We start from the raw sequence: 60,948 nt of genomic DNA on the forward strand, positions 1-60,948 counted from the left end.
CATTAACCCCCTCTGCTTTATGGCATTAACCCCCCTCTGACAGCCCCCCCTACCCACTCCCTCATTGCCTCTTGGATATGAATGCAACCCCAATCTCCAATTCTGCTGAATGGATATATGGGGGTAGAATTCAGATTCATGCACTGAGGGATTATGGGAAAAGCGACTATGATTAAAGTGATACCTGTATCATCAATAGTTACTGGGCCCCACAGCAAAAATATGTATATGGCCCCCATAACCCCGGGTATGATGATCACAAACATATAATGAAATTGCACGTCCTTTAGGGGTTCACTGGGTCCCACAGGTACAACCCTGTCAGCTGTATTTATGAACAACCCCAGAAAAACATTAAAGGCTGCGGCCATTAGTGGTGCTGGGAGGTGCCGCTGCTCTGTTGCTGAGCATTGAACCCAATAAAGAAAGGGGTACTACAGGGCACACTAATCTCATACTGATTGGCTCGTATCCCCCCACGTATCCCCCACAGGGGGGGCAGATCCCCTCTGACACCTCTACCTGCCCCAACAGGTTTAATAATAAAGTCCCCAGGAATTTGTATAGGGCCCTGTCTCTAATTCCAGGCTTAGCATCCCATTCAGTGAGTGTCAGGGGGGGCCTGAGACCCCACCAGCTCCCCCTGCCCAACACTCCCCTAGAGCAGCCTCCTGGGAATGGGACAGATCTAGTTCTCATTAGCCCTAATAGCTCAGCCCTTGTACTCACTTAATGCCCCAGTAATGAAGGCACAACAGCAGGGTCTCTTTGTCCCAATTCAGCCCCAGTCAGCTGCAGATCAGAGGAAGGTCCCTTTAATAAAGCACCAAAGTGAATGATTTCCAGCCATGATACATCCCCTCACCAAACTCAGCCCTTAATTAACAGCCTCAAGCTTATTCAGTATCATCCATACCCTTAATATCATCACATCAGAACCATCTGAGTACTATCCCTACCCTCTGAACCATCTGAGTACTATCCCTACCCTCTGAACCATCTGAGTACTATCCCTACCCTCTGAACCATCTGAGTACTATCCCTACCCTCTGAACCATCTGAGTACTATCCCTACCCTCTGAACCATCTGAGTACTATCCCTACCCTATGAACCATCTGAGTACTATCCCTACCCTCTGAACCATCTGAGTACTATCCCTACCCTCTGAACCATCTGAGTACTATCCCTACCATCTGAACCATCTGAGTACTATCCCAACCCTCTGAACCATCTGAGTACTATCCCTACCCTCTGAACCATCTGAGTACTATCCCAACCCTCTGAACCATCTGATTACTATCCCTACCCTCTGAACCATCTGAGTACTATCCCTACCCTCTGAACCATCTGAGTACTATCCCAACCCTCTGAACCATCTGAGTACTATCCCTACCCTCTGAACCATCTGAGTACTATCCCTTCCCTCTGAACCATCTGAGTACTATCCCTACCCTCTGAACCATCTGATTACTATCCCTACCCTCTGAACCATCTGAGTACTATCCCTACCATCTGAACCATCTGAGTACTATCCCTACCCTCTGAACCATCTGAGTACTATCCCTACCCTCTGAACCATCTGAGTACTATCCCAACCCTCTGAACCATCTGAGTACTATGCCTACCCTGTGAACCATATGAGTACCATCCTGGACACTATACCATCTGAGCACCATCCCAAGTATACACCCAGGCCATTCAAAGGAAGGAATGGGTTTCCCTTACTGTACAGTCACTGTCCTACTGTTGCAATCTTGGCCATCTTCTACTGTCACTATCCCCCTTACCTTGCCAGATAGTTATTGGAAAGAAAAATCTAATAAATCTAATTTTCTCCATTTATAGACAAAGATCCCTGACTCTCCTGCATGGTATTCAGAATAAATATCTGGTTCTGTTGAATGGTACTCAGTATTAGTCTGGTTCTGCTGCATTGTATGTATGTATATCTTTATCGTACTCAGTATTAGTCTGGTTCTGCTGCATTGTATGTATGTATATCTTTATTGTACTCAGGATTAGTCTGGTTCTGCTGCATTGTATGTATGTATATCTTTATTGTGCTCAGTATTAGTCTGGTTCTGCTGCATTGTATGTATGTATATCTTTATTGTGCTCAGTATTAGTCTGGTTCTGCTGCATTGTGCTCAGTATTAGTCTGGTTCTGCTGCATTGTGCTCAGTATTAGTCTGGTTCTGCTGCATTGTGCTCAGTATTAGTCTGGTTCTGCTGCATTGTACTCAGTATTAGTCTGGTTCTGCTGCATTGTGCTCAGTATTAGTCTGGTTCTGCTGCATTGTGCTCAGTATTAGTCTGGTTCTGCTGCATTGTGCTCAGTATTAGTCTGGTTCTGCTGCATTGTATGTATGTATATCTTTATCGTACTCAGTATTAGTCTGGTTCTGCTGCATTGTACTCAGTATTAGTCTGGTTCTGCTGCATTGTATGTATGTATATCTTTATTGTACTCAGTATTAGTCTGGTTCTGCTGCATTGTATGTATGTATATCTTTATCGTACTCAGTATTAGTCTGGTTCTGCTGCATTGTACTCAGTATTAGTCTGGTTCTGCTGCATTGTATGTATGTATATCTTTATTGTACTCAGTATTAGTCTGGTTCTGCTGCATTGTACTCAGTATTAGTCTGGTTCTGCTGCATTGTATGTATGTATATCTTTATCGTACTCAGTATTAGTCTGGTTCTGCTGCATTGTACTCAGTATTAGTCTGGTTCTGCTGCATTGTATGTATGTATATCTTTATCGTACTCAGTATTAGTCTGGTTCTGCTGCATTGTACTCAGTATTAGTCTGGTTCTGCTGCATTGTATGTATGTATATCTTTATCGTACTCAGTATTAGTCTGGTTCTGCTGCATTGTACTCAGTATTAGTCTGGTTCTGCTGCATTGTATGTATGTATATCTTTATCGTACTCAGTATTAGTCTGGTTCTGCTGCATTGTGCTCAGTATTAGTCTGGTTCTGCTGCATTGTGCTCAGTATTAGTCTGGTTCTGCTGCATTGTGCTCAGTATTAGTCTGGTTCTGCTGCATTGTACTCAGTATTAGTCTGGTTCTGCTGCATTGTATGTATGTATATCTTTATTGTACTCAGTATTAGTCTGGTTCTGCTGCATTGTACTCAGTATTAGTCTGGTTCTGCTGCATTGTATGTATGTATATCTTTATCGTACTCAGTATTAGTCTGGTTCTGCTGCATTGTACTCAGTATTAGTCTGGTTCTGCTGCATTGTATGTATGTATATCTTTATTGTACTCAGTATTAGTCTGGTTCTGCTGCATTGTACTCAGTATTAGTCTGGTTCTGCTGCATTGTATGTATGTATATCTTTATCGTACTCAGTATTAGTCTGGTTCTGCTGCATTGTGCTCAGTATTAGTCTGGTTCTGCTGCATTGTGCTCAGTATTAGTCTGGTTCTGCTGCATTGTGCTCAGTATTAGTCTGGTTCTGCTGCATTGTGCTCAGTATTAGTCTGGTTCTGCTGCATTGTACTCAGTATTAGTCTGGTTCTGCTGCATTGTACTCAGTATTAGTCTGGTTCTGCTGCATTGTGCTCAGTATTAGTCTGGTTCTGCTGCATTGTGCTCAGTATTAGTCTGGTTCTGCTGCATTGTACTCAGTATTAGTCTGGTTCTGCTGCATTGTATGTATGTATATCTTTATCGTACTCAGTATTAGTCTGGTTCTGCTGCATTGTATGTATGTATATCTTTATCGTACTCAGTATTAGTCTGGTTCTGCTGCATTGTATGTATGTATATCTTTATTGTACTCAGTATTAGTCTGGTTCTGCTGCATTGTGCTCAGTATTAGTCTGGTTCTGCTGCATTGTATGTATGTATATCTTTATCGTACTCAGTATTAGTCTGGTTCTGCTGCATTGTATGTATGTATATCTTTATCGTACTCAGTATTAGTCTGGTTCTGCTGCATTGTGCTCAGTATTAGTCTGGTTCTGCTGCATTGTATGTATGTATATCTTTATTGTGCTCAGTATTAGTCTGGTTCTGCTGCACATTACTCAGTACAAGTGTAATACCTCCTCGGGCAGTGGTAAAACACCCAGAGCAATTGATTTCTATTATGTTCTGCCTGAGCTTTACCAGCTGGAATCCGTAGGGAATTAGTCCCAGTGTGATTAGCCGCCATGTTTCCATCTGCCCATTGTGTGTATGAGAGCTGCCCCCTTGGGGGAACTTATAGGACTCACTAAATGTCCCAGGGCAATAAGGGTCTTTCTTCCTAAAGGTCCCAGGTTTAGTAGAGAGGTGAGGACAGAAATAAGAGAACTGAGTCATTTATTAGGGACCAGTAATTAAATCATGGTAAGTGGTTCTAAAGGATATTACAGATTAATTCCCTTTCAAAAGGCTTAGATTAACTCAATACAGCAGAACAGTGTTAGACATAGTGGCCCCCTGAGAGGTGGCTGAAAGGGGTCCTTAGGTCTCTGTGGGACAGGAATGACCAATCAGCAGGGGGAGATAAACATTAGGATTGCCCAGCGGTTACACACAAAAGGCCCCAGGATGGCAGGGCTCAGGCCCCAGGACACAAAGCCCTCAGGTTCCCAGGCTCCCACTGCCTCATCCTTTTCTTTTCTGCCCCCCCACCCCGGAAAGGACTTACATTCATCTGCCCAACTAAATCCACACACAGAGAGGTTTTAGGGACCCAAACCTTTTTATTGACTCTTCCCTCTATATGAAACCAAACAACATCAGCTCCAATAAAACATTCTCCCCCAATTATCCAGGGTAACTGCTTTGCTTATTTCCCCCCCTTATTCAGCCAGAAAGGCATATATTTCCCTGTGTGTTCCCCACTTTCAGCCCAGTTGTACAGCACCAGGCACTGTGAGAAGCTTCGAATGATGTGTGGCCCCAAAGCAGAGCAAAACTGTTATTTCTGTAAGGCCCTGTGTGGTTCTGTGGCTCTGTATGGTTCTGTATGGCTCTACGTGGCTCTGTGTGGCTCTGTATGGTTCTGTATGGCTCTGTGTGGCTCTGTGTGGCTCTGTATGGTTCTGTATGGCTCTGTGTGCTCTGTGTGGCTCTGTGTGGCTCTGTATGGTTCTGGATGGCTCTACGTGGCTCTGTGTGGCTCTGTATGGCTCTGTATGGCTCTGTGTGGCTCTGTGTGGCTCTGTATGGCTCTGCATGGCTCTGCATGGCTCTGTGTGGCTCTGTATGGTTCTGTGGCTCTGTATGGTTCTGTGGCTCTGTATGGCTCTGTGTGGCTCTGTATGGTTCTGTGGCTCTGTATGGCTCTGTGTGGCTCTGTATGGCTCTGTATGGCTCTGTGTGGCTCTGTATGGCTCTGTATGGTTCTGTATGGTTCTGTGTGGCTCTGTATGGTTCTGTGGCTCTGTATGGCTCTGTATGGTTCTGTGGCTCTGTATGGCTCTGTATGGTTCTGTTTGGCTCTGTATGGTTCTGTATGGCTCTGTATGGTTCTGTATGGCTCTGTATGGCTCTGTATGGTTCTGTATGGCTCTGTGTGGCTCTGTATGGCTCTGTGTGGCTCTGTATGGCTCTGTATGGCTCTGTATGGCTCTGTATGGCTCTGTATGGCTCTGTATGGCTCTGTGTGGTTCTGTAGGGCTCTGTGTGGCTCTGTATGGCTCTGTATGGTTCTGTATGGTTCTGTGGCTCTGTATGGCTCTGTATGGTTCTGTGGCTCTGTATGGTTCTGTGTGGCTCTGTGTGGCTCTGTATGGTTCTGTGGCTCTGTATGGCTCTGTATGGTTCTGTGGCTCTGTATGGTTCTGTGTGGCTCTGTATGGTTCTGTGGCTCTGTATGGGTCTGTATGGTTCTGTGGCTCTGTATGGCTCTGTATGGTTCTGTGGCTCTGTATGGTTCTGTGTGGCTCTGTATGGCTCTGTATGGCTCTGTATGGCTCTGTATGGCTCTGTGTGGCTCTGTGTGGCTCTGCGTGGCTCTGTATGGTTCTGTGTGGCTCTGTGTGGCTCTGTATGGTTCTGTGTGGCTCTGTATGGCTCTGTATGGCTCTGTATGGCTCTGTATGGCTCTGTGTGGCTCTGTATGGCTCTGCATGGCTCTGTATGGCTCTGCATGGCTCTGTATGGCTCTGCATGGCTCAGTATGGCTCTGTATGGCTCTGCATGGCTCTGTATGGCTCAGTATGGCTCTGTATATCCCTGTGAGGCTCCTTATGGCACTATACATTATTATATGACTATGGATGACATTATCATGGCTAATTGTAGAGCCAGTATGTGGGGGGGTGCCCCTGCCTCCCACAGATTAGCCACGTACAAGCTGATTTACTCTGCTGCCTGCACTCTGCATTAGGCACGGCCAAGGTTGCCCAAAGCCTTATAGCAAATAATGAATAATAGATTGGGGGTGACCCAGACAGGACCTCTGTTCCACACCCAGATACACTCATCGATCCCCAGCCCTTACCTACACACACCAGCGGCACCGGCACATCAGCTGCTATGGAGGGGCAGGGGGGCAGGGGGGCAGTAAGTAAGGCCCCCCCTCTCCCAATATTCTAATATACAGGTACAATCACTGCCAAACCCGCCCTACATCTGCCCACTGTACCACTCAGGCTCTAGGCCTGGCTCCGGTACCAGCAGATCCCATTGGTCATTGCTGAAGCCTGAATCCTGGGATATTACTTATCATTAAGGCCTGAATCCCAATCAAACGGAATAGATTTTGTTGTTGGTTTTGTTTGCTCTGCCTCAGCTCTGCTTTCCTATCACTCTCTTAGTTACATCAGTCACAGGCACCTCCAGGCAGCAGTGATGTCAATTTAGAATATCTGCCATAAAGCAAGGCAGGACTGCTGTTTGTCAGACAGACAATTGGGATGTTGTATATCCTTGTATCATCCTCAGATAACCTTACCATATCCAGTAATGCTGGGTACTGGCAGAGATATCCTAATTGCATGCATCCTACCATTAGTGAACTACAACTCCCAACATGCTCTGGCTGCTTTCCCAAAGTCATTGGGATGTGCTGGGAGTGGCAGTTCTTTAACAAGCAACTACACACACACATTCACATATAAATACCTACAGGCGTGCTGGCATCCCAGTCACCAGTCTTAGTTTGTTTAGAAATTGGGGGGTTTTGCACTAAATAGTTTCTAGAGGCCAGAAACAAAGGCACACAACTCACTACCTCACATGGCCTCAAGGTGGCAGCAGAGCCTGTATAAAATAGTTCAATGCAATAAAGGACACAACTGTAATGCTTTCTCTATAATATCAATTCTGTCAGTGGAGGAATACAACATTTCTGGAACTCTGCCTTTTTGTTAATTGTCAAATTACCTCAAAACAAGTCTGATATGACTCTGGAAGCAATGCTTCTATATATATATATATACAATAAACTGCCAACAAGACCTCTGGAAATACTTACCTTTCAAGTCTGAAATGCTTGCAGACTTGGAAGAAAATGGAAAGTAAGATATACCAAGTATTACTCAAATAGAAAAAGAAGTTAGTAACAATTTGGAATATGAATTAGCAACACAAAGAGATTTTAATGAAAAAATAGATTTACAAAAGGCTTATTAATTTTGGAAACTACACATGGAAATACAATCATTCTAAAGTCACCTTTTCTATTAAAAAAAGGTCAAAGGAAAAAAGGAAAAATAAAGAAAGAAGGAAAGAAAAGGAAAAAAAGGGAGTTAGTTATTTAATTCTGTATTATTTAGCTATTGGTTATGATATCACTTGTCATGTTATTATGCCCAGGCACTCTGTGTATCAATACAATCATATCTAACCCATTATCATTTAGGGAAATCCCCCCCCCCCAGCTCTGTCTTCTGCTCGGGGTGGAGCTTATTTACCAGGCCAGACAGATACATTTACTATAATGGTCAGGTAGTAAGCTCTAATCGAATAGAAGCACCCTCTGCTGGTCAGTTGGGATCACTACAACTCCAAAGTATGTATGTATGTATGTATGTATATGTTTATTTATAAAGCGATACTTATGTACGCAGCGCTGTACAGTAGAATAGATTACTACAACATGGAAGAATCAAAGACACAAGAGGATGGAGGTCCCTGTCCCGTAGAGCTTACAGTCTATATGGGAGGGTAACTTACAGACACAAATAGGGAAATATAAATGCTGTAGGTGACAGTGGGTGACATTACAGTATAAGTGCCAGTTCCCAGATCAGGTGTTGGGTGAGGGCCCCAATAGGGAGTCTTTACGTTTAGTTTTATAAAGACTGAGGGAGGATTCTCTCCGGGGGAAATCAGGGAGGGCATTCCCAATGTGAGGGGCAGCAAGGCAGAAAGGGTTAAGGTGGGAAACAGCAGTAGTAGTGGTTACAGTAATAAATACCAGCATATATAATCATGGGATTTGGGTGACCTGAAGCTTTTGAGCTGAATCCTCTGCCACCTCCCTGCCCACTGTGCCAGGCAGCATGGGGAAAGCAGTCCCTGATGTTTAAAAAAAAGGTGTTGGGGTCCGAACAGTGGGAAATAAACCCTGGGGTCTCCATTCCTAATCTCCTTGATTCCCAGAGGTGCTGTGGTGATATGGTGAGAGGGCGGATATGGCATTAAACATTTTTTTTAACTGCACAAAGGAAGAAATGGTTGACAGTAGGTGCTGGGAGTAATACGACAAAAGGGCTGCAGGGAGTGCAACATTTAGTGTATAAATCTTTTCCTGTTGAATTTTGTCCTACTGTCTCAGTCTTGTCCTACTGTCTCAGTCTTGTCCTACTGTCTCCATCTTGTCCTACTGTTTCCATCTTGTCCTACTGTCTCCATCTTGTCCTACTGTTTCCATCTTGTCCTACTGTCTCCATCTTGTCCTACTGTCTCCATCTTGTCCTACTGTTTCCATCTTGTCCTACTGTCTCCATCTTGCCCTACTGTCTCCATCTTGTCCTACTGTCTCCATCTTGCCCTACTGTCTCCATCTTGTCCTACTGTCTCCATCTTGTCCTACTGTCTCCATCTTGTCCTACTGTCTCCATCTTGTCCTACTGTTTCCATCTTGCCCTACTGTCTCCATCTTGTCCTACTGTCTCAGTCTTGTCCTACTGTCTCCATCTTGCCCTACTGTCTCCATCTTGTCCTACTGTCTCAGTCTTGCCCTACTGTCTCCATCTTGTCCTACTGTCTCAGTCTTGTCCTACTGTCTCCATCTTGTCCTACTGTCTCAGTCTTTTCCTACTGTCTCCATCTTGTCCTACTGTCTCCATCTTGTCCTACTGTCTCAGTCTTGTCCTACTGTCTCCATCTTGTCCTACTGTCTCAGTCTTGTCCTACTGTCTCCATCTTGTCCTACTGTCTCCATCTTGTCCTACTGTTTCCATCTTGTCCTACTGTCTCCATCTTGTCCTACTGTTTCCATCTTGCCCTACTGTCTCAGTCTTGTCCTACTGTCTCCATCTTGTCCTACTGTCTCAGTCTTGTCCTAGTGTCTCAGTCTTGTCCTACTGTCTCCATCTTGTCCTACTGTCTCAGTCTTGTCCTACTGTCTCAGTCTTGTCCTACTGTCTCAGTCTTGTCCTACTGTCTCAGTCTTGCCCTACTGTCTCCACCTTGTCCTACTGTCTCAGTCTTGTCCTACTGTCTCAGTCTTGTCCTACTGTCTCCATCTTGTCCTACAGTCTCAGTCTTGTCCTACTGTCTCCATCTTGTCTTACTGTCTCAGTCTTGTCCTAGTGTCTCAGTCTTGTCCTACTGTCTCCATCTTGTCCTACTGTCTCAGTCTTGTCCTACTGTCTCAGTCTTGTCCTACTGTCTCCATCTTGTCCTACTGTCTCAGTCTTGTCCTATTGTCTCAGTCTTGTCCTACTGTCTCCATCTTGTCCTACTGTCTCCATCTTGTCCTACTGTCTCCATCTTGTCTTACTGTCTCCATCTTGTCCTACTGTCTCCATCTTGTCCTACTGTCTCCATCTTGTCCTACTGTCTCAGTCTTGTCCTACTGTCTCAGTCTTGTCCTACTGTCTCAGTCTTGTCCTACTGTCTCAGTCTTGTCCTACTGTCTCAGTCTTGCCCTACTGTCTCCACCTTGTCCTACTGTCTCAGTCTTGTCCTACTGTCTCAGTCTTGTCCTACTGTCTCCATCTTGTCCTACAGTCTCAGTCTTGTCCTACTGTCTCCATCTTGTCCTACTGTCTCAGTCTTGTCCTAGTGTCTCAGTCTTGTCCTACTGTCTCCATCTTGTCCTACTGTCTCAGTCTTGTCCTACTGTCTCAGTCTTGTCCTACTGTCTCAGTCTTGTCCTACTGTCTCCATCTTGTCCTACTGTCTCAGTCTTGTCCTATTGTCTCAGTCTTGTCCTACTGTCTCCATCTTGTCCTACTGTCTCAGTCTTGTCCTACTGTCTCAGTCTTGTCCTATTGTCTCAGTCTTGTCCTACTGTCTCCATCATGTCCTACTGTCTCCATCTTGTCCTACTGTCTCCATCTTGTCCTACTGTCTCCATCTTGTCCTACTGTCTCCATCTTGCCCTACTCTCTCAGTCTTGTCCTACTGTCTCCATCTTGTCCTACTGTCTCCATCTTGTCCTACTGTCTCCATCTTGTCCTACTGTCTCCATCTTGTCCTACTGTTTCCATCTTGTCCTACTGTCTCCATCTTGCCCTACTGTCTCAGTCTTGTCCTACTGTCTCAGTCTTGTCCTACTGTCTCCATCTTGCCCTACTGTCTCAGTCCTGTCCTACTGTCTCAGTCTTGTCCTACTGTCTCCATCTTGTCCTACTGTCTCCATCTTGTCCTACTGTGGCCATCTTGCCCTACTGTCTCCATCTTGTCCTACTGTCTCCATCTTGTCCTACTGTCTCCATCTTGTCCTACTGTTTCCATCTTGCCCTACTGTCTCCATCTTGTCCTACTGTCTCAGTCTTGTCCTACTGTCTCCATCTTGCCCTACTGTCTCCGTCTTGTCCTACTGTCTCAGTCTTGTCCTACTGTCTCCATCTTGCCCTACTGTCTCCATCTTGTCCTACTGTCTCAGTCTTGCCCTACTGTCTCCATCTTGTCCTACTGTCTCAGTCTTGTCCTACTGTCTCCATCTTGTCCTACTGTCTCAGTCTTTTCCTACTGTCTCCATCTTGTCCTACTGTCTCCATCTTGTCCTACTGTCTCAGTCTTGTCCTACTGTCTCCATCTTGTCCTACTGTCTCAGTCTTGTCCTACTGTCTCCATCTTGTCATACTGTTTCCATCTTGTCCTACTGTCTCCATCTTGTCCTACTGTCTCCATCTTGTCCTACTGTTTCAGTCTTGTCCTACTGTCTCAGTCTTGTCCTACTGTCTCAGTCTTGTCCTACTGTCTCAGTCTTGTCCTACTGTCTCTGTCTTGTCCTACTGTCTCAGTCTTGTCCTACCTTCTCCATCTTGTCCTACAGTCTCAGTCTTGTCCTACTGTCTCCATCTTGTCCTACTGTCTCAGTCTTGTCCTAGTGTCTCAGTCTTGTCCTACTGTCTCCATCTTGTCCTACTGTCTCAGTCTTGTCCTACTGTCTCCATCTTGTCCTACTGTCTCAGTCTTGTCCTAGTGTCTCAGTCTTGTCCTACTGTCTCCATCTTGTCCTACTGTCTCAGTCTTGTCCTACTGTCTCAGTCTTGTCCTACTGTCTCAGTCTTGTCCTACTGTCTCCATCTTGTCCTACTGTCTCAGTCTTGTCCTATTGTCTCAGTCTTGTCCTACTGTCTCCATCTTGTCCTACTGTCTCAGTCTTGTCCTACTGTCTCAGTCTTGTCCTATTGTCTCAGTCTTGTCCTACTGTCTCCATCTTGTCCTACTGTCTCCATCTTGTCCTACTGTCTCCATCTTGTCCTACTGTCTCCATCTTGTCCTACTGTCTCCATCTTGCCCTACTCTCTCAGTCTTGTCCTACTGTCTCCATCTTGTCCTACTGTCTCCATCTTGTCCTACTGTCTCCATCTTGTCCTACTGTCTCCATCTTGTCCTACTGTTTCCATCTTGTCCTACTGTCTCCATCTTGCCCTACTGTCTCAGTCTTGTCCTACTGTCTCAGTCTTGTCCTACTGTCTCCATCTTGCCCTACTGTCTCAGTCTTGTCCTACTGTCTCAGTCTTGTCCTACTGTCTCCATCTTGTCCTACTGTCTCCATCTTGTCCTACTGTCGCCATCTTTCCCTACTGTCTCCATCTTGTCCTACTGTCTCCATCTTGTCCTACTGTCTCCATCTTGTCCTACTGTCTCCATCTTGTCCTACTGTTTCCATCTTGCCCTACTGTCTCCATCTTGTCCTACTGTCTCAGTCTTGTCCTACTGTCTCCATCTTGCCCTACTGTCTCCGTCTTGTCCTACTGTCTCAGTCTTGTCCTACTGTCTCCATCTTGCCCTACTGTCTCCATCTTGTCCTACTGTCTCAGTCTTGCCCTACTGTCTCCATCTTGTCCTACTGTCTCAGTCTTGTCCTACTGTCTCCATCTTGTCCTACTGTCTCAGTCTTTTCCTACTGTCTCCATCTTGTCCTACTGTCTCCATCTTGTCCTACTGTCTCAGTCTTGTCCTACTGTCTCCATCTTGTCCTACTGTCTCAGTTTTGTCCTACTGTCTCCATCTTGTCCTACTGTTTCCATCTTGTCCTACTGTCTCCATCTTGTCCTACTGTCTCCATCTTGTCCTACTGTTTCCATCTTGCCCTACTGTCTCCATCTTGTCCTACTGTCTCAGTCTTGTCCTACTGTCTCCATCTTGCCCTACTGTCTCCGTCTTGTCCTACTGTCTCAGTCTTGTCCTACTGTCTCCATCTTGCCCTACTGTCTCCATCTTGTCCTACTGTCTCAGTCTTGCCCTACTGTCTCCATCTTGTCCTACTGTCTCAGTCTTGTCCTACTGTCTCCATCTTGTCCTACTGTCTCAGTCTTTTCCTACTGTCTCCATCTTGTCCTACTGTCTCCATCTTGTCCTACTGTCTCAGTCTTGTCCTACTGTCTCCATCTTGTCCTACTGTCTCAGTTTTGTCCTACTGTCTCCATCTTGTCCTACTGTTTCCATCTTGTCCTACTGTCTCCATCTTGTCCTACTGTTTCCATCTTGCCCTACTGTCTCAGTCTTGTCCTACTGTCTCAGTCTTGTCCTACTGTCTCAGTCTTGTCCTACTGTCTCAGTCTTGTCCTACTGTCTCCATCTTGTCCTACAGTCTCAGTCTTGTCCTACTGTCTCCATCTTGTCCTACTGTCTCAGTCTTGTCCTACTGTCTCCATCTTGTCCTACTGTCTCAGTCTTGTCCTACTGTCTCAGTCTTGTCCTACTCTCTCAGTCTTGTCCTACTGTCTCCCTCTTGTCCTACTGTCTCAGTCTTGTCCTACTGTCTCCATCTTGTCCTACTGTCTCAGTCTTGTCCTACTGTCTCCATCTTGTCCTACTGTTTCAGTCTTGTCCTACTGTCTCAGTCTTGTCCTACTGTCTCAGTCTTGTCTTACTGTCTCAGTCTTGTCTTACTGTCTCAGTCTTGTCCTACTGTCTCCGTCTTGCCCTACTGTCTCCATCTTGCCCTACTGTTTCCATCTTGCCCTACTGTCTCCATCTTGTCCTTCTGTCTCAGTCTTGTCCTACTGTCTCAGTCTTGTCCTACTGTCTCAGTCTTGTCCTACTCTCTCAGTCTTGTCCTACTGTCTCCATCTTGTCCTACTGTCTCAGTCTTGTCCTACTGTCTCCATCTTGTCCTACTCTCTCAGTCTTGTCCTAGTGTCTCAGTCTTGTCCTAGTGTCTCAGTCTTGTCCTACTGTCTCAGTCTTGTCCTACTGTCTCCGTCTTGCCCTACTGTCTCCGTCTTGCCCTACTGTCTCCGTCTTGTCCTACTGTTTCCATCTTGCCCTACTGTCTCCATCTTGTCCTACTGTTTCCATCTTGCCCTACTGTCTCCATCTTGTCCTACTGTCTCCATCTTGCCCTACTGTCTCCATCTTGCCCTACTTTCTCCATCTTGCCCTACTTTCTTGCCCAACTTGTCCTAATTTCACAGTTTTGCCTGCTCTGGCCATCTTGTCCTACTATGTCCCTCTTCCTGTAGTATCACCATGTTGCTTTACTGACTCCATCTTGTCTCAGTGGCACTATCTTTCCCTGTTTCCCCCCACCTTCTGACTTACAAGTTCTGCTCGTCAGGGCACCAATATGGAAACAGCAGTCGCTCTGCCTCTGACAGTCCAAAAACTACTGATAGAGCAATTGGCTCCTGATGAAACTAAACCCATGTGCGTAGTGTTAGTAGGAGATTAGAATGCAAGCTCTAGGGGTGCAGGTATAGATGACTATGGCTGGGCTTATTGTCTAACAGGAGACTTCAGGCCGCTTTGCAATGAACAGGTTAAAGCAGGTGCCTTATCGCCATCCCTGGCGCATCCCGCTAGCTGTGGGCAGTGAATCCCAGCCAATCACACACTCGTGTTTATCTGACTAATGGTCCCTTCATAATTACATTGCTGGCTCGGGGGGCAGCACAGCCAATGACCTGCAGCTAGGAAGCCTAATTACTAGCACCGTTCAGATAAACAGCCTCGTTATTTCATATTGCATATTAATGGGAAGTTAAAGAACAATTATGTGAGCTTTTCATTTTATTGAGGGATTTACACCTAAATTAAGGGCTTTTTTTAAAATGACTATTTCTGCACAATGCGGTATTATAGCTGTTCTGCATTGATTCTGGGGTTAAATGCTCTACTTACAGAACGCTGATAGGGAACACATTGAGAATGGCTTTCTCTTCTATTTGTATTCATGTATTAGGGAAGGAGCTGCCATATTGTGTTCCTTTAGCCAGCACTATATGTAGACAGTACAGTCCCTGAATATTATCTGCAGGAATGGGTTCCCAATACAGATGAAAGGTAGAATGTAAGCTCTGTGGATCAGTACAGCTGTGAGTAGCACATAAAAGGCATTCTGTTACCCACCTGTGCTACGTACCCTCAAGCAGTTAATTGTGGGGACTGATTAAACTTTACTCATTAAAGGGTTTCCCATCAATGTTTAATCACCTGCTAAATGCTCAGCCTCCCTTTGGCCCCCTTATCGGCTGGGGATCAGAGCCGGTTCCCAGGTAATGTCTGATGGCAGCGAGATAGAGACTGGTTCCCCTGTTCTGCCCCCAACCCACACACATACATGTGCCTTATCTGCCCCATCAGCCAGCGGCCACTCAGCCATGGAGCCCACATTAGCAGGTCTTATAATGTAAAATGTGCTTAATGGCTCTAGGAATGGAGGGAATGGTTATCAGCGGGGCCTCTTATTCCCTAAGCAATAACCAACTCCGGGCAAATTGACAGGGGAGGGGGTGCTACAGGGGGCACAAGCAGGGCAATAACCCCTTATAGAGAAGCCAGTATAGGATATGCACTAGGCCTGACATATGTATCTTGTGTCTGTTATAGAATGAGCCCTGGATGTCAGGTTCTCTTGGGGCCCTGGATGTCAGGTTCTCTGGGGGCCCTGGATGTCAGGTTCTCTTGGGGCCCTGGATGTCAGGTTCTCTTGGGGCCCTGGATGTCAGGTTCTCTTGGGGCCCTGGATGTCAGGTTCTCTTGGGGCCCTGGATGTCAGGTTCTCTGGGGGCCCTGGATGTCAGGTTCTCTTGGGGCCCTGGATGTCACGTTCTCTGGGGGCCCTGGATGTCAGGTTCTCTGGGGGCCCTGGATGTCAGGTTCTCATGGGGCCCTGGATGTCAGGTTCTCTTGGGGCCCTGGAAGTCAGGTTCTCTTGGGGCCCTGGATGTCAGGTTCTCTTGGGGCCCTGGATGTCAGGTTCTCTTGGGGCTCTGGATGTCAGGTTCTCTGGGGGCCCTGGATGTCAGGTTCTCTTGGGGCCCTGGATGTCAGGTTCTATGGGGGCCCTGGGGGGCCCAGTCCAACACTGTCCCCTATCAGTAATAGCTGTTAATAATTGAGAGCAGGTAATGAAAATGGTCCCTGGCAATAGGAAGCTGGAGGCTGAGCTATGCAGTTGGTCAGCATTAAAGGTCCGGTAGAAGAAACATAAAACAGTGTAAGGGTTAAGTTTATGTCCATAGCTGAAAGTAATAGAGGAGCAGCTGTGATATTCTTCACTCGCCACTAGAGGGCAGCCAAGCAGCATCCCCCACTGCCCTGCATATAATTGAGCTGCTCCCTATTAAAATGAGCGGCGACAGGAGCCCCCAGGGCAGCTCTGGCTACAGATTTGGGGATTATATGTGAATTAAAGGAATATAAAGACAATTGGCACCTGGCACAATGGCTGTGAATAAATGAACTGGATCAAAGGGAGGCCAACTGGCAAGTTCAGGGTTAACCTCTTAGCTGCCGACACAAGCCACAATATGATAAATGTCAGAGATTTCAAACTTTAAAATCCGAAGCTTCAAATCTTCACCCAAACCCTCCATTTACTGTATTGTGCAATAGATAATTCCAGGTGAGTACTGTATAATAGGCTGTCGGTAGCCAGGTGAGTACTGTATAATAGGCTATAGGTAGCCAGGTGAGTACTGTATAATAGGCTATCGGTAGCCAGGTGAGCACTGTATAATAGACTATCGGTAGCCAGGTGAGCACTGTATAATAGGCTATCGGTAGCCAGGTGAGCACTGTATAATAGGCTATCGGTAGCCAGGTGAGCACTGTATAATAGGCTATCGGTAGCCAGGTGAGCACTGTATAATAGGCAATCGGTAGCCAGGTGAGCACTGTATAATAGGCTATCGGTAGCCAGGTGAGCACTGTTTAATAGGCTATCGGTAGCCAGGTGAGTACTGTATAATAGGCTATCGGTAGCCAGGTGAGTACTGTATAATAGGCTATCGGTAGCCAGGTGAGTACTGTATAATAGGCTATCGGTAGCCAGGTGAGTTCTGTATAATAGGCTATCGGTAGCCAGGTGAGTTCTGTATAATAGGCTATCGGTAGCCAGGTGAGTTCTGTATAATAGGCTATCGGTAGCCAGGTGAGTTCTGTATAATAGGCTATCGGTAGCCAGGTGAGTACTGTATAATAGGCTATCGGTAGCCAGGTGAGTACTGTATAATAGGCTATCGGTAGCCAGGTGAGTACTGTATAATAGGCTATCGGTAGCCAGGTGAGTTCTGTATAATAGGCTATCGGTAGCCAGGTGAGTTCTGTATAATAGGCTATCGGTAGCCAGGTGAGTACTGTATAATAGGCTATCGGTAGCCAGGTGAGTTCTGTATAATAGGCTATCGGTAGCCAGGTGAGTTCTGTATAATAGGCTATCGGTAGCCAGGTGAGTTCTGTATAATAGGCTATCGGTAGCCAGGTGAGTTCTGTATAATAGGCTATTGGTAGCCAGGTGAGTTCTGTATAATAGGCTATCGGTAGCCAGGTGAGTACTGTATAATAGGCTATAGGTAGCCAGGTGAGTACTGTATAATAGGCTATAGGTAGCCAGGTGAGTACTGTATAATAGGCTATAGGTAGCCAGGTGAGTACTGTATAATAGGCTATAGGTAGCCAGGTGAGTACTGTATAATAGGCTATCGGTAGCCAGGTGAGTTCTGTATAATAGGCTATCGGTAGCCAGGTGAGTTCTGTATAATAGGCTATCGGTAGCCAGGTGAGCACTGTATAATAGGCTATCGGTAGCCAGGTGAGTACTGTATAATAGGCTATCGGTAGCCAGGTGAGTACTGTATAATAGGCTATCGGTAGCCAGGTGAGCACTGTATAATAGGCTATCGGTAGCCAGGTGAGTACTGTATAATAGGCTATCGGTAGCCAGGTGAGTACTGTATAATAGGCTATCGGTAGCCAGGTGAGTACTGTATAATAGGCTATCATCAGTTATTAGCCATTGCAAAATACATGTATTAGTTACAGATCCAAAGTACTGGTCACAAGGTGTTTCAAGGATAAATTAATATTATACTACATATATATATATACAGTATACATGTAAGTGAGTGCAATGCATGTGTGTGTGTAAGAGATAAAACAGTTTGGAGGAGCACCTTCATTCATTCTGCTGTATATTCATACCATTTATTTCCTACTAAACGTTTTTATTGCAGACTCAGAATATGATTTATTTTCAAGCAATTGGGGCAAGGTAACTAGAAATAGAATATGCATCAGAATAAAAAAGTGCTTTTAACAATGTAATAATGCACAGAGCTTGATGTGGGGAATTTCTTTGCTGCAAAAATATCCTATTTCTCGATGAGAAGCTTCCAGCCGAGTGCAAGCTTTCCTGCCGGCGGTGAGGAGCTAATACAGGTATGTGGAAAGGTTGTGCACAGTTTTTATTTATTCCCATGTTTATCATGTACGAAGATGCTGCTCTCTGTGCCGTGGCGCTTGTGCCTTCTTGGAAAGGGTTAATCGCCAGCGGATTCAGTGACAGCGTCAGGAACAATCGTGCCCTCTCTCTGGCTGGTCTACTTCTAAAATCATCATCATCATTAGTGCCTAATTATTATAATTATTGTATATACAGAGATTTCATTCACTCATGTTACTACAGACTAGGGCTGGATTCCCAGGCTGGGCAGCTGAAGTTGTATTCATGGAATATTTGATTATTATTATTTACTTTTTTTCCGGTAATAATAAAACAGTACCTGTACTTGATCCCAACTAAGATATAATTACCCCTTATTGGGGGCAGAACAGCCCTATTGGGTTTATTTAATGGTTAAATGATTCCCTTTTCTCTGTAATAATAAAACAGTACCTGTACTTGATCCCAACTAAGATATAATTACCCCTTATTGGGGGCAGAACAGCCCTATTGGGTTTATTTAATGGTTAAATGATTCCCTTTCTCTGTAATAATAAAACAGTACCTGTACTTGATCCCAACTAAGATATAATTACCCCTTATTGGGGGCAGAACAGCCCTATTGGGTTTATTTAATGGTTAAATGATTCCCTTTTCTCTGTAATAATAAAACAGTACCTGTACTTGATCCCAACTAAGATATAATTACCCCTTATTGGGGGCAGAACAGCCCTATTGGGTTTATTTAATGGTTAAATGATTCCCTTTTCTCTGTAATAATAAAACAGTACCTGTACTTGATCCCAACTAAGATATAATTACCCCTTATTGGGGCAAAACAGCCCTATTGGGTTTATTTCATGGTTAAATGATTCCCTTTTCTCTGTAATAATAAAACAGTACCTGTACTTGATCCCAACTAAGATATAATTACCCCTTATTGGGGGCAGAACAGCCCTATTGGGTTTATTTCATGGTTAAATTATTCCCTTTTCTCTGTAATAATAAAACAGTACCTGTATTTGATCCCAACTAAGATATAATTACCCCTTATTGGGGGCAGAACAGCCCTATTGGGTTTATTTAATGTTTAGTTTTTTTTAGTCAACTTAGGGTACAGAGATCCAAATTATGGAAAAACCCAGATCCTGAGCTTTCTGGATAACAGGTTTCATACCTGTACACATATATATTGTATGATACCATGATAATACTTCAAATTCAGTTTTTATGTTTTAATTTATTTTAGGAAAAAACAGGACTTTTACATGGAATATGATATTTGCTATACATAATTACCATGTAAACTATTGTATATCTAATATGGAGGCGCCTACTTGCCCCTCAGTGTCACTGGGCCCAGGGGTAGGACTAGCCCAATAGAGAGGCATTACTGTTGGGTTATGTAATAAAAGGTACTAAGTTTGCCCAGGAGCAGTAACCCATAGCAACCAATCATCAACATCTTATTGTGCCGGGCCAAGGCGACTGGGCGCCGTAGGCGGGGTCATCGGGGCTGCTGGTGGGGGTAATGCAGTGGTGGGAAACGGCCTGGAACTAGTTGTAGGTGAAATAAGAGTTACCTGCCTGTTGCCCCTCCAGCATTGCGCCCTAGGAAGGTGCCCCTTCTGCTTACCCCTAGTTCTGGCCCTGATGGGGGTAAATTTGTTGGTATGTGAGTGAGCTGAATGGGAAGGAGCGAGGCACAGCGAGGCAGAGGAGGGGCTCGGGACAGAGACAAGGGCTGAATGGCAGAGGGTGGAATATTTGATCTGAGCAGAAGACAAAGATTCCCGGCGGCTGGGAGTTAATTTTCCCCAAGCAGGACGCGCTGCCTCTTTAATCCCACAATATAATTCCCATTTATAAAGGAGCAACTTCAAGGCTTTTGTTAATAAAGGAGGGGGGAGACTTGTCCTACAAAGAATCTCTGTGCCTCGTGTTTGGGAATGGGGCTGTACCCATAGGGGGGGCAACGCCTGGGATTACTGAAGGGCCACGGGTATAGAGGGCCCATTAGGGACTCTGATAAGTGTGTTTAAGAAACATGCCAGCTCCTATGCATACGGTATATTATGTGAGCTCCGTGAATAAAAGTAGGACATTAGCCAATATTTACCCAAACCCAGTAAATTGTAAGGCATAAATAGTAACAATATAAATAAAATTGTAGCTTCACAGAGCAATAGTTTTTAGGCTGGGGGGTCAGTGACCCCCATGTGAAATCTGGAAAGATGTTGACAAAGAAGGCAAATAATTAAAAAACAATAATAAATAATGACCAATTGCAACATTGCTCAGAATAGTACATTCTCTAATATACTAAAATGTGACCCCTCTTCTTTAATCTATGCGTATTCTGGTACCTGTCTTTCCCACAGGCTCTTATTGCCCAATGTCCTTTCTCCCCTGGCTTCACTACAAGTCCCTGCCTTGCCTGGCTGAGAATGCTGGGAGTTGTGATTGGAGTAGCTGTGGGGCTCATTTCAGGGCAGGGCAGAGAGTGAAATAGCCCTCAGCATCATAAGGACCCCGTTGGGGTGAAGTAGGTATATAAAGGTATTCAAAGGATCTGTTAAATATATACACACAGTGAGATGTGATGGGTAACATATAATACCCTGTGGCCCTTCTGAGATCTGAAAAAATGTTTTATTTTGGATGCAATCTGCTTCTTGTTAGGTGCAGTTCTGGTGTGCAGCACTAGAGGGCGCACAAAGCCATACAGAATGATTGCTTTCCATCCATGAAGTTGTACTGCTGTAGTGAGGTACAGAGAGGCCATGTTCCAATCTCCTATATGACCGTTTGTGTAAGTGGATAAGGCAGGTTTAAAAGTGAATAAAGTGGGTTTATAAGTGGATAAGGCGGGTTTATAATTGGATAAGGCGGGTTTATAATTGGATAATGCATGTTTATAAGTGAATAAGACGGGTTTATAAGTGAATAAAGTGGGTTTATAAGTGGATAAGGCGGGTTTATATGTGGATAAGGTGGGTTTATAAGTGAATAAAGTGGGTTTATAAGTGGATAAGGCGGGTTTATATGTGGATAAGGTGGGTTTATAAGTGAATAAGACGGGTTTAGAAGTGAATAAAATGGGTTTATAAGTGGATAAGGTGGGTTTATAAGTGAATAAGACGGGTTTATAAGTGAATAAAGTGGGTTTATAAGTGGATAAGGCGGGTTTATAAGTGAATAAAGTGGGTTTATAAGTGGATAAGGCGGGTTTATATGTGGATAAGGTGGGTTTATAAGTGAATAAGACGGGTTTAGAAGTGAATAAAATGGGTTTATAAGTGGATAAGGCGGGTTTATAATTGGATAATGCATGTTTATAAGTGAATAAGATGGGTTTATAAGTGAATAAAGTGGGTTTATAAGTGGAAAAGGCGGGTTTATATGTGGATAAGGTGGGTTTATAAGTGAATAAGACAGGTTTATAAGTGAATAAGACAGGTTTATAAGTGAATAAAATGGGTTTATAAGTGGATAAGGTGAGTTTATAAGTGAATAAGACGGGTTTATAAGTGAATAAAGTGGGTTTATAAGTGGATAAGGCGGCTTTATAAGTGGACAAGGTGGGTTTATAAGTGGATAAGGTGGGTTTATAAGTGGATAAGGTGGGTTTATGAGTGGACAAGGCGGGTTTATAAGTGGACACGGCGGGTTTATAAGTGAACAAGGCAGGTTTATGAGTGGATAAGGTGGGGTTATGAGTGGATAAGGTGGGTTTATGAGTAGATAAGGGGGTTTATGAGTGGATAAGGTGGGTTTATGAGTAGATAAGGTGGGTTTATGAGTGGATAAGGTGGGTTTATGAGTAGATAAGGTGGGTTTATGAGTGGATAAGGTGGGGTTATGAGTAGATAAGGTGGGTTTATGAGTGGATAAGGTGGGTTTATGAGTGGATAAGGTGGGGTTATGAGTGGATAAGGTTGGTTTATGAGTAGATAAGGTGGGTTTATGAGTGGATAAGGTGGGGTTTATAAGAAGATAAGGTGGGGTTATGAGTAGATAAGGTGGGTTTATGAGTGGATAAGGTGGGTTTATGAGTGGATAAGGTGGGTTTATGAGTAGATAAGGTGGGTTTATGAGTAGATAAGGTGGGTTTATGAGTAGATAAGGTGGGTTTATGAGTGGATAAGGTGGGGTTATGAGTGGATAAGGTGGGTTTATGAGTAGATAAGGTGGGTTTATGAGTGGATAAGGTGGGTTTATGAGTAGATAAGGTGGGTTTATGAGTGGATAAGGTGGGTTTATGAGTAGATAAGGTGGGTTTATGAGTGGATAAGGTGGGGTTATGAGTAGATAAGGTGGGTTTATGAGTGGATAAGGTGGGTTTATGAGTGGATAAGGTGGGGTTATGAGTGGATAAGGTTGGTTTATGAGTAGATAAGGTGGGTTTATGAGTGGATAAGGTGGGGTTTATAAGAAGATAAGGTGGGGTTATGAGTAGATAAGGTGGGTTTATGAGTGGATAAGGTGGGGTTATGAGTGGATAAGGTGGGTTTATGAGTAGATAAGGTGGGGTTATGAGTGGATAAGGGGGTTTATGAGTAGATAAGGTGGGTTTATGAGTAGATAAGGTGGGTTTATGAGTGGATAAGGTGGGTTTATGAGTAGATAAGGTGGGTTTATGAGTGGATAAGGTGGGGTTATGAGTGGATAAGGTGGGTTTATGAGTAGATAAGGTGGGTTTATGAGTGGATAAGGTGGGGTTATGAGTGGATAAGGTGGGGTTATGAGTGGATAAGGTGGGTTTATGAGTGGATAAGGTGGGTTTATGAGTGGATAAGGTGGGGTTATGAGTGGATAAGGTGGGTTTATGAGTGGATAAGTGGGTTTATGAGTAGATAAGGTGGGGTTATGAGTAGATAAGGTGGGTTTATGAGTGGATAAGGTGGGGTTATGAGTGGATAAGGTGGGTTTATGAGTAGATAAGGTGGGTTTATGAGTGGATAAGGTGGGTTTATGAGTAGATAAGGTGGGTTTATGAGTAGATAAGGTGGGTTTATGAATGGATAAGGCGGGTTTATAAGTGTATCTTGGTGGGGTCTTAAATTCAATTTCAGTCAGCAAGGAACATTTACAGGAAAATAGCCGACCTATAACTAGGGTGTATTTTCCCATTTATTAAAACTTTTTAAGCAAGTGATTGATCTGCTGTCACTTTGTGATGTTTTATTATTATTATTATTATTGTTATTATTGTTATTATAGGGGATCAGTTTGCTGGATTTGTGTCCCCCCTTATTATCACATACAGGCATTCATGTTTGACACTGGGCACATGATTAAATAGGGATGTGTTGCTTTCCAGTAGTAAAGTGATCCAGTCGGCATAAATCTATTTTTTTTAAGCATTAACCTCGTTCAGTGATCTATGCAGATTATTTTCAGGGACAAGGGATAGTTTCCCTTTAAGATACTAATAGCTATTTCTACAGAAGGATCTATAAACAGACTGGAAGTGATTAAATGAATGACCATGGAGTGTTTTTCCATACTGTATACAGCACTGAGGCCCCATGTTTGTACAGAGAAGCTCACCCTTACTGTACGTGGGTGATTAATGGTGTTATTGAGAAAAATAAACAATTTTGTAAGTATTTGTGAATATTTTGGACTCTCCTTCAGTGCCGACTCCAAGGGCAGAGGGCTGGGATCCATTGGCCAAGCCAGGCTGCTCGTTTGTGGCCCCTGAGAGATTCTCCTTCCATGCAAGTAACAGTTATTTGCTGCCTGTCATTCATTATAGTGGAAAGCCACTTAATAGTTCTGCTACGGATATATCGTTACCATTTAACTGCATTTATAGGCACCGGGGGCGGGGGGGTGTCCCATTCTACTAAATTCCTGCTTTATTACTGCGTCTCTGTTTTCTTCCAGCACCTAATACACTGAAAAGACAAAATAATAACAAGTTCCAGGGGTGAGGAAAATAAAGCATTTGTTGGTTTCGATAATAACAGCCAATGAGTTCTAGGCTGCACATTGAGTGGCTATTAGGGCAATCTTCTGGCTAATTATGATCATTATGGGATTAGGTTTTGCTAAAATATTCATTGCTCTGTTGCAGATCTGCCAGTCACTACCTGTCTGCCTATAAGGGGCCACATTATGTTTTTATAATTCCATTTCATACTCAGATATGAGCTGTGATAGTGCGGTGTCACGGTATAGATTTTAATAGGCGCTTTGGTTGTTATATAGGCAGCCTTGTGCCTTTATATGGTCACAGAACCCCTCAGTGACTACTAACATCCTTATCATTTACAGTAGGGGGTACATTATCCCTTATAATACATGAGTGATACTCAGAGTTCCCTGTATAACTCAGCCTGCAGCCTTGTGCCTTTATATGGGCACAGAACCCCTCAGTGACTGCTAATATCCTTATCATTTACAGTAGGGGCTACATTATCCCTTATAATACATGAGTGATACTCAGAGTTCCCTGTATAACTCAGCCTGCAGCCTTGTGCCTTTATATGGTCACAGAACCCCTCAGTGACTACTAACATCCTTATCATTTACAGTAGGGGGTACATTATCCCTTATAATACATGAGTGATACTCAGAGTTCCCTGTATAACTCAGCCTGCAGCCTTGTGTCTTTATATGGGCACAGAACCCCTCAGTGACTGCTAATATCCTTATCATTTACAGTAGGGGGTACATTATCCCTTATAATACATGAGTGATACTCAGAGTTCCCTGTATAACTCAGCCTGCAGCCTTGTGCCTTTATATGGGCACAGAACCCCTCAGTGACTGCTAATATCCTTATCATTTACAGTAGGGGGTACATTATCCCTTATAATACATGAGTGATACTCAGAGTTCCCTGTATAACTCAGCCTGCAGCCTTGTGCCTTTATATGGGCACAGAACCCCTCAGTGACTGCTAATATCCTTATCATTTACAGTAGGGGGTACATTATCCCTTATAATACATAATTTATAATTTACTATAGGGGGTACATTTTCCCAACTATATCCCAATCACCACCCCATGACGTATTATGTGTAACCTGTTTATACATAACACTGAATATTAAAACAAAAAGAGACTAACTGCAGGGAAGCAGAGGGAGCGGCTCTATACAGGGAGACACGGGAAGAGATAATACACAGTTGACATTTTGCAAACAGAGGCCGATCTCGTTCCTAATGTGTTTGCAATGCAATTATTGCTGATCTCGCTGCCGCCTCCTAATTAGATGCTAATTAAGCTGCACTATTATGAATTAAATACTCATATTACTGACATATTTTGAGAGGACCTCCTGGCTCCCGAGTGTTGGGCACACACGTATTTACGCAGAATTAATGGTGGGTTAATAGATCGCCTGCAAGCAGTACATGCAATTGTGAGTTAATGGGTTTTATTCAGAGCAAGACGAGCCCAGTGTTTCATAGGTTAAACAATAATTAATGGAGAATGGAATGTGGGGCGGTGCCTGATATTTATTTATAAGTGATCTAAATACCATTTGCCTATTATAACCAATCCCAATCTTACTAGCCTATCCTTATGAATTAGATTCCCTTTATTAATGTAGTTCTGGATCTTTTTGTTCCACAATATCCTTGTAATGGACAAGAGACCCCTTTTTATACTGCCCTCTCTATATATACATATATATATATACTGCATATACACAGGTATAGGACCCGTTATCCAGAATGCTCGGGACCAAGGGTATTCCAGATAAGGGGTCTTTCTGTTATTTGGATCTCCATACCTTAAGTCTACTAAAAAATGAATAAAATATTTATTAAACCCAATAGGATTGTTTTGCATCCAATAAGGATTATTTATAGTTGGGATCAAGTACAGGTACTGTTTGATTATTACAGAGAAAAGGGAATCATTTAACCATTAAATAAACCCAATAGGGCTGTTCTGCCCCAATAAGGGGTAATTATATCTTAGTTGGGATCAAGTACAGGTACTGTTTTATTATTACAGAGAAAAGGGAATCATTTAACCATTAAATAAACCCAATAGGGCTGTTCTGCCCCAATAAGGGGTAATTATATCTTAGTTGGGATCAAGTACAGGTACTGTTTTATTATTACAGAGAAAAGGGAATCATTTAACCATTAAATAAACCCAATAGGACTGTTCTGCCCCCAATAAGGGGTAATTATATCTTAGTTGGGATCAAGTACAGGTACTGTTTTATTATTACAGAGAAAAGGGAATCATTTAACCATTAAATAAACCCAATAGGACTGTTCTGCCCCCAATAAGGGGTAATTATATCTTAGTTGGGATCAAGTACAGGTACTGTTTTATTATTACAGAGAAAAGGGAATCATTTAACCATTAAATAAACCCAATAGGACTGTTCTGCCCCCAATAAGGGGTAATTATATCTTAGTTGGGATCAAGTACAGGTACTGTTTTATTATTACAGAGAAAAGGGAAATCCGTTTTAAAATTCTGAATTATTTGATTAAAATGGAGTCTATGGGAGACAGGCTTTCCGTAATTCTGAGCTTTCTGGATAACGGGTTTCCGGATAAGGGATCCCATACCTGTATATATATATATTTGGGGAGCAGTATAAAAAGGGCTCTCTTGTCCATTACAAGGATATTATGGAACAAAATAGGACCCAGTAAGGCCCTATTTAAAGGACAGTTTCAGTATATCTTGGTATAATTGGTCAATTTACCAATGTTTTGGGGCCCTAAACTGAATTGGGCGAATAATATCTAGTTTTGCCACTGGTCCTAATTTACTGAGCTCAAAAGAGGAGGGGCTTACACAAATTTATGTGGTTTTTGGAGGGATCAGGGGTGTAAATGGCAGTGACTAGGGCAAATCGGGGGCATTAAACATTCTGATTGAGATAATGAAATGTTGAATGGGATTTCCTGGCTGCTCCTGGATCTGTCTGGTTCTCCCAGGGAATAGGTTTGTCCCAGCCTGCCTTCTGTCTCAGCTACATGGATTCCTATAAGGTTCTGCTGTAAAGGGGCTGGAGAGCGGAAACGCCCTGGCACTCCTTACTTGGCTCACAACCCCCTGCTGCCTGGCAGGAATGCCAAGTTACGGTCGATTGGCAGAAACCCTCGGCCCATGACCCAAGCTGATTTGTAGAACAAAAGCTGCACAGGAGAATGGGAGGAATGCCAGTCTGTGGGCACATACCATGCTAATAACACCGCAAATACCTGAACTGCACAGGAATGATCTGGGCAACCAATAGCAAACATTGTTCTTGCCTCTGTAAGGCAGGTCATGTTTTCCAAACAACCAGTCCCCTGCAGGAAAATCTAACCACAGGAGTGTAGCCCAAGATCTAAGTGCTATAGCCGCACTGCCGTCATATGAACCTAAACCTTAGTCGACCGTGTCTAACCTGCTTTCTAGTTGTTAGGTATCACTGACCCCAGCAACCAACATTTTAAACTTGAGATTGAAGTCGGGCGGCAGAACAGAAATTCTAAATCAGCTCTCCTCCAGCCAAAACTACAATTCCCACAATGCCTCAGATCTGTTAAGAACATGGAAGGCTTTGGAGAACTGGAGTTGGCTGGAAGGGAGCTGATAAGTGAAAAAATGTTTAGGGCATGGTGCGAGCAGTCAGAATAAGCAGTGAAGAGAATACTAAGAGATAGATACTGCTTTATACTGTTTATTATACTGTTTATTAGAATGACATTTTGTTTCATTATGCAAGAAAACATATTTGGGAAGAGATGCCCTTCAATGCTTGGTTATGCAACAGGGCCCCATTACTGGCAGCGAATCAGGCAGCACCTTGAATCCGCCAGTCAGTCATGTTGTATAATTGCTCCCATCAGAGAACACGCTAGAACAGTTATTAATCACGGTTGTGCCACGCTGTGTATACGCAGCCATCTGCTCGCAGCGCACTTTAGTAATATTAATGAAGAAACTTTTACTTAATTAAAGTAGATTATTGGCTAAATACAATCGCACTGTTTCTTTCTCCTTGGGAAAGCAACGCGGCAACGGAGGAAAACAGGAGGGAGGAGGTTTCCAGACAACTCGGAGTGGAGCGGCTGTCTCGCTCACCTTAAATTCCCTCCATCCGAGCAGGCGCATCTGTGTCAGGCTGCTTCCATGGGTGGATAGGGGTTGGCAGCAAATCAGCCACCAACCGCATGGAGGTTATTCTGATCAGGGCTCTGCTTATAGTGACTATATTGGCTGGACAGAATACAGCGAAATGGTAAAAATAACACTTTATAGTATAATTGCCCAGCCTGTGGCCTTTCAATTCTGGTATAGCTCACAGTACCCACAGAAGGCTCCTGTTATAGTCTGTCATCAGCATAAGGGCCACAGAGTGGGTTCCACCACCTCCCACCACCACCACTAAGGATTAGGGGCATTTTTGCCGTGAAACAAGGTTAAGGTCCCCATACACGGGCCAATTCTAGCTGTCGATATGGGTCCCTTAGACCGATTCAGCAGCTAATCAGCCCGTGTATGGGCCCTACCGACGGGCCTGCCCGACCAATATCTGGCCTGAAATCGTCCAGATCTCGATCGGGCAGGTTAGAAAATCTAGTCGGATCGGGGACCGCATTGGCTCGTTGATGTGGTCCTCGGACCGACTTTGCCTATACCCGTCGTTATAATTCGATCGTTTGGCCCCAGGGCCTTAGCCTGGATTCTCCCGATATCGCCCACCCGTAGGTAGGGGATATCGGGAGAAGATCTGCTCACTTGGCAACATTGCCAAGCAAGCGGATCTTAAGGTGTATGGGGACCTTTAGAACTATGGCAGAGCCAGATTTGTGGAAAGTTCCAAGTTTAGGGTGGCAAGCAACTATGGGACAGCATGCCACCCACTGGCCGTATTTGTGCTGGGGACTGGGCATAGGTTTGCAGCATCATTTTACATTTTTACACTGACAGTGGCCGATTAGCCCAAAATATTGCATAAATTGTTTAGAAGGGTCACTTATGTCAGACAGTCCCCATAAGGCAGGGGTCCCCAACCATATTTACCCGTGAGCATCATTTCAAGGTAAAAAAAAACTTAGGGTGCAACACAAGCATGAAAAAAGTTTGGAAAGGGGTGCCCAATGTGGACTGGCAGCCTACAAGAGGCTCTGTTTGGCAAATGGTCTTTATTCCTACTAAACTTGACACCAAGCCGGGAATTCAAAAATAACTCCCTGGTTTGGGGGCACTGGGAGTAACACCCAAGGGGTTGGTGAGCAACATGTTGCCCCCGAGCCACTGGTTAGGGATCACTGCCATAAGGGAGGGGGAATTGTTCCAGTATATCCTGGTAGTTGTATAGTTGCTCAGGAGGTGTCAAGACTTCCCTTGTCTTTATTAGGAAAAGGTGCTGTGTGCTTGGCCTTTATGGATCCCTACCTGCAGGAGGAGGTGGATGGTACGCAAGAGCCTGTAGGGTAAGTAGGCCTCAGTGGGAATGGTTAGTTGGAGCACAGATTGGTTATAGGTGGCTCTAGGAGTGAGAGTTGGGATCAGGGTAGTTAGTGGGCAGCCACATGCAATGTAGGTACATCCCACAGAGGTTCCACTTGGAGGGCCTTGTACTTGGGGGTTGGACACTTGTGAGTGAGTCCTATTCCCCAGCTTGTCATTAGTACCTGAAATGAGTAAGCTCTGTTAGAGAAGCCATCTGTCAGCTCCTCACCCCTCCTCTATATTATATATACAGTATATTCCTGCAATACCCTTCATGCACTAACACGGCGAGGGCCCATCCTGAGTGCAAGAGTCACATGTGACCCCTGAACTAATGAGAGTTGCAGGGAGTTGCCCTAGAGATGTAATGAATATCAGATGCCAATGTTATTAACAGGGAAGAAAACTAAAAAATATAGGAACGATTAGATTTGCAGAAAAGATTGCAAGCAAAATGGCAAAGCACCATCTGTCCAATCTGTACCTTCCCCTTGGGCTAACTGTAGGGTGACCCCATCACTTGAAAATTCAGGGACACAACTAAAAAATCCAGCCAGCAGGGCTGCACCAGTTGCAGTTTATTTTTCATGCAACGTGCATTTATTAAACATATCCCTGAATTTTCAAGTGAACTGGTCACCCTAGCTAACCATGCAGCTCAGTCATAGGCAGAAATAAAAGGGTGCCATACAAAGGATCCCCTTAATAAAACGGTGCTGCACTGGGGACCCCATACTAGTAGGGTGCTGTAAGGTAGGAAACAGGCTTGCTAAGCAAAAGAGCCTTAGGGGGAGGGAGTCAATATTCCTTATTGATGGGGGGGGGGGGGGGGTCATTTGAGTGAAATCAATGAGGTTCAGTCTCTAAGCAGAAAGTGTGGGTGATATATACGTGGGTTGCTTAGTGCAGCCAGTGATCCCATTAAAGTGCAGCAGGTAACCCCACCAAGCACCCCAGAATAACAGTACAGCCTTATTTAAAGGGCTAGCAGCTTTGTGGTCTGTAAAGCACAGCAGCCCCTTTTCCTCTGGGGGGGTCACTTACATGAATAATAAAGGAGGAGGGATTTAATAAAGTGCTAAATATATTTTAGTTCATGTATGTGCTCACATCAGGCCCGGACTGGACATCTGTGGATACTGGGGCTGCTGTAAGATGCCACAGACAGTCATTATTTGGTGGTCTGGTGGGGGGCTGTGTGGGCCTCTCTGTACCTGAAATGCCAGGGCCTCCTTTTGCTAAGGATGTCAGGCAGTTTGACTAATGATAATGGCTACTAGCCATTAGTTGCAGCATTACACATTGCCCAGGGCAGAGCTGAGACCCCCAGAGCCCAGAGCAGACCTGAGACCCACTCCCACACATTTGAGCTTAGCTCCCCAGAGTCCAGGGCAGAGCTCATACCCTCAAACACAGATTAGCTTAGCCCCCAGAACCTAGGGCAGAGCTGAAACCCACAGAGCCCAGGGCAGAGCTGAGACCCCCAGAGCAGAGCTGAGACCCCAGAACCTAGGGCAGAGCTGAGACCTCCAAAGCCCAGGGCAGAGCTGAGACCCCCAGAGCCCAGGGCAGGGCTGAGACCCCCAGAGCCCAGGGCAGAGCTGAGACCCCCAGAGCCCAGGGCAGAGCTGAGACCCCCAGAGCCCAGGGCAGAGCTGAGACCCCCAGAGCCCAGGGCAGGGCTGAGACCCCCAGAGCCCAGGGCAGAGCTGAGACCCGCCAGAGCCCAGGGCAGGGCTGAGACCCCCAGAGCCCAGGGCAGGGCTGAGACCCCCAGAGCCCAGGGCAGGGCTGAGACCCCCAGAGCCCAGAGCAGAGCTGAGACCCCCAGAGCTGAGAGCCCAGAGCAGAGCTGAGACCCCCAGAGCCCAGAGCAGAGCTGAGACCCCCAGAGCTGAGAGCCCAGAGCAGAGCTGAGACCCCCAGAGCCCACAGCAGAGCTGAGACCCCCAGAGCTGAGAGCCCAGGGCAGAGCCGAGACCCCCAGAGCCCAGGGCAGAGCTGAGACCCCCAGAGCCGAGAGCCCAGGGCAGAGCTGAGACCCCCAGAGCCCAGGGCAGAGCTGAGACCCCCACAGCCCAGAGCTGAGACCCCCAGAGCCCAGAGCTGAGACCCCCCAGAACCCAGGGCAGAGCTGAGACCCCCAGAGCCCAGGGCAGAGCTGAGACCCCCAGAGCCCAGGGCAGAGCTGAGACCCCCAGAGCCCAGGGCAGAGCTGAGACCCCCAGAGTCCAGGGCAGAGCTGAGACCCCCAGAGCCCAGAGCTGAGACCCCCAGAGCCCAGAGCTGAGACCCCCAGAGCCCAGGGCAGAGCTGAGACCCCCAGAGCCCAGGGCAGAGCTGAGACCCCCAGAGCCCAGAGCTGAGACCCCCAGAGCCCAGGGCAGAGCTGAGACCCCCAGAGCCCAGAGCTGAGACCCCCAGAGCTGAGACCCCCAGAGCCCAGGGCAGAGCTGAGAGAGCGTTGCGGACTGGGGAGGGAGCAGTAAGCAGCAGGGGAGGTTTCCCTAATAGGCTGTCTCTCCGCAGCTGCCTGCCTGCCTGCCTGCCTGCCTGCCTGCCCCAATACTGCAGGGGCCGCTCCTCCCCCAGACACACAAAGTTACTTTGCAGCCCGGCATGGGGAGGCCTGGCGCAGCCCTGACTGGGGGGTACTGAGCCGAGGGGATCTGGGGGGACACTGGGGGGGTGCCTATCGGATTTACCCTGCAAACTCTCAGCCCCGGCACTGCCGCATTCCCCGCCGCAACCAATCAGGCTGATCTGCCGGGCGGCGCAATCGCAGCGCAGGGATAAAGGGGCCGGGCGGGCCGCTACCTATTGACCTATCCCCCCAGCCGTACCGACCGGACCTGCTAGCGGGCCGCCTGCCTACTGATTCAGCCGAGTCGGAGCTGCTGCACTGCGGTAGGTGAGAGGCACAGGGATCTGCATGGGAGACTGCCTGGGGCAATACTGGCCTCATTCAGCCCTGGGGCAACGTATGGGGTGCATAGGGGGCGCAGAGAGTAAATAGGCGCTTTGGGTACATACATACTGTTTATGGGGGCGCTAAAAGGATATGTGCAGTTTATGGGGTGCATAGGGTATATACATGCAGTGTATAGGGGACCCAGGATAATACAGTACATGTAGGTGCATAGGGTAGTTGTGGTTTCAGGGTGCTTAATACTTTTAATGGGGAGGGGGTTCCTGTTACAACTGTATTGGGATATGGGTGTGGTTCTGTATTGGGTCAGTATATGTTAGATATAGGGTGTGGTTCTGCATTGGCTAAATATAACTATAAGTACAGGGTGTTGTATTTATTCTTTAGGTCAGTGAGTGTGGTACTGGTACTTACTCTAAGGTTAAGTAGGTGGGGGGGGCACAGGTGCCAATTGTAAGGGTGGGGGTTGCCCAAGTACTAATTGTAAGGCTGTGGGTGGGGGGGCACAGGTATTCACTAAGGCTGTGGGTGGGGGGGCACAGGTATTCACTAAGGCTGTGGGTGGGGGGGCACAGGTACCAATTGTAAGGGTGGGGGTTGCCCAAGTACTAATTGTAAGGCTGTGGGTGGGGGGGCACAGGTATTCACTAAGGCTGTGGGTGGGGGGGCACAGGTATTCACTAAGGCTGTGGGTGGGGGGGCACAGGTATTCACTAAGGCTGTGGGTGGGGGTAACACAGGTACTCACTAAGGCTGTGGGTAGTTGGGGGTAACACAGGTACTCACTAAGGCTGTGGGTAGTTGGGGGTAACACAGGTACTCACTAAGGCTGTGGGTAGTTGAGGGTAACACAGGTACTTACTAAGGCTGTGGGTAGATGAGAGTGGATCAGGTACTCACTGTAAGGGTGGCACAGGTACTCATTGTAACCTGTATGTAGGTAAGGGGGCCGCTAGTAGTCACAGTAAAGTTGTGTGTAGGTGAGGTTGTGGGCCAAGGCATGGTTGGTAAAGTTGCCATTGTTTATTTCAGAAAACCCTGCTCTGTCACTTTTAGAAGTCGATGCCGGGCCACTTCCCTGGGACTGAGTGCTGACCCCTGCTCCTCATGTTTCTCCGGCCAGAACCGGAATTGGGCTGGCTGCCTACCCATGTTCAGGTGACCATTTTGCAGGCGCGGGGGCTGAGAGCCAAGGGCAAACATGGCACCAGTGATGCCTACACCTTGATCCAGATAGGCCGGGAGAAGTACAGTACATCGGTGGTAGAGAAGAGCCCGGGCTCCCCAGAATGGAAGGAGGAATGTTCTTTCGAGCTGGCCCCCGGGGCCTTGGAAAGGGCAGAGAACTGCGAGCTTCAGCTGACAGTCATGCACCGGGCACTTATTGGTATGGACCAATTCCTGGGGCAGGTCACCATCCCTCTGCAGCATGTCTACCAGGAAGGGCGCTCCCAGAGGAACCAGTGAGTAGTACCCCGTAGTAACCATTGTCTTTTTGCAGGTTAAACCTAGCAAGTATATCTGTCATCACTGGCCCAAATACCCAAAGTTAGGCAATCTCCAGTTTCCTTCTCATGTGCCATATTCTCTCCCATGTTTGTATTTTCGCTTATGCAGAGGGAAGCAATATGGCAGCCTCCCACCCATGTAATATATCAAGACAAGAGACCGATAAGGTGCTTATATATAAGGGAAACACGCAGTAAGTTGGCTTGTAATATACAACTAAAGGCAACAATAACCCTGCAGACATGTTTGTGCCCAGCCAGAATTTGTTAGAGCTGGGAACCTAAACCTTGTGAGGCAGCTGCTTTGCTTGTGAGTCTGTTAGGGATTAGGCAGTTGTGCAATAGGGCTCTTTTATAGTTTCTCCATAGAAATCTGCAGGGAAGCCTGGCATGGGGGTGGGGACAAAGCAAAGATATTTGGGACTTTAGGAAGATCCTAAAATCAGCAGAACTTGCTACCCTGTAGGGTAAGTCGATTGTTATAGATCCAGTGTTATAGGCCCTTCTAGTACAGTGTTCAGGGTATGTTGAGCAATATAATGGCAGCTTCAGGTCAGGATTCCTATGCAGAAACTAGAGTGAAATCAAACTGGCCCTGTAACTAGTCAATATGGCTTCTATCTGAATCTGGGCCTGAGAACCTGGGCCCCTGTCTGTGCTTCCCTGTCGGGGGTCTGGGTTCTGCCTGCCTGTAGTACATGTGGAGCCTTTATATACCCCAGGTATGGGTATGTGCTGTGATTGCTCAAGTTGCCCAGCACTGTGACTCCCTTCCAGTCACAGTGCACTGATGCTTCTAAGGAAGTGGCGGGGATGCCACAAAACGCGTAAAGCATAGGTCCATTGGGATGTACATGTGCCTTTTACTGCTGATGGTATAAAGACTGATTTTTTTATTTTTATCCTCGTGGTGCTCCGCTATTCTTTTTCTGCAATTTCACTTCCAGTCACAACATGGCCACATGATTTTCTGACATCACTGGTGGGCAAGAATGTCAGTCAAGTGAGCTAAACCAACCCAGGCTCTGGGGGAGGATTCATCCAAGGGTTTCTGATGCTGCCAACAATCGGGCACTTGATACGGCTGCTGCAGAACTGCTTGTGTGCAATTGCCCGTTCTGCCCTTGGTGGTATCTTTCCTCCTATAACATCTGCCTAAAGGTGGCGAGGTCACCAAACGAGCAGATCTTCTTCCAATGTGCCAACCTAAGGTGGGCAATATTGGGCTAATTTTGATCGTTTGGTCCTGGGCCTCATTGATGAAGGCCCATATACCTGCCATTTTAATTTGATCATTATTTTTCATATGATATGCTAAAGAGCAATCCTTGTACAATAGTAAACACTTCAGTGCCAGCTCCCCCCCTAAAGGTGCCCATACACAGGCAGATTTCAATCTGAAGGACCCCAATCCGCAGCTGGAATCTGGCTGTGTATGGGCACCTTTAGGGGGGGAGCTGGCACTGAAGTGTTTACTATTGGATTGCTCTTTTAGCATGATATCTGGGGAAAAAAAATTAACTAAGGATTCCAGGAACTTGTTGTTCTGACCTTCAGTAGACTAAGGATAATGCTAATTGTCCCTCATAAGCTGTAACTTCTCAACTACATTATACCAAAAACTTGGATGGACTTCCCCTTTAAATCATAGAGGAGGCAGTGGAGCGTAAGTCTGTTATCTAAAGCAGCCCTGTTTGTCCCGTGCCTGGGTATGTGCCCTCGTTCCCTGTGAGAGAGCAGGAATGGGGCCTATTTTGGCTGGCTGTGTTTGCTCAGGCTGGTGTGCGTTACAGGGCCTGCGCCAGCTTGCTCACAAGACGAGTCTCTGCTTTCAGCCTGCAGTTGTTCCACCGAAACCTGCACTCGTTTCCTTTCATGTTTCTCATGTTTGGGAGGGGTGGGAGTCCTATTGGAATTCAGCAGACTGCAAACATGTTGTTCTTTCTATAAAATTTTGAGATTAAAGGGATATTCTCTGCATGGTGCCCTTGTTCCATTCTGTATATACAGACTTATCAAGTCCTTCTGCTTGGGTTTACAAGAGACACTGTATGATCAAAGACTGTCAGTGCTTAAATGGTTAAGGGGGGCACACCCTTCAAGCAAATACGGTGTATTTTTAATTTAAGAGCACTTTTTCAAGCGGAACATTTCCCCTTTTTGTCCCAAGATCATAAGAGATCGGCCTGCCCTTAGATACATGCCCACAGGCTAAGGACTCCTGTTTCTGCAGCTGTGCACAGAGAAAAAAGGCCACTGCCATTCAGTTGAATACCTGTAAGTCAAAACCATTCAAATACCTCTGCCATACAGTGGTCAAATACCCCTGTGCCATTTGCCTTATTGTGCTGTCCCTACAAAGTGTGCAGTGGATTAGTCCTTCCCCAGAAATAAGTTCCATGCACATTAGTATTATGTTTATTATGGCTAAAGGAAAGGTATGAATGTAAGGTGAGCAACAGTAATATTGTCCCCCATGTGGGTTGTGTACCAGTAAATTAAAAGGGGTTTGGAATAAAAATGTGTGTGTGTGTGTGGTGCGGGGAGGAGGTGGTGAGCTGTTGGTTTGTTGGTAGATTCCTTGTGATTACTGAATATTCAGTGTGTGTAGCTGAACCCAACATTTGCTGACTGTGTGCCTAGGAATAAAATCTGCTCATATTGTTATTAACCCTTTTAATGGTCTACTCAGGCCAATTATGGTACAGAGGGGTTTGTTAGTCTTTCTGCCTGGAATATGGTGCATGTGTGGCGTGTTGGCTACTAACTGGAACCCCTAATTGTGCATAGGAGATCTCCTTCCCTTGGGAGAGGAAGGGCAAGTATATGTTTGAACTGTGTAAGGCAGATATGTGCTCATCCCTTTCCCATGAATCCCTGTCAGTAGAAGTGGGGCGGCCCACATACCCCTCAGCTATATGGGCAGGGCTGCTCCTTCTGAGCAGGATTCAGGCACATGAATTTGCTGGGCGGGAGTTGCAGAATTCTATGCTGTCTGTGAGGAATGTGCCGGCTATGAAATAGATTTGCTTTCTTCTGTAACATGAGAAATTCTACAAAGAACGCGGAATTCTGGGAGGTTTCTTGTTCTGCAGTAACATGGTGGGGCCCCATAAAGCAACAGGGATGGCAGGATATCATGGCACCACACAGTGGGGCATCTGGTGGCAATAAACCTTTTCTATCAAGGCTGCCCAACTTGTGGCCAGTTGGCTATCGTTGAAAGCTTTAGACACTCTGGCCATATCTTGTGTTGTGACATTGGTTCTAGCCTTCACTTACTGCCCCTACATTCTGTTTCCTGAGGATTTAACTGATTTTAGTTGGGTTGGTTCAGCTTCAGCTGCTGGAATGTATCTGCTGCTAAGGAACTGCCCTATAATATGGCTTCTCTAGTGCCGTGGGTTTAGGTTCTTATGACTGCAGAACAGAACTGTTGCCTGGACCATGAGAGTCCTTACGCTGAGGAGCTGCTAAAGGGGCGCCAACTGAGCATTCAGCATTGCACATACACACACCTTCCTGTTTGCTCAAGCGCTAGGAAATGTCATTCTTTAGCAATGTGCTTGCTGCAGCCTCGGCCTCCCTGCTGTGACTGCACACTGTTACCCAAGTGTTCGCTGAGTGACCCTGCTAGAGAGAACAGCACTGGCTGGAATGATTTAGGCTAATGTAGTCCCTAATAAAGTCTGAATTGGGCAACATAGCTGTTTGTGCACAGTGCCCTTCCCCGAGCTCCCAGCTTCACACTGGCCATCCCGTGACACCCTATGAGCTATAAATAAGCAGCCACCCCCCCCCCCCCACCCATAAATGGAGCAGGGTGCAGTGTCCGGGAGCCCTGTCTCTGGTCCTGTTTAGAACTGTTACTACTTCTAAATGGCTGTGGGGCCTCGGGGGGAGGATCAGCACAACCCCCCTCTGTAAAATCTTATTGTGCCATTGTATAGATGTCATTACACATGGTGCCACTACTGTACCTTTGTGATAAAGCTTCTGGGACATGAGTGTTAGAAAGTGTTTACATTCAGGTAATGAGCTAAGCATGACTCTTAGTAAAGTAAGGATTACTAGTGTTAAGCGTCTATTAAACAGCCCCCCCCGTATTGCATGTTTTGTTCTGCAGGGCAAGTAGCAAGGCTGTTAATGTGCAGCTCCATTATTCTGCATTGCTACTGGGCAGTTAAACTGCAAATGAGCCAAGATAAAGCAATGGCCCTTCCTCTGGCCATTGGATCTCCATATTCCCAGGCCCCTATTCCACTTGGCATATTTCTGTATAGTCATTTACAGACACAGCAGGAGGTTTATTTATAGCCTGTAGGAAAATCTTTTCTTCTTGCTGTATTGAATCTGTACCTAGATTCTGAGCTGGAATAGGTTTTGTGCTGGTGCCCCTGTAGTGCCAAGCACCGCAGCCCCTGCAGGGTGCTGGAAAGGTGGCATGGGAATAACTGCTAGAAATCTGCTTTCTGCACATTTGCTAGTTGAACTTGCACTTTAAAACTTACAGCAGTTAAAGTAGCATCAGAGACCGTTTTATTATTTGCCACCTAAAGCCCAATGATGTGAAACACAGTAATATTAGACTGTGCTCGTTATAACGCCAGAGTCTACGTGCGATGCTTCCCCGAGGGATCTCCTTCATGTTCACTGATCTGACTGCTTCTCATGTGGCTGCGTTATTGGCCACATTTAATAACTAGGTCCGCAAACAACATGGCTGCCTAAAGCCTGACTGGAGCTGGCACACAGGTTGAAGAGCTTGGGGAAAGGCAGTGCCAGTGCGGTGGCATCTAGTGGCAAATGTGCAGCCTGTTCCATCAGCCATTTTCTAAAGAAATAAAGGTAATGCAGTACAGATATGGGATCTGTTATCAAGAATGCTCAGGACCTGGTGTCTTCCGGATAAGGGATCTTTCCATAGTTTGGATCTCCATGCTTTAAGTTTACTAAAAAATCATTTAAACATTAAATAAACCTAACAGGATTGTTTTCCATCCAATTAATTATATCTTAGCTGCGATAAAGTACAAAGTACTGTTTTAATAAAACAGAGAAAAAGGAAATAATTTCCAAAAATTAGAATCATTTCTTTAAAATAGAGTCTATGGGAGATGGGCTTTCTGTAATTCGGAACTTTCTGGATAACAGATTTCCGGATAACGGATCCTATACCTGTATAGAATATTTGCCCTGGGTAATACGGCTGCTATATTTTCATGCACTTATATATGTCTGTCTTTCCATCTGTAATTCACTGTAACCTTTATTGGGACACCGTCCTACAAAGAAACTTGTTTCCCTAGTCTGTCAGGTCATAAGCCTACATACCAGCAAGTGCAAGACCCGCACTTTCTGCCTGAATTCTAGAATTTGGGCAGAAGGTTAAACTTGATGGTGTGGTTTTTTTTTGTCAGTTTTTATTTAGAACTTCAAGAAATGTCCAGAAGTCAGCAAGGTTTCCCTGGGTGCTGTAGGACCCAGGAACATCTAGTTATGCCTGAGCCTTTGATCACGTAGGACTGTAATACAGCATCAGCTATGGCGTGTGTATTTATAAATATATTTGTGTGTCTGCTCCTATATATATCAAACAAAGTTGGGCGCGTCTGAAGGAAATTGATTTGTTTTGTTTTTACTTGTAGAGATTTGTATTTCCTGTTTAGTCATGTGACTTCCTGTGTTTTCGTTCTTGAGTTGCTTAGCAATAGGGATGCGATGAATCCAATTTTAGTGGCAAATCGATTCAGAACCATAAGTTATGTGATGTTGCATCTCTTGACGACCATAAGGGATCTTTTTCATGCAGATTGTGTGTATAAATAAATGGGCCCAGGTTGTTCTACTTTATCTATAGAGGAATTAAGCAACAGTATAAACACTACTTATGGCACAAACTGACCAATAAAGAAGCAGGGCTCCGGGGCCAGTTTTGTGGTAGAGCAGAGGGGGCCTCCAGCATCAAAGGAGGAATATAGATCTGAATCGGAGTTGCGCAACCTGCAACCCTCCATCTGTTATTGAACAACCTGCGTTGCAGCAAATCTGGTCAGGTGGGGGAGGTTGGTATAACAGAGCATATAATACACCAGGTGCCAAACAGCAACCCCCCCACCTGGCATATTAAGCCTGTCCATCTGGGAAGAAGAGGGATTTTGCTTTAGTGGCTAGAATGCTTAGTTGGTCTGGGAAACCCCTAGAAATTATTGGCAACTTCTTAGTGCTAATTGGCGGTGCAGCTGGGGTTGCCATTGTTTTACACATCAAAGTCTTGTTAGGGAACCACCCCAACAGATCTGCTTTATGTCTGCGTGTGTGCCCCCCGCCAGGTTTGGCGACGTGTGGGAACTCCCAAAGTCACATGGTTCCATTAACTCCAGAACTGCTGGGGGGATATATATCCTTTATCAAGGCAAGGCAGAACTGCTTGGCAGGGCCCTATATATGCCATCCATGTAAGGAAGGCCATACAGAATAATTGCAAACTTGCTGTTATTGTGCTAGTAGATGACCTCTGGCACCAGGGAAAACAGGAAAGGGAACACATTAGTGTGACACATATGACTTTGCTTTATTGCTATTTTAATATAAACCTTGTGCCACAAATCCAGCTTGTATTCTCAGTGCTGTTTCTCTCATCTGCCCTGATCTTTTCCCAGTGTCTCCTTCCCCTCATTCTCTCCTCTCCGCTTGAGTCTTACTCTCTCCTAAATCTGCCCAGATTTGGTCAATTTTGACCATATAGCCCATCTGGGCATACATGGTCAGGTGCATGGCATGGTACATAGGGTGCAATAATGGTTGGCACAGGCCTATAACTCTAATGTACCCAGAGCAGCAGCCAAACAATATAGGGCACCATTTCTTCATGCCACTGGGAAAGTCTTTGTTCTCCTACCTTGGTACATACTGAATAGATTTGGTGTCACTTGTAGCAGCCTCCCCAGCAAACCCCAATTTCCCTGTTGAGTTTTTATTTATTACTATTTAGCAAAGCAACGTTTCTGACCTACAACCTACTGTGGTATTATCACTCTGTATCATTAGAGTGCACTCCCCTTTAATCTAGAACCCTCGCTGTGATTCACCAATGACAGGAAATCTGATTATAAGATACCAGCATCCGCTCAATGGACTTCTCCTTTGTGATTATACCTATCATTGCTGCTTTACTTTGTTTGCTGTTTGCACCATTTGAGCCACACATTTCCCCACTATCCGATAGGGTAAGACAACATTTTAATGGGGCTATGTAGCTATGGCTGCCTGTGTGGATGGACAAATTGCACAATATCTTTCCATTTAGCCCGCGAGCTGATTAGTGATTGGTCGGATAACTATTTATTATTTGATAAGTAATCCCTTGGGGTGGGTGGGAAACACAGGCTGCTGAAGGCAATGCCAGGCCATGAATAAAAGCTGCAGCAGAGGGCACAGAACAGACACACATGGGTCAGGGAGCAGTTAGATGCTGACTTGGCCGTGCAAGGGCTGCAGTTTCTCCAGGTTTATCTGTTATGGAAATGCTGTATCATTTCCTCCAAATGGTGCGAGCTCTGTGGCTCAGCCCTAGAGATATCCGCTTTTGCCTACGCTTACTATGCAGCTACTAATAGCGTGAGGTTTGCGGGGGCTGCAAAGCCTCACTGCGCAATACCCCTCTTTTCATCCCACAGTGTCTCCCCATAGCGCACTGTCCTTTTTCTCCCTCCTAAATCAAGAAAACTAAGAAAAAAAAAAAATCAAGAAAAATAGTTGTTTCGTATTTGGGTTTGCTTCCCTTTTAACATGACAAAGAAACCAGCAGGACTTGCAGGGAGAGGGCTACAGGGTCAGGGATTGTTGTGTGTGGGAGAGGATTCCAGAGAAGGGAGCTGCCTGCCTGGTACTTGGTCCCCTGTGTTTGTGCTGGGGGAAGAGAGATTGGGGAAATGGTAACACTGCTGATCTTGTAACATTGGCCCCATGGGAAAAAATGATCTGAGTGGTTTGTTCTGCAGGGTCTTCCCTGAGCTGAACATGGCTGCCTGCACCTTTCCTGGCCCTCATGTTGTGACTGAAGGCAATTTTATCAGTTTGATCTTCTTAAAAGGCTACTGCCATAAAGCAAGGTTGAATGTTTACCAGAAAGGAAGCAGAATACGACACGTGTAACTAGAAATTTACTCCCCCAGAAAAGTACAGAAATTGCCATAACCTTTATTAAATGTAAAGTAAGTGAATATTTTTTTTTCAAATTTTTGATAAAACTTTATTCTGCTGGAGTGGGGTGCTGCGCCACCCCCTTCTGGTGTATTATCTACTCCTACCTATGTGCACTGGGTATAGTTCAGCTTGTTTAAGGTCCACATAGTCTGGGAGTTATCGGTAAGTTAAAGCTGCAGGTGCTGACCATTTGCCTCTTGGCTTGTGGAGATAAAATGGACCAGGAAGTGTATGCATTGCTGTGAGGTGGGAATGTACCATATCATAACCTTACATAACACATTACATTACTGCCATTCCAAGTGGCTATAGGAAGGTCTGCTCCTGCTCACGAGTTGGTATGTTCCAGCCTTGCAGCAGAGGCGCTAATAGGCAATACTGTTTGGCTGCTGTGGGTATTTTCCAAGATACAATATAGTGATTAAGTTGAAAGTAAAAGGGGAGGCCACGCTAAGAAGAAGCACCCCCCAGATCGGGGAAGAGAACAAGGTACAGTAATTAGGGGCTGTGCAAGTGTGTATTATGGGTGTACAAGTACTGGGGCCAACTCCTGTGTATTGGAGGCCCTTCATATATTGAATTAAAATCTTTTCTTTTGCAAAGAGCTTCTTACTGTGCACAGATTCATTCTGGCATTGCGATTCCCCTGTCCATAGAACTTACAATCTAGTTTGAAGACTGACATGGCAAAGGGCCACTGCTTGCAAAATGGCAACATCAGTCCTGGGCTGGGATTCAAATTAGGCCCTGGCATTACAAGTACACAGAGGTCCAAACGGTCCCCCCCAGCCCAATAAATAGTGACTGTCTGTGGCACCTTACAGCAGCCCCTCTGGCATTTGCCAGAACCCACAGATTGCCAGTCTGGGCCTGGGCAGCAGTAGTATTTCTATCAATATTGCCTAGAACCCCCAGCTGTAGGGGCAGAGACCCTGCTTTCTCATAGAAGCTCATAGAAGCTCCATATTGTGCTGGGTCTAAGGGAATCTATATTGCAGCTCCCTTCCCATAAGTGTTGGCTTGGTGTGTACACTGTAAAGAGCTACACATTGCGGTTAGTGACTGGGGATTATGGGTAACTCCATTTAGGAGGGAACAGCTGCAGCAGAGGAGATAGTGGGGATGTATTTGTGGATTTCCTGCTTTTGGGCAGTTTGACCTTTTCTGGAAGTATTTTGTCTGATTTGCTTCCCAATTGACAGAATAGTTCAGTCTTCTCTATGTATAGCCCAGTGCCTCGAGATGTTATAAATAAAATACTGCCCTTTTGCCCTTCCATTGGCCTTGCCAGGCACCACAGCACGGAATAGGTTTCCCAGCAGGCCTAGGGACAAAAAGACATGAGTGCACCCCTGTCTCCTGTCATGGTTTATCCCATTTCAAATCTGATCAGATATCCCAATATGTCAAGTGGATTCCAACAACTGATCTGTGTAATGTCATAATAATGGCTTTACTTGTAACCGCCGGCCAGCACTGTGCAAGTAGGCACTGGTGACTAGACTGTAGCCAAGCTGGAGTTCAATTAGGGCATGCTGGGAATTGTAGTTTACAGCTGAGGGTTGCAGTTTGCTCATCGCTGGAATAAATGAAGAGAGTCATTTTAGTAGGTATAAGTGGGACACAAGGTGATTTCTGGAGTCTCGTAAGTTGCTGAGTAAATCCAGTCAGCGGGAAGTCCCTTGTATCTAGCAGCTATTTCCCTCCAAAACTCGCTCAGGCTGTTTCCTGTTCCACCTGACTTGTCAGTGGTACCTTCCTGTCGGCAGCCACCCCTGCTGGGGGGGGATTTTATTAGTAACCAGTAATAATGAACTGTGTGCACCAAGACCTGGCACAATCCTACATGTTTGATAGCTTTGAGCTATATACAGGCAGTGGCCCCCAGGATGCACAGGTTGCACGTATGTATATAAATGTAATATGTGTAAGGGTGCCCTGTGTGATTCCGTAGGCAGCCATGTTTATACATTTTGTTATCTCTAGGTGGTACAAACTTCGCTCCAAGCCAGGCAAGAAGGAGAAGGAGAGGGGCGAAATCCAAGTCTCCATTCAGTTCACGCGGAACAACCTGACGGCCAGCATGTTTGACCTGTCCATTAAGGACAAGCCCAAGACCCCCTTTGGGAAGCTGAAGGACAAAATGAAAGTCAAGAAACTGTTTGACATGGAGTCTTCCTCGGCCATCGTCCCGAGCAGCGTTGGCCGCCTGGACAGTGATGATGAGGATGAAAAGAAGCCCAAATCCAAAGCAGCCTTATTCCTCAAGGGACGTCTCCGCAAGAACTCACTCACCAGATCCAACACCTCTTTGGGATCAGACAGCACCATCTCCTCCACCAGCGGAACGGTGGCCAACAATGCTGGGATCTCTATTGTGCTTCCAGACCCAGGCAAGAAACCCGCATCCAGGAATAGCAGTCTCTCTGTAGAGCCTTCTGGTAAGTCCCTGTGCCACCTGTTTTGATTGGCTGTGTGTGCTGAAAATAAGTTTTTTTTTTTTGTTTTTTTTTTAAATTCATATTTGCAGTTTTTCACATTTCTTACAAGGCCGTTTGTAAGCAAATAATCCAACTACTAAATCTGCTAGCTGTCAGAAAGAAACTTGTGTGTATAACCCATTGTGACTTCAGCCTTGAAAGGCAGCCACACACTGTTATTCAGTCACTGCTGGCTTGTGGTATTATACTTAACCCCTGGTAAAGGACACTTATACAGGGGAATCCCTATGTGCCATAGTTTTATGGTATCTCCCTGTACAGGCTATGAGCAAACTTAGGGGGCTGTTCCTGCTGAATTGTGCTTAGTACAGGGGAATCCCTATGTGCCATAGTTTTATGGTATCTCCCTGTACAGGCTATGAGCAAACTTAGGGGGCTGTTCCTGCTGAATTGTGCTTAGTACAGGGGAATCCCTATGCTGCCATAGTTTTATGGTATCTCTCTGTACAGGCTATGAGCATACTTAGGGGGCTGTTCCTGCTGAATTGTGCTTAGTACAGGGGAATCCCTATGCTGCCATAGTTTTATGGTATCTCTCTGTACAGGCTATGAGCATACTTAGGGGCTGTTCCTGCTGAATTGTGCTTAGTACAGGGGAATATCTATTAATAAATTCAGTTAAATGTATGTAAACGTTAGAAACTCTCCTGCTGTGCCCTTACACTTCTTTATTGTAGCCTTTGTGTTAATTATTTTCTTAGCACAAAGCAGTGAGGCCTCCCCACGCATGACGCACAAGAGAGCCTTCAGCGACGAGGTCAGCCAGTTGAGTATATTTCCTGAACCCAAGGTTGTGCAGAACCTCAAGCCAAAGGGCAGTCCTATCTCCAAATCGTCTGTTTGCATCAATGGGAGCCATGTCTACACAGAAACACCCCTACCCAAACCCCTGCCAAGTCCTCTGGAAAAACTTCCACCTGTGTCCAGGTCATTTCAAAACATTTCCAAGAAAGCAGAGGAGAGCAGTATTCCTGGTGCAGCCACTGGGCAGCTTCATAGCCTCGACAAGCAAGAGAAAAAGCCAATAGCTTCTCCCACACCTGCCCAGGAAGAGGTCAAGGTCCCAGCAAAGTCAAAGAATGATGAGATCCATAAGGAGAGCAAACCGGTGCAGATAACTTCACCAATGGTGTTTAGTGAGGAGCCACCCAAGGTAAAAGCTCAGGATGGGGCTGGGAAAGAGGAGAAGAAGCCGAAGGCCAACCTGTTTCACCATGACTCTGGCACCAAGATCCACGTAGAGCCAGCCCATCAGACATCTGTGGCTAGTGAGGAGAAGGCCAAGCCTGGCAGTTGGTTTGGCTCTAAAGACCCAAAGGAGACCCCACAGAAGCCAAGGTAAGTAACAATTTCTTCCTGTTATGGAACATTCTTTCTGAACTATTTCACAAAAATTGGTAAATCCACATGGGAAAAACCTGTGCAGATTTGAATTACTTGTTCCTAGTACCTAACTAGAAATAAGAGTAGTGATTTCCAGTGTAAAGCAGCATTCTTTAGGAGCTTCACTCCACCGCCCTGACTCCAAATCAATGGGAATACCTTGTGCTCATTCCTGGTTGGATCCAAGCCTTGCCCTTGTTTGACCATGGGGAAGAGAGCAGCCCAGAGGCAGGAATTATTGAGAATAAGAGCTTTACATCTAAAAGTTGCCATACATGGGCAAATTTGAAGCTGCCGGTTTGAGTCCTTTTGACTGATTCAGCAGCTTATCTGCCGTGTATGGGGCCACCCAATTGATATCTGGCCAAAAATCATGCAGGTTTGATTTTACCCGTCGGACCAAGGACCAGATCAACAAACATTGGCCGTTTCTGTTTGGCCTAGGGCCAAGCAATCAAGTTAACTCTATTTCCCACCTTAGGTCGGCATATGGGAAGGAGATCCGCTCGTTTGATGACCTCACTAAACGAGCGGCTCTTACTGTGTATGGCCACCTTTAGAAAGGAAAATGTTTCAAAAGCAGAATTGCTTTTAACCAGAACACAAAGTGCAGTGCACAAAATGGAAACGTGCAAGTTCTTATAATCCAATCAGCTGCTGCAGTCCTGGGCTGGCATTTCAAGCACGCAGAGGCCCTAGAACCTCTCCCCTCCATCTGTGGCATCTTACAGCAGCCCCTCTGGCCACCAATGGCCTATTCCACAACACTGCACTGACTGTTTTATTCCTGTTTAATTTTCTCCTCCTAGATCAGTATCAATCAGTCACTGATGTGCCGATTAGATTGGCTGTGCCTTGTAGCCAGCACCTTAGTTACGGTTTCAGCCTGGTATCTGTGCCTACTCTCAAAACAGTAGGTGCCCCTAGGACCCCCTTTTTTAATAGATTTTTACTACTTATGTAAAGCTGGCAGTGCATAGGTGACTTGTGGCTTGTTCTAAAGAGATCTATAACTTGTTGATTAAAACTGAGAATGGCAGTTGCTGTGTAGTTCAATACAGTTAGTAATATATAACTAATTTGATGGTGCAGAGCTCCAGGGAAAAATTCTACATTTGTAGTTTAGGATTACCTAGGGTTCTAGATTAATGATTTCAGTTTCTTGTTAGTCGGATTGTGGGATTTATCCATGTCCATGGAATAGCCTAAAATGTTCCTACTAAATTTACAGGGGAATCCCTATGCTGCCATAGTTTTATGGTATCTCTCTGTACAGGCTATGAGCAAACTTAGGGGGCTGTTCCTGCTGAATTGTGCTTAGTACAGGGGAATCCCTATGTGCCATAGTTTTATGGTATCTCTCTGTACAGGCTATGAGCAAACTTAGGGGGCTGTTCCTGCTGAATTGTGCTTAGTACAGGGGAATTCCTGTGCTGCCATAGTTTTATGGTATCTCTTTGTACAGGCTATGAGCAAACTTAGGGGGCTGTTCCTGCAGAACTGTGGAATATATGTACCTGTAGGTTATGGAGATCTGGTACCCATCCATATCTAGCCATGGTTCTGACAGTTAGACAGTTGTAAGGTTGGCAGATTCTGAGGAAATTCTGTGCAGGTAAATGAAACTCTTACAAGCTATAATCATGCCAAGTAATACAGCTCTGCTATACCAGAGAGATTTGTAGGACTCTTCCTTTTGCAATGGGGCCAGCTATAGGCACTGCTATAACAGGGAGCTGCAGCAAGCATGGTTTCCCCTGAGGGCAAAAGGGGGCAGCAATAGGCAGTATTACCCCAAGTAGCGTCTGTAGCCATATCTGTATGTGCAGTGGTGTTCAATGTGTGTACCTAAACTAATAAGACATAAATTTAGCATCTGTTATAACTCAGCACTGACCCCTAGTGTCCAGGTTTCCTTGGGGGTTGTGTGACTTCCCAGGACAGTCTACTGGCTTGTTACCTGTCCCAGGACCACACTGTAGGGTTCAATATAATCATTACATTTCGGACTCCTGGGTACAGTTTAGCCACTGTTCAACTTCATAATGACTGGCATAAAGCGAATAATCATGGCATTCACCAGGCCCGGACTGGGATACAAAATAGGCCCTGGCATTACAAGTACAGAGAGGCCTAAACAGCCCCCCCAGCAGCCCAATAAATAGTTACTGTCTGTGGCATCTTCCAGCAGCCCCTCTGGCATTTCCTAGCCTCCACAGATTGCCAGTCCGGGCCTGATTCCTAGTTCTACAGGAACACACTTGTGCAACTATTCAGCTGGCAACCAACCAATCCAAATCACAGGTCCATGACTCAAGTGCAGACAAGGAAAAACTTGTGGGAAATTGTATTTAATGTCAGAAATCATGAGGATTTTCCTTGAACCCAGTGTCAGGGCTACACATCCCTATATAAGTGGCAATGATTAATTAATTGTATTTACTTATTTGTTATAGACTTGTTCAGTCATTTATATAATGTGTATCTTTTATTTATTGATATTGGTTGGATTTGCTACTCTGCTTGCTCTGCTGAGGCAAGATAAAATGCATACGCACACCCCAATATAAAGCATTCCCCCCCTACCCCCCATCCGGATAAAGCTAAGTTATTCATGGGCCAATAAAAGCTGCAATGTGGCCTTTCCAGTCTGAATTGGGAGCCTATGTATGGTGACTGTCAATTAACCTGCCTCCCAAAAATCGTTTAGATATTGTCTGGGCAGGTTTAAAATTCCAGTTGGGCAAGGACTGCATGTGAGCACTGCTGATTGGCAAAGGTGCTCTTATGATACAATGGTTGGGGCCCTGTTGGTGGTCACACACACACTCCAACACATTGACCCCATTACTTACCCAGGCACTGGAGTCTGATTCTCTGTAATGTTTGCAGGCTGCTCTTTTTCCTATGGTCAGGAGCATAATAAAGCTTTTAATAGGGACCAGGGGCCCAACACTTCAGACCACGAGAAAGAAGAGCATAGGAATAGTAAGGACTAAGAACCACACCTGTGTAAGAATATGTACATCAGGCAGGGCACTTGGGCTGTGACCCAAGGGAAATTGCATAGTCAGACCAGTTATTCCTAACATCCACATTTCCAGTAGTCATTTATAGGATGTATAATGAGAGCAAGAGAGGATAGGTGTATCATGCCCCAGCTAGGTGAGAGGTTGTGCTTTAAAAATTCCTTTTTCTAGATGCTGCTAATGTCGGACATTAATCTGGACTTCCTTCTCCTAACAAGCAAGGGGATGGATCTAATTGGTGCCTTCAGTAAAATTAAATGACAATTGGCCAGGTCAATATATTTGAGAGGCCAATGGTGTCTATAGTGCAGGGCTGACTTTGCAAGAACATGCACTTCTGCTTTGACTACTTTCATACCACATTCCCAGATCAGGCCCAACTTTCCTCCTCCAAGTCTGTGTGTGTGTATAACATGGTAGTTGTCTGGCACTAACGCGGAGGACTGTTTCGTCTTCCCTCCACAGCCTGGATGTGTCTCCTCAGGTAGAAACCAGCTCCTCTGCCTCTTGCTTTCTTGCTCCCTTCCCTGTATACTCTCTGGTAGTTGACGCTGTTAGCATGCCTAGAACTAACACTGCTAGCGGTGCCCGTGGATGCTTCTCTGCCAACAACCCATTTCTCGACTCTCTGCAGAACAACCCTTTCTCTGAAGAGCTTCTTTCTGACCAGTTACCTAATTCTTCTTCACCTACTCACTTTTTCTCTAGTTTCCCCTCTGGGTCTATTGCTACCTCAGAAGCTGCTGAAAGGGGCTCTTCTCTTGTGGAGGAACACAGTCCATTGGCCTTTTCCCCAGCTCCAGAGGTCCACAAGAAGCCTCTACACCAAGAGAAAAGTGCCTCTCGGAATAATTTGGCAGAACCTCATGAAGTCTCCCTTGCATCAAGAAACCCTTACAGATCTCCTGTGAATACTGCAGAACTGGAGGAAGAGTTTGATGCCTTTGCTTCTAGTCGGCTTCAGCCTGCCATTGAAAATCCAACACCAACAGAGGCAAATAGAAAAAGCCATCTTGATAATGATGGTGATCTGTCATGTCCCGGACACTATATCCAGAGCATAAATATCCAGATTAGTAACGCTGCTCAAAAATCTGACCGAACTGTAGGTGTTCTTCCTAGGCTACTCACAAGTACAAGGCCAGAAGTGAAAGCTATAACTAAAGATGAGCTTTTTCCTGCAAGCCTTCAGTCCAGTGATCACAAGCTGCACATTTCACCTGCGGAGTCTGCAAGAATCCAACCAAAGGAAGAACAATGCTCTTTAACATCAGATCAAGGCAAAGCGTGGTCACTCCCAGACAAGTGGAAAACAGGAGATGGAAATTGGTGGCATTCTAATGAGCATTCGGCAGCAAAAGAGGTCTCAGACATGTATAGGGGTTACAATCCTGAACTCAACCAATATAAACCGTTGCCTGAGAGCATTTCTAGTAGGTTACCTTCTGAATCTGATAAAGATGGCTATTCCCAGATACATGAAACCGAGCACAAGATCGCTACAGTCTCACCTCTGATTCTAGAAGAACATGCCATCACTAGGTTCACTGATCTTCATAAAACTCCATTGCCTAATCCGGTCCCTCAATCCAAAAGCAGGCACTCCTTGAGTATAATTCCGGAAGATGAAACCACAGACCAAGTGGGTCATCACAGTAGCACGAGCTTTGCTGGAGACTTGCACATCTCAACAGAATTCAAAGAGGGAGCTACTTACACTGACCATAATTCTAATAGTGTCTTCACTGTATCTGGCCAAGAGACTCTACCAATATCAGGGTCTGGAGAGAGTAAAGAGTTTATTGAGCCAGAAACTAAGTTGCTTGATATAAGCACTGACCTCGAATCTGCTAGGCCGTCCAAGCCCCCACAGCAGGTGTTGCCACAGGAAAAGACTAATGATGAAAACCACAAACAATTACAAAATAAAGACAATGATGTTAGCAGAACAAGCCTAAAATTAAGCGAGAATGAAACTGTGCCCAATCATATTGTGCCACCAGTCTCCTTTTATCCTGTAATTGAGATAAAAAGCCCAATGCAGTCTCCTGCTATTCAGGATGAAAAGGCCATCTCAGAAGGTCACTGTATGAGTGCAAGAGAAGACGATAGGCAAAAGCTGGGCGTCTCCACTGGGGACTCAACTGTGCCTGAGCAGTTCCAAACTTGTCCATCGAAAGTCTCCCTTGATACACTGGACATTTCTGATATGGGCGAAAGCCCAAATAAATTAGATGTTATAAACCCCACTTCAAGCAATGACTTAACTAGTGCTCATCAATCTAAACCTTTCATAAGCCATGGTAGCACCACACAGGAGAACAATGACTTTCATTTCCGAAAACCCATTTCTGTTTCCCTCTCCAAGAGTCAAAGAAATGTTGTCTGTGAGCCAGAAACTAATTCCACTAGAAGAACTGACCAGTCCAGTTTGCTCTTTTTGTCTGCTGTAGAGGAGCAGCTCCCCAATAATACATTTGATCTACCTAAAATTAAACCGGAAGCACTGGTGGCATCTCCGGCACCAGTAACACCACAGCCAGAAGGGAGCTTGCATGCCAAAGCGGGTTTAACTGAAGGATTGCAAATTTATGAGGCTGGATTGGACAGTCCGTTAAAGAACAAGTTTGTAGACTGTAAATATGAGACTGGTGCAAAGGAATTAAACAATGACCTACAATCTGATCTTCTTTTAAGCGAGCAGTCTACTTGGTCAGGAGATGTAATTGTTGACTTTAAGAATGAGGATTTCTGGAGGTCTGAGGCAGACCTCAAAGAAGGTTTGGATACCAAAAGCGTTCCTTCACCAGGAAACCCATTTACACCAACAGATAAAACACCAGTCCTAAGCAACAAGAACCCTTTTGCAGACTGCTCACTAAGTCATAGTTCTGAGGCTTCACTGCCAGAGAACGCAAGCTTCAAGGACCTTCATGCACAAATGGCACTTAACGATTCCTCGCGCTCCACCGTCCCTGCCAATATGAAACCCTCTTTTCTGCATGGCGGTCCACCACTGGCCTTCTCCACACCTTCCTTTGTAGCTGTACCGAACCCTAAGTTATCCAATTTCCCCTCTCCGATTATGCCTTCTGCAACCTCTGCGGTCAATACTACGACCACAACAAACACCCAATCTCCAGCCCTGTCCTCCGCTTCCAGTGGGGTGAAAGCATCTGGCCTTTCGGTACTGCCCCAGGAGACACAGCCAGCTGAGAATCCCTTTATGCCAGTGAAAACCAGGTGAGAGCAGTGTGAATGGTAGGCTCCTGGGTTGCGGCTTGTGACTTTGCGATTGCGTTGTGTATGAATGCCATGTATTAAAGAGCCGTCTCATGGCTGCAGAGATCTTTTATTTATCATATATAGGGAAAAAGTGACCAATATGGCACTTTGATTTTACTTTTTCACTTTGATAGGGAAGGACCAGAGAGCTTAGGGCGAGGTGGGCTAAAAGCAGAAGGTGGACACCATCCTCGGGCTGCTTACGTACTGATTACCCTTGTAGCCTTGCCTTCAGAACCACTGGTTTCACTGCACAGATTACAGCCTTTACATTCAGAGCCTCCATTTTGTTGGATTAGCCTGTTTCCTTCTGGGTAGGTCCTACACATTTGGATTACTGGCTGTGGATCTCCATGCTGTATCTACAGTAGTAAACCAGGGCTTCTGTATGGGCCACAGGGATACGAAGCAGCTGTTTGCATGTTAAACCTCTTATTTTTCGTTTTATGCAGAGCAGTGTGCAGCACGAGGCACGTGAATACCTTCTGTTTCAAGACTCTTACTGCCTTATTCTGTTAAGGGAATATCTGGTTAATAGCATGAAATGTTGGTGTGGTTAAGGTTAAAGGAACAGTAACACTAAAAAATAAAAATGTTTTAAAATAAATATAATGTACTGTTGCCCTGCACTGGTAAAAGTTGTGTGTTTGCTTCAGAAAGACTACTATAGTTAATAGAAATAGCTGCTGTGTAGCCATGGGGGCAGCCATTTAAATTGAAAAAAGGAGAAAAGGCACAGGTTACATAAGAGGATACCAGATAAACTGTGTAGAATACAATGGGAATCTGCTACTTATCTGTTATCTGCTTAGTAACCTGTGCCTTTTCTGCTTTTTTCAATTTAAATGGCTGCCCCCATGGCTACACAGCAGGGTATTTATATAAACTGCAGTAGTGTTTATGAAGAAAACACACAACTTTTACCAGTGCAGAGCAATAGTATATAATATATATTAATTATTTTTATACACTTTCATTTTTTGGTGTTACTGTTCCTTTAATGCTTCCCATGTACTGGTGTTGTTTTCCCAGCTACCGGTCCTTTTCTGGCTTATGCTTTCTGCTCACTCTGCATCTACCTACTCTTCCCTTCTCTACTCAGGGATCCCATTAGGGATAGAAGTTAGATCCTTTCATAGTGTAGGGGGTGCAGTTGTTTGGCAAACAGGTAGAGCACGCATAGCTAAATGGCCACATTGCAATTATCCAACTGTTCTGGCCACAGATTGCTGCTAACCCCTGCATGTACAAAGGTGATTGTTTGCTCCCTGAACGTCTATTATCCCCAACCACTGCTGGTATAATGGTACCACAGATTAATTTGCTCATTTAGGGGACTCTTGGTCTTGCACTTTGGGCAGAAAATTGCCATATAGTATGAAGTCATCGGTATCCCTGTGCCCTGATCTGTGTTCCTGCCTCACAATACCAACAATGTTACATAAATTGGTTTTGTGCCTTAAGTCACATGTAGTTTTTCCTCATACAAGATCAGGGGTACAATGGAAGGGAGGGAAAACAAACAGACTGAAATCATAGGATGCTCTTTACTGATGTCCTCCTTGTTTTGGATTCTAGTTTCTCTATCTTGGGAGGTGTGAAGCATTGAGTAGTGCAAGAACTCTCCATTATTTATTAACTGTAGCATGGCTGTAAAGGGACATAACTGTAAATCATACCTCTATAAAGGGCTGTCTTGGAACCTGCTGGTGTCCGCAAAACATGTGGAGCAGTTGGCCTGGGACAGGAGATCCCATTCCAATTCACTTTTAACTTCTTGTGGTATATTAAGTATAAAGTGGACTACTATGAGCACAAAAAGTTGGCGGGACTTTTGAGGCTACAATGGGAGATACCCAGTATTAGGAGTATATCTTCCACAATGGCAGATCTACAAATGCACACCATAATATTCATGGCTTTGCCCATATAGCCTATAAAACTCTTGCTTATTAATTCCACCATGTGCCTCTGTCTCTTGCATGCCATACTTCCATAAGATGCCAAGACTGACCCTTGCATGCTTCTGCTGAGATGTTGCCTGGCTTATGTCCAGGTTCCATGCTCTGTAGGAGCTGTTGTGGTGTGGCTGAGCCCGGCTATGCATGTCTAGCTTCCTAGAAGGTGTTTGTGTTGTGATCAATGTTTGCTCTTGTAATGGTGACCATAAGAGGACCTTCAGTTCAGGATCCCTTCTCTGGAGGGTTCTGGGGTTAATGTTCATGGACCTTGTGCTCTAGAAGGCATTACAGCTGCTTTTCTGATCTCTTGCTTCTTGGGCTGATTCTTTGCTCTCTATAAAGGTTTGTGGCTTTTGCTCACTTGCTCTTTCTTCTGCACTGGTACCTATAAAGAATGACCACTAAGACAAGCAATAAGGCAGCTTCTGCTCATGTAGTGTTTATCCAAACATTATGCTCACATGTTTTGGTTACTTTAGGGCAGTTGGTTTATATTTAATGTTCAAGGGCTGCAACAAGACCGGTACCTGGGCACCTGTTAGGGCAATAGCTTTGCAGATAGACTTGTGATACCATGATATGACTGCATTGAATCTTGTCTGCGTGCAAGTGTATCTGGGTAACTGTCTGCCCGTTGCCTACTGTTTTTACCCCTAAGTATGTTCCTCTGGTTTGCACTCTTCCCCTCTCTCTCCCTCCAGCCCGCACCCCGTGAAACCAATCAGCGCCACTTTGTCTGATTCGGAGAAGAAGACGCACAAACCAGGCCTGACCACGGCGCTGAGCAGCGGCCTGGAGATGCTGAAATCGGTCACTAGTGGGCAGCACACCGCGCCTAAGAAGCAGGAAGTGGACAGACTCAAGGTAATGTAGGCAGGGTTTCCTCTGTGTTCGTAAAGAGTTGCTTAGAATTACATTTTATTTCATTTTCCCCAAAACATAATTAATTGTATTTCAGTGTAGTTCCTCTTAAAGGGTTCTGCTCAGGGAATATAGAGTCCGTGACCATTTCTGTAGACTAGGAATAGTATGGGGGCAGGTGTTGTCCCTCCCAAAACTTCTGAGTTTGCCTTTCTCTTGGCCAATAAAATTCACCTTTTTTTTTTTTTTTGTAATAAGTATAATTAAATGTATTCTGCCCAGAGCGAGGAGTGGGAGTAAAACGCACACTTAACTTTGATTGGATCACAAGGTGTTGGGGGTATGTTTTAACAGCTAATGAGTCCACATTGTGGTCTTTAGGGTGAAGACACACGGAGCTACTAGTAGCAGCTACTTGTCACGGCTACTAACATAGACAATGCTGATCATTTACTGATGTCCCTACGTGTGTTTTAGCAGAGGCAATTCTCAGTATTGTCTATGGCAGGGGATTTTCTGGCGTTAAGAAGCCATGACAAGTAGCTGCTACTAGTAGCTCCGTGTGTCTTCACCCTTAAGGTCATCACAGGAGTCCCAGTTGGGATAGAAGTTTAACCCACTGTCTCATCCAAGCTTTATATTGCTGTGGGCTGCTATTACCATTCAGCCTTTCTGTTTGCACAGCTAAAACCTTATATGGAAATCTCTAAGGGAACCAATATGGCAGCTCCCATTACTTTTGTATAAATATAACTAATGAAACCCCAATAAAGCTGGTTCCATGTTGGCAGGATAAAGCCTTTGCCCAGCTGACTTTCCCATTACTCTTTGCAGGATTTCTCCTCACCGGACCTGGCCGCCAAGTATTACCACCTGACTCACGACGAGCTGATCTCGTTGCTGTTACAGCGCGAGGCTGAACTGGGTCGGAAGCAGAATCACGTGCAGGAACTGGAGAATTACATTGACCAGCTGCTGGTGCGCATCATGGATCAGGCACCCACCCTGCTCCAGGTCCCGCTGGAATGTAAGAAGGACCACAAATGAGCCTTCCCTTGAGGGGCACACTGGGGATTTAACTGGATGTAGGTTCATGCTTTATAATCAATAGCCAATCAGAATGCAGTGTGGCTGCGGAGTTAGTGCTGTAACATACTCTGTCGGTCAATCAACCACCACCCACAAGGTCTATATAGACTAGTTACCTTCTTCTGCCTTGCTATCAGTCTGGATCTTCTCCAATATATTTCTGCTTTCAGGTAAACTCAAAATTCCCAGCAGCCTCAGTCAGCCCATATCCAGCTAAGGATGCTGGGAGGTGCCGTTTATTGGTGGGAATTTCCCTTTATACACTCCATAAGGTGTAAATACATGCATTTATTCACAGGGATGGGAGCTGATCTATTGCTTGCTTTGGGTGAGGCATTCTCTGTAGATTTTAGCAACACAGTGCTGTCCCTTTATAGCCACTAAGTGGGAATGTTGTCCTAAAAATCTCAAAACCTCATCTAATCCCACAATATGGCAGCTCCCATGCATAGGTACATGTGAATCTCTAGACATGAAAGTTTCACATCAATAATAACCTATGGCTTTGTGTCTTACCGTTTTAAAGGGAAACTAAACGTAATTTAACCTTCACAGGGTATATTCCCCTAATATATAGGCTAAATATCACTCTTATACCTGTGATAGCCATTTACTAGGAGCCAGGGTATCTCCCCATGCTCTTTTGGATACACAACCTGTATGGTGGAGAGGCTGGTAAGGCCCAGATTACTGTGAGCCACACAGTCACCTTTCTAGTGATGGACAGCAAGATAACGGCAGTGTCACAACCTCATTCATCACCTGGCAGTACCCAGTGTGTGGCTTTACTGCTTTTTCCCTTTGGTATCAGATGGATTGTCAAATGGATTTGCAACAGCACAATATGTATATTTTGGTTATTCTAGCTATATCCGTGGGGGAATCCCTCATGCAGAGAATGAACTTGCAAGCATGTGCCAAAGACAGGACTGCCCAGCATGCTCTGGCTGGTGGGGAGAGAGGAGCAGCACTTAACAGAGCACATTTCCCTCCCACATTGTGAGTGCAGGAGCAGTGCTTACCGGCTTAAAGTTCCCTGCAAGATTGTGATTGCAGGAGCAGTGCTTACCGGCTTACAGTTCCCTGCAAGATTGTGATTGCAGGAGCAGTGCTTACCGGTTTACAGTTCCCTGCAAGATTCTGATTGCAGGAGCAGTGCTTACCGGCTTACAGTTCCCTGCAAGATTGCAACACTGAAGATTCTAGTAATGTTCCGTTGAATACAATCCCTGGCACTACCAAATATCCCAGTATACAAGCTTTATACCCAATCACAAACCAATGGGACTCCTGGAAGTGTCTCCCTTCAGTATATGGAAAGGGTTTTTGGTTCTTTTTTCAGAGGGGAATCATTTCAATGTGCATGCTGCTTACAGGGGACTGACAATCTCAAGCGCGTCGCTTTCAAAATCCACGTGCCTTTTTTTCTGTTTTATACCGATTTTACTTGCCTGTATATGAGAGTGCGCTGCCTATGCTTATATATAAAATATCTATAGTCATTATTTACAGCTACAAGGCCTGGCATCATTTTACAAGATATTTTGAATATTAGAAATATAAGGTGGCATGCCTGTTTTTTGAGAAAAAAGGTGTAAATGGACATTAGAAAATGCTTATTCTCATAGATGTGTCTCTGTGTCCCCAGGGTCTGCTGAGTTGTTGAGCTGAGAGTTCCGGCAGTTGATCAGCCTATGGAAAATCATTGCAGCTCTGTGATACGAATGTTAGTACTTAAAGGGGAAGTAAGACTCAGAAATGGGAAAGTCTTATGGCATGGGGCTGCTGTAGCTCATTCCACAGTCTTCAGCTGTATCTGTGTTATGTTGGCACTACTTGTCCCTGCGGAACCGAATGGCACGTGTGATATGCCAGAGGCTTGGAGGCAAATGTCTGCACTGGTGTACAGCAGCCCTAGTCCACAAAACGAATACACAGCTGCCTTCTTTCTGGGCTTTGCTTTCCCTTTTTATCTCCTGTGCTTTCCCAGGTTGTCTGTCTCGTTAGGATTCCTATTAAGCTTTGATATAGAAAAGGACTGTTTAGACACTGAATAATAATAATATTCAAGCACTTGCAATAATGCTGTGTTAGAGAAAGTCATGACACGTCTGACACTAACAACCTTGCGTTGGTTGATATCGGTGTTTGTTTAGGCTGAGAGTGTTTGGTGGATGTTCAACGTGGTTCTAGATGGCTCTACACTGCAACTCATGTTAATCTTAGTCTTCCATAGAACCTTAGATCTGCTGCTGCTGCTGGTCCCTTTGTGTAGCATAAAGCTCAGTCCCAAGACCTATTGTGTCATATACCCCATTATCACTTGGGTTTCATTCCGTATCCTCAGTATTTGTCTGGATTCTCAGGTTCCAAGTTACATCTGTGGCCGTACAGTGTTGTGCCCCTTCCCTAACAGCATTCTCTGTATTTTCTGCACTCCTGCAAAGGTCTGTTCTTAACCAGTAACACTAATAATTATCTGTTCTTAACCAGTTACGCTCCTACATACAGTGTCTGTTCTTAACCAGTTACGCTCCTACATACAGTGTCTGTTCTTAACCAGTTACGCACCTACATACAGTGTCTGTTCCTAACCAGTTACGCTCCTACATACAGTATCTGTTCCTAACCAGTTACGCTCCTACATACAGTGTCTGTTCTTAACCAGTTACGCTCCTACATACAGTGTCTGTTCTTAACCAGTTACGCTCCTACATACAGTGTCTGTTCTTAACCAGTTACGCTCCTACATACAGTGTCTGTTCTTAACCAGTTACACTGCTAGAATTGCCCATCTTTACTGAGTTAGGCTCTAAACATTCGGACCCGCTGGGTTCACTTGCCCTTGAGTCAGTATTATGGGAGCTCAGGCATCAGTTTATGTGCCTGGGAGTATTTAGATGTACACAGTTGCCCTGAGACATATGGTTTTTAATAAATCATCTCTGTGCTATAATATAGTCTCACCTCACGTTTGATTGGGAAGATTAGGATCCTGTTAATGATCCAAGCTAGGGATGCTCTTTAAAGTTCTAAGAGGCCTGTGCCCAGTGTTGTCTCTCACAGTTCAAGCATCCGTTGGCCACATAGTGTTATTGCCCCTGCCCTCTGTGTGCATCACCGTGATGCCTTTATTCTAGTATCTGTACCTCCTCTGCATCCATTGCCTCAATAACCCCCTCTCTCAACACACGTTGCCTAAAGCCGCCCTGTTGAACCCTTGGGCATTGGGCACAGATGGGTCACTTGTCCCTTGGGCTCAACCAAAACACTCAGGTTTAAAGGCACACAGGGTCATAGGCCTGAAATGGCTCTTATCAACATCAGTTTGTTCTATAGAGGCCCCAGGTAGCCATTGTTGCCCAAGCAGCCCCCGCACTGTTGGTTGGTTTATTGCCTGCGTTGCTAACAGCCGCCTCGTTCCATATTTGATAGCAGCCCATCAGTATTAAATGTAGAGTATGCAGCGAGCAAAACCCACATTTGCCTTGTCTGGTCAGGTTTCCTCCATGAAGGGGTTCCTCTTGGCCAGTTATAGGCTCATCTGTCTGTTCAGCCTGCATTCTCCACTCCTTGCCGCTTCCTATCAAACCTCTGCACTGTGCGATCCAGTATAGACACCCTATATAATGGCACCCCCCCCCGTAATACCGTGCCCCCCCCCACAAGGTTTAAATATATATGCTACTTTTATATAAGAAAGTTAGAAGGTTTTAGTTAATCTTGACCACGCTTACGTGGGAGAGTCTGTTATTCTCCTGTTTTGTGTTACGTCCTGTTATATACGACTTTACTGAATATATATATATTTTATATGGAATCTTGCTAATGTTTATTAAGAGCTCCTGGTATATGTTTTAAAGCACTTTAAGGAAAATAAAGTATAATAAATGCCTGTGTTTGTGTCACTTTGAATTTGTGGAAGTTTTCCCTGCTGAATTATACCAACAGGGGAATACCTTTGCTGGTGTAGTTTTATGGGACAAGTATGAGATCTGTTATCCAAAATCCTTTTATCCAAAAAGCTCTGAATTACAGGAAGGCCATCTCTCATAGTATCCATTTTAATCAAATAATTCAAACTTTTTTAAGACATTTACTTTTTCTCTGTAATAATAAAACAGTACCTGTACTTGATCCCAACTAAGATATAATTACCCCTTATTGGGGCAGAACAGCCCTATTGGGTTTATTTAATGGTTAAATGATTCCCTTTTCTCTGTAATAATAAAACAGTACCTGTACTTGATCCCAACTAAGATATAATTACCCCTTATTGGGGGCAGAACAGCCCTATTGGGTTTATTTAATGGTTAAATGATTCCCTTTTCTCTGTAATAATAAAACAGTACCTGTACTTGATCCCAACTAAGATATAATTACCCCTTATTGGGGGCAGAACAGCCCTATTGGGTTTATTTAATGGTTAAATGATTCTCTTTTCCCTGTAATAATAAAACAGTACCTGTACTTGATCCCAACTAAGATATAATTACCCCTTATTGGGGGCA

At 45.2% G+C, this 60,948-nt stretch overlaps 1 protein-coding gene across 4 annotated transcripts; it reads left to right on the top strand.

Moving 5' to 3' along the window:
- The first annotated feature begins 32,267 nt into the window (after positions 1–32,267).
- Positions 32,268–60,332, top strand: rab11fip5 (RAB11 family interacting protein 5 (class 1)). 4 transcript variants are annotated; one of them, XM_031905109.1, is made up of 7 exons: positions 32,268–32,594; positions 33,645–34,075; positions 44,315–44,769; positions 45,531–46,167; positions 49,950–52,484; positions 55,189–55,351; positions 56,183–60,332. In XM_031905109.1, exons 2-7 carry the CDS (start codon positions 33,720–33,722, stop codon positions 56,393–56,395), a joined length of 4,359 nt encoding a protein of 1,452 aa, XP_031760969.1. In that variant the 5' UTR covers positions 32,268–32,594; positions 33,645–33,719; the 3' UTR covers positions 56,396–60,332. The 4 variants fall into 4 exon arrangements, with proteins under 4 accessions (XP_031760969.1, XP_031760760.1, XP_031761365.1 ...); XM_031904900.1 differs by having other exon boundaries at positions 32,268–32,590; XM_031905505.1 differs by having other exon boundaries at positions 32,268–32,590; positions 33,669–34,075.
- The last annotated feature ends 616 nt before the right edge of the window (positions 60,333–60,948 follow it).

Source organism: Xenopus tropicalis, chromosome 1, assembly GCF_000004195.4.
Source record: "Xenopus tropicalis strain Nigerian chromosome 1, UCB_Xtro_10.0, whole genome shotgun sequence".
Taxonomy (NCBI): domain Eukaryota; kingdom Metazoa; phylum Chordata; class Amphibia; order Anura; family Pipidae; genus Xenopus; species Xenopus tropicalis.

Coding starts and splice junctions, on each gene's coding strand:
- rab11fip5 (XM_031905109.1), top strand. CDS start 33,720: ATGTTTCTCCGGCCAGAACCGGAATTGGGCTGGCTGCCTACCCATGTT. Junction 34,076..44,314: donor GGGCGCTCCCAGAGGAACCA/GTGAGTAGTACC, acceptor TGTTATCTCTAG/GTGGTACAAACTTCGCTCCA. Junction 52,485..55,188: donor TTTATGCCAGTGAAAACCAG/GTGAGAGCAGTG, acceptor CTCTCCCTCCAG/CCCGCACCCCGTGAAACCAA.